Source organism: Rutidosis leptorrhynchoides, chromosome 3, assembly GCF_046630445.1.
Source record: "Rutidosis leptorrhynchoides isolate AG116_Rl617_1_P2 chromosome 3, CSIRO_AGI_Rlap_v1, whole genome shotgun sequence".
Classification (NCBI taxonomy): Eukaryota; Viridiplantae; Streptophyta; class Magnoliopsida; order Asterales; family Asteraceae; genus Rutidosis; species Rutidosis leptorrhynchoides.
The window spans coordinates 635,267,070-635,339,158 of NC_092335.1; the positions used below are offsets into that span (position 1 = coordinate 635,267,070).

General features: G+C 33.9%; 6 protein-coding genes across 6 annotated transcripts; 3 read left to right on the forward strand and 3 right to left on the reverse strand.

Moving 5' to 3' along the window:
- Nucleotides 1–13,998: 13,998 nt before the first annotated feature.
- LOC139899073 (signal peptidase complex subunit 3B-like) lies at nucleotides 13,999–16,578 on the forward strand. Its single transcript, XM_071881888.1, has 6 exons — nucleotides 13,999–14,189; nucleotides 14,291–14,338; nucleotides 14,545–14,607; nucleotides 15,170–15,223; nucleotides 15,741–15,827; nucleotides 16,350–16,578. The coding sequence occupies exons 1-6, from the start codon at nucleotides 14,064–14,066 to the stop codon at nucleotides 16,473–16,475; spliced, it is 504 nt and encodes a 167-aa protein (XP_071737989.1). The 5' UTR covers nucleotides 13,999–14,063; the 3' UTR covers nucleotides 16,476–16,578.
- A 541-nt stretch (nucleotides 16,579–17,119) lies between these two features.
- On the reverse strand, nucleotides 17,120–23,234 carry LOC139899074 (putative tRNA pseudouridine synthase). Its single transcript, XM_071881889.1, has 7 exons — nucleotides 22,930–23,234; nucleotides 22,786–22,818; nucleotides 19,620–19,732; nucleotides 19,375–19,523; nucleotides 19,097–19,241; nucleotides 17,997–18,437; nucleotides 17,120–17,920 (listed from the first exon to the last, which is right to left on the reverse strand). Exons 1-7 carry the CDS (start codon nucleotides 23,195–23,197, stop codon nucleotides 17,537–17,539), a joined length of 1,533 nt encoding a protein of 510 aa, XP_071737990.1. The 5' UTR covers nucleotides 23,198–23,234; the 3' UTR covers nucleotides 17,120–17,536.
- LOC139899075 (uncharacterized protein At3g17950-like) lies at nucleotides 19,753–20,543 on the reverse strand. Its single transcript, XM_071881890.1, has one exon. The coding sequence runs from the start codon at nucleotides 20,458–20,460 to the stop codon at nucleotides 19,909–19,911; it is 552 nt and encodes a 183-aa protein (XP_071737991.1). The 5' UTR covers nucleotides 20,461–20,543; the 3' UTR covers nucleotides 19,753–19,908.
- A 2,175-nt stretch (nucleotides 23,235–25,409) lies between the features above and the next one.
- LOC139902969 (protein TIC110, chloroplastic) lies at nucleotides 25,410–35,890 on the forward strand. Its single transcript, XM_071885699.1, has 15 exons — nucleotides 25,410–26,086; nucleotides 27,643–27,702; nucleotides 28,328–28,451; nucleotides 28,545–28,613; nucleotides 30,027–30,125; nucleotides 30,237–30,303; nucleotides 30,862–30,926; nucleotides 31,009–31,103; nucleotides 31,660–31,787; nucleotides 32,091–32,191; nucleotides 32,462–32,678; nucleotides 33,126–33,280; nucleotides 33,657–33,782; nucleotides 34,082–35,053; nucleotides 35,431–35,890. Exons 1-15 carry the CDS (start codon nucleotides 25,554–25,556, stop codon nucleotides 35,674–35,676), a joined length of 3,057 nt encoding a protein of 1,018 aa, XP_071741800.1. The 5' UTR covers nucleotides 25,410–25,553; the 3' UTR covers nucleotides 35,677–35,890.
- Nucleotides 35,891–38,467: 2,577 nt separating this feature from the next.
- LOC139899076 (uncharacterized) lies at nucleotides 38,468–40,461 on the forward strand. Its single transcript, XM_071881891.1, has 3 exons — nucleotides 38,468–38,568; nucleotides 39,722–39,979; nucleotides 40,152–40,461. The coding sequence occupies exons 2-3, from the start codon at nucleotides 39,736–39,738 to the stop codon at nucleotides 40,187–40,189; spliced, it is 282 nt and encodes a 93-aa protein (XP_071737992.1). The 5' UTR covers nucleotides 38,468–38,568; nucleotides 39,722–39,735; the 3' UTR covers nucleotides 40,190–40,461.
- Nucleotides 40,462–42,299: 1,838 nt separating this feature from the next.
- LOC139899077 (pentatricopeptide repeat-containing protein ELI1, chloroplastic-like) lies at nucleotides 42,300–44,928 on the reverse strand. The gene has a single exon (XM_071881892.1). It carries the CDS (start codon nucleotides 44,926–44,928, stop codon nucleotides 42,370–42,372), a length of 2,559 nt encoding a protein of 852 aa, XP_071737993.1. The 3' UTR covers nucleotides 42,300–42,369.
- Between the last annotated feature and the right edge of the window lie 27,161 nt (nucleotides 44,929–72,089).

A 72,089-nucleotide genomic window follows, 5' to 3' on the forward strand; every position in this document is an offset into this window, starting at 1 on the left:
GAGTCTAAGACCGATCCGAGTAGGATTCACTAATAGGACTAATCTACAACTTGTTAGTTTACTTGTTTCCGCTGAACTTACTACATGCTGCTGCTTACCTTTACTGCTATATGTCGTATGCTACTACATGATTTCACTACTGTATGATATCACTTACTTTCGATTGCATGCTACTTCTGTACGATTCGTTATTATTGACATGCTACTTATTGTTATACATGATTTAAACTGTTGGCCTAATACGTGCTTGCTTTATGACTTACTGACATGGAAAATTTATTTTTCCTTGTTCAGATGTCGGATGTACCACCTGCTATCGTTTTGGGAAGTTTAGACTCTTCAGCTACTCCACCTACCACCGTTGTCGATCCACCGATCCCGATACGCACGAGTGACCCCGGCGCTTCATCTTACGGGACTAGCAGCCAGCCGCCTGCACCAGTGGCTACTATTGACGGACACGTGGACCCTGCAGAGATTTCAGCTCCTTCTGCTGCCGGATCCTCGGAGTCACAGCCCCGCATCGGTGGTGTTGTGATCCCCGCGGAGTTCGGGGAAGGGCCATTCCGTAACCGTATGCGCATGTCGTGCCGACGCGCTCCAGATGGACGTTTAGTGCCGATTCCACCATTCAGATACAGACAAATGATGGCCACTCATGGACGACCAGTTCAGCCACCCGTGTCACCACCACATGATTCTGATGATCCTTCATCCGATGACTCCTCTACAGATGACTCCAGTGACTCCGACGAAGAGAACCTTGATGATGTACCTATACAGGCACCCTCCACCCCGCCGAAGAAGCGGTACCGTCCTGATGGCACCATCATTCCAGGGGTGAATGGAGGTCGTGCTTTTACTGACGCATTTGTTCGGCGTTGTAGGGTTACTGCCCGTAAGCGGCTTGTGCCGTACCCTGCCGACCCACTCATACGTAAGGCACCTCGTTACGTGCTGACTATTTCTGGAGCTGGGACATCTGCACCCCGCTTCGTGCGATCTTCACCACCCGCTCCACCAGCACCATCCGCTCCACCGGCCCCACCTGCACCACCAGCACCGCCCGTCCCACCAGCTTCCACTGTCGAGGAATTGACAAGGGAGGTGGGAATCCTCCGAGCTCGGGTTACTAAGCTCGAAGAGCAGTTGGCTCAGGTTTTAGACATCCTACACCCACCTTCACCGTAGGACCTTTTGTATTAGATTTCATGATGTAATCTAGTTGTAGTTTCATATTTCACTTATGTATTGTACGAATCTATCATGATGTATGAAACTTATTATTAATGAATGGAAACTTTGTGATGTTATGTTTTGCACAAGTGTTCTATTTACGTTACTGTATGGTGTTTTGCGGTACTTGTATCAACTTGCGTTACTTAATTAACATGTGTTGTGCTGTTTACATGTTGGTTGTTATATACTATATTATTATATATTGAATGCTGGATTTTGACTTGAGTCAAAATGTTTGTATAGAACACCATAGCTAACGGTCGATCCACACCTACTGCTGCTCAAATTGAAGAGATGATCCAAGAACGTGTAGCCGCAGCCCTAGCAGAAAGAAACCTCCAAGCTCCACCGCCACCACCACCGGTTATCCCACCCGTTCGAAATGGGTGTACTTACAAGGAATTCCAGAGCTGCAAACCACATAACTTCAGTAGAACCGAGGTACCGGTTGGTCTCACCAGATGGTTCGAGAAACTTGAATCAGTATTCCGAGTTAGCAACTGTTCGGAGGACAGCAAAACTAAATTTGCTTCTTGCACGCTATCTGACGGCGCGCTCACGTGGTGGAACACAATGGCACAGGCACAAGGCATTTATGAGGCGTATGCTACGCCATGGGAAGCATTTAAGTGTGCCATGATTGAGGAGTATTGTCCGAGAACCGAAATCCAAAAGATGGAAATGGAATTCATGCAGTTAAAGGCCGTTGGGAACGACCTTGATAGTTACAACAGGAGATTTTTGGAATTAGCCCTGATGTGTCCGACAATGGTCACCCCGGAATTCAAACGAATGGAAAGGTACTTCTGGGGACTCCCTAAGAGCATTAAGGGAAACGTCACCTCATCCAAACCCCCAAATGTTCCCGAAGCGATGCGCATGGCGCATACTTTAATGAATCAGATAACCATCGATGAACCGGAGAAAACTAAGTCTGAAGCGGGTACTAGTGAGAAACGCAAATGGGATAACCACAATAAAAACAACAACAGGGGAAGAAACTATGAGCAGAACCCAGCGAAACGACATGAGGGTTTCAGAGGAAACAACAACGGTGGAAACCCCAACAACAACACCAACTCCAACCCGAACTACAAGGGAACCCTACCTCAATGCAAGCGGTGTTACAAACACCACACTGGGTATTGCAATGTTGTCTGCGAGAAGTGCCAACGGTCTGGGCATATCGGGAAGGACTGCAAGGTCACCACTTTGAATGGGAAGCCGAACACCAACGGGCTGAAGAAATGTTATGAATGCGGGCAGACGGGCCATTTCAGAAATGCGTGTCCAAACAAAAGAAAAGATGGCGGACCACCCCGCGCTAGAGCTTTCAATGTTAATGCAAGGGAGGCACGTGAAAACCCCGACTTAGTGACAGGTATATTCAAAATCAACAACCTTTTAGCTTCTGTCTTGTTTGATACTGGTGCGGATAGAAGTTATGTATGTAGACATTTTTGCGATAAGATTAATTGGTCATTAGTCCCGTTAAAAGAGAGTATGCTTGTCAAGGTCACCAACGGTAAACTTGAGAAAGTTGACCATATTAGTCGTGGAGCTATTATCAACATAGCTGGTGCAGATTTCGAAATTGATTTGATACCTATCAAACTGGGAAGCTTTGACGTGATCGTTGGTATGGATTGGTTGAGCAAGATAAAGGCCGATATTATCTGTGGAGATAAAGCACTTCGCATACCACAAGGAGATGGCGAACCACTGGTGATCTATGGAGAGAGATGTACCTCGAAGTTGAACCTCATTAGTTGCGTGAAAGCGCAAAAGATTATGAAGAAGGGACGTTTTGCTGTCCTAGCACATGTGAAAGCGGTAGAAACTGAGGAGAAGAGTGTGAACGACGTTCGAATTGTGAACGAATTTTCCGATGTCTTCCCTGAGGAATTGCTGGGATTGCCGCCGCAGAGAGCAGTAGAGTTTCAAATTGACTTAGTGCCAGGAGCTGCACCTGTAGCTCGCGCACCTTATAGACTCGCACCTTCCGAGATGCAAGAATTACAGAGCAAACTACAAGAACTACTTGACCGTGGATTTATCCAACCAAGTTTCTCGCCTTGGGGCGCACCCGTGCTGTTTGTGAAGAAGAAGGATGGATCCTTCCGTATGTGTATCGACTACCGTGAACTCAACAAATTGACTATCAAGAATCGATATCCTCTTCCACGAATTGATGATCTTTTTGATCAACTACAAGGATCGAGCATTTACTCAAAGATCGATTTGAGATCCGGATATCACCAGCTGAGGGTGAAGGAAAGTGACGTGATGAAGACTGCATTTAGAACTCGTTATGGTCATTATGAGTTTCTCGTGATGCCATTCGGTTTGACAAATGCATCTGCCGTGTTCATGGACCTCATGAATCGTGTCTGCAAGCCGTACTTGGACAAGTTTGTTATCGTCTTCATAGATGATATCCTCATCTACTCCAAAAGCGAAGAAGAACATGAGCAACACCTCTGACTAGTACTTGAACTCTTGAGACAAGAGCAACTTTACGCCAAATTCTCCAAGTGTGAATTTTGGTTGAAGGAAGTTCAATTTCTGGGTCATGTGGTAAGCGACCAGGGTATCAAAGTTGATCCCGCCAAGATTGAAGCCATCAGCAAGTGGGAGACCCCCACTACTCCAACGCATATTCGCCAATTCCTAGGTCTCGCCGGTTATTATCGAAGGTTTATCGAAGGTTTCTCTCTGATTGCGCGTCCTTTGACCGCACTGACTCACAAGGGCAAGAAGTTCATTTGGGAACCCACACATGAATCAGCATTCCAAACTTTAAAGAAGAAGTTAACCACCGCACCTATCCTATCACTTCCTGAGGGCAGTGACGACTTTGTTGTTTATTGCGATGCTTCAAAAAGTGGTTTTGGTTGTGTACTGATGCAAAGATCAAAAGTTATTGCCTATGCCTCCCGCCAATTGAAGATTCACGAGCGGAACTACACTACTCACGATCTTGAACTTGGAGCCATTGTCTTTGCGCTCAAATTGTGGAGACACTATTTGTATGGAACTAAGAGCACTATCTTCACCTATCACAAGAGCCTCCAGCACATCTTTGATCAGAAACAACTGAATATGAGACAGCATCGATAGATCAAGATGCTCAACGACTACAGTTGTGAACTCCGTTATCACCCTGGCAAGGCCAATGTTGTAGCTGACGCTTTAAGCCGAAAGGAGAGGACGGCACCTCTTCGTGTTAGGGCTCTGAACATCACCATCCATTCGAACCTCAACAGCTAGATCAGAGTAGCCCAAGATGAGGCTCTCAAGGAGGAGAATATATCTCATGAACATTTGAACATACTTGTCTCTCGATTTGAGGTTAGGGAGTCTGGACTCCGATGTTATGCTGGAAGAATTTGGGTACCTTGTTATGGAGATCTACGGAACCTTATACTTGATGAAGCCCACAAGTTGAGATATTCAATTCATCCTGGAGCGGGCAAAATGTACCACGACCTTAAAGAACAGTATTGGTGGCCGAATCTTAAGAAGGACGTTGCGACTTATGTTGGTAAGTGTTTGACTTGCTCGAAAGTTAAAGCCGAGCATCAGAGACCTTCTGGGTTACTTCAACAGCCAGAAATCCCACAATGGAAGTGGGAAAGGATCACAATGGATTTCATCACCAAGCTACCAAAGACGGTGGGCGGATACGATACTATTTGGGTTATTGTTGACCGCCTTACCAAATCTGCACACTTTCTAGCGATGAAGGAAACAGACACAATGGAGAGACTTGCTCAATTATACATCAAGGAGGTAGTATCTCGTCATGGTGTACCTTTATCGATCATCTCAGATCGTGATCCCCGTTTTGCTTCTAGATTTTGGCGTTCTTTGCAAGAAGCCATGGGAACTCGTCTTGACATGAGTACTGCTTATCAACCTCAGACTGACGGACAAAGTGAATGAACGATCCAAACCTTGGAGGACATGTTGCGTGCATGTGTTATCGATTTCATAAAGGCCTGGGAAAGGCATTTACCACTCGCCGAATTCTCGTACAACAACAGTTATCACTCTAGCATTAATGCTGCACCTTTTGAGGCATTGTATGGCCGTAAGTGTCGATCTCCTATTTGTTGGGCCGAAGTAGGCAAAAAGCAAATCACCGGACCCGAGGTAGTCCATGAAACCACGGAGAAGATAGCTCAGATTCAAGCTAGACTTAAGACTGCCCGTGATGGCCAAAAGAGTTATGCCGATCTTAGACGTAAAGACTTTGAATTCAACGTCGGTGATCATGTTATGTTGAAGGTAGCACCTTGGAAAGGTGTGATTAGTTTTGGGAAGCGCAGAAAGTTAAACCCGCGATACATTGGTCCATTTGAAATTTTGGAGCGTGTTGGACCCGTTGCTTACCGTTTGGATCTACCAGCACAATTGAGCTCAGTTCATCCTACCTTCCATGTGTCAAACCTGAAGAAGTGTCTTGCTGCACCTGAACTTATCATACCACTTGAGGAACTTACAATTGATGACAAACTCCACTTCGTGAAAGAGCCTGTTGAAATTATGGATCGTGAGATCAAAACTTTGAAACGCAATAAGATTCCAATTGTACGAGTACGATGGAATGCCAAACCAGGACCTGAGTTTACTTGTGAGCGAGAGGATCAAATGATGCAGAAGTATCCTCACCTTTTCCCGACTCCTCCATCAACCTCAGCTTAAAATTTCGGGACGAAATTTTCTTTAACAGGTGGGTAATGTAACGACCCTGGATTTTCCAACGTTTATTTATTAATAATTATTATTATTAATACGTGTGATTAAACGAATGTATGTTATTACATTTACATGTTGCCATGATTAACCGTACATGACTTTTAAGTGCCCGAAACATCTTTGTGACACCCGGAACTTTCACGAATAATATTTTTAGATATTATTTGCATTCATGATTAAGTTTATTAATCATTTTTATTAACTAAAGTTGTTAGTTAGTTACTTGGGCTTTTAATTGGTTTAACTTGTGAATTATTGAACTTGGGCTTTGATTAGTGTAATGGACTTATGACTTTAGGCTTATAAGCCCACCCTACCTTCTAAGTGGACTAACTAGCCCACTCTCCCACTTGTAAGTATTATTTGAACATGAACTAGTTAGTTAAGGCATTAGGAATCTAGTTAACTTGTTATCCCCATGCATAACCATTCTTTATCCACACTTTTGAAGCTTTACTTGCAAGTAACCATCAAATAACTCCCTCCCCCCTTTTGAATCTGCTGCAGGCCGTAGGCCTTGAAGGGGTTTTGTTTCTTTTTTCTTCACTACTTCATTCACTAGTTTACTCTCTCAAAAACACACACACATACTTGCTTCATTTCTCTCTCAATTCTTTCTACATTCTTGTAAGTAACTTGAAGCATTTCTTCCTTTCTTTTTCTTGGTAAAACCGTGGCCATTAACTCCCATAATCATCATCATTCTATGTTTGTTTAAATCTTTTGTTACTTGTGTTGATTACTAGTAGTTGTTTATTTATTTACTTACTAGTTTCCAAGAATCAAACTCTTTAGTTTCATTCTTCATTTATCTTGTAATTTCAAGAACAAACAAGAACTAACTTACTAGTTATGTTCTATATACACTTTCTTAAAAGATTGCAAGTTCATGTGTTGCAAATCATACTTGAAAGTCATGTTAGTAAACTTTAAAGTTTACTTTCTTAAAGATCAAACTTTGGTTTGAATCTTTAAAGTATGAACAAACCATGAACTAATTACTTGTTTACTTAGTTTACTTCTTCATTTTATACACTTTAATTTCATGTTTGTTGTTGTTGTTGGTCAAGTACTACAAGTTAGTCTTGATCTCATACTTTCTTGAAACTTAAAGTTAACTTTAAGGATTCAAGAACATGGAAGTGTAGCTCTTTATTTATAACTTTACACACTTGTGTTGGATTTAACTTAATAACCTTAGATCTAGACTTTTGGGTCTTGGATCTTCAAGATCTAACTAAGAACTATGTTCTACATCTTAAGATCTTGATTAGTTAGTTTACTTTCAAGTTTGTAACTGTTTTTACTTTTAAAGTTCATGTAAGTGTTAGATCTAAGACCTTGATGTAACTTTGGTTTATCAACTTCATACAACTCTTAAGTGAGTTGATCTACATGTCTTAGACTCACACTTGTGTCATAATTGTCAAAACTTAGTTAATATTACTTTTATAGTTCATGTATCTGCTAATTCTAAGACTTTGATGAAACTTTGGTTCATCAAAACACTTGCAACACTTAAGTGAGTTGTGCTTCATGTCTTAGACTTGCACTTGGGTTATGATGGTAAAATCTTGGTCAAGATGATGCAAACACATCAACGAGTTGTACACTTGAAGCTATACGCATCAAGGATGAGAACCGTGATAAGCATCAAGCATCAAACTCACCGGAACCCATTATTTTACTGCTTTCTGTCTTCTACCTACTGTTCTGCTGTTTCTGTAACAGACCAGTAAACCTGGGCTGCTGTGACCTTGATTTTCAAATATATCTTTTCGAGTAGATAACTTTTCATATAGGACTCGTCTTAATCCGAGTTACGGTTTAGGATTTATGGCCCTCCGATCGTCACTATGTCCTTTAACGTTGTGCAGAAATTTCTGACCTACTCGCACTTAGACTGTCACCACGGTCAAACGAAGACGAGTTTGCTTCTGTAAATTTTACCACACTTAAAGGACTCATATACGGAGCCATGGCCACTGGTCTCACCTAATTTAAGTAAGGGTAGAGGCCGTGGTGACTGACTAAAGTCAGTCTTTGTTTTAAACTACTTTCATAAACGAAACTTACTTTACGCCTTTTGTTTGATGATGAATGATGATGACCCTTAAGACCTTATTTACATACTTTTAAACCTATTCGGAAGATTTACTGACTTAGTACTATTTGACTTAGGTTGAGGACCTTCGGACCGATTACTTGCACACCTTTTCGAACCAACTTTACGACTACATTATCATTGTGAGTTATAGCATTCCCTTTTTACTTTAACTTATTTTGGGAACTGAGAATACATGCAGATTTTATGTTTTACATACTAGGAACGAGTACTTAAACTTATATATGTGTGGGTTATACAACGGCATAAACATTCCCTTTAGCTCGGTAACGTTTAATCATTGGTTTTTGAACCGTGAACGCGAATCTTAGATATGGATCCATAGGGTTTGACATCCCCACTCGGGCTAGTCGCGCTAGCATTTAATGAGTGTTTAATACTTCGTAAACATACGCACTTGCCAAGTGTACTTTCAGGGGGTATAAACGTTAAGTTAGTTACCAAGTGCCCACGGTTAACATATACTTTATCATACTATTTTGAAACGCTCTTTGTAGCACTGAAATCTAGTGGCCTACCTTACTTACTGTTATACTTAAACTATAGCTCACCAACCTTTGTGTTGACGTTTTAAAGCATGTTTTTCTCAGGTGCTTGAGGTTCACTTCCGCTGTGTACTAGTCGTGCTGTAGACACCCGCTGCTTAGAGTTGTTATCGCATGAACTACTTTATTTTGCATTCAAACATTAGTACTTTTGAACTATGACTTGTAACGACCGTTGTGGTCACATACACTTATTATTTGCTTCTACTTAATGAAGCATGCTTTTGGATTGTAAAACATTCGATGTTGGTTTAGACATCACTTTATTAATGAATGCAAACTCTTTTTGAAAACGCATATAGTACTTAACCTTGTAATGATCCTGTTGTTGATGATTCGTACACGATGGTTTTGTACGGGGCATCACATTTGGTATCAGAGCATTGGTTGTAGGGAATTAGGTTGCATTAGTGAGTCTAAGACCGACCCGAGTAGGATTCACTAATAGGACTAATCTACAACTTGCTAGTTTACTTGTTTCCGCTGAACTTACTACATACTGCTGCTTACCTTTACTGCTATATGTCGTATGCTACTACATGATTTCACTACTGTATGATATCACTTGCTTTCGATTGCATGCTACTTCTGTACGATTCGTTATTATTGCCATACGAAAGAACGATCAAAAAACCGGAACCGAGACATAAGTCGAGTGACGACGTACGACTTATCGGAACAAAAATTACAAATTAACTTTGCACGAGAATATAATATAATATATAATTAATTAATTTAAATTATATATATTATATATAATATATTTAAATATGTCGACGTACTACAAAACAAATAAGATGTGAGCTTTCCAGACAGGCCATGCGATCGCATGGAATTTGCACTGGAAGCCCATGCGATCGCATGGGAACCAGAATCAGCAAACACCTATAAATTCGATCGAGTTCAGTTTTCTGTCACACACACATATATCTTTCTTCCTCCATTTTATTATATATTATTATTATTATTATTATTTTTATTTTTATTATTATTATTATTAAGAATAATATTATTATTATTAATCTTATTATTGTTATTAGTAGTATTATTATACATAAAATACTACGACGAAGTCATGAGCGTGTCACTTTCAAAATGGGTTTTCAAGCGGAATAGAGCTAAGGAAATTATGTGTTATAGCTATGGAGGTTATGGGTAATGTACGTGGGTATTATTGGCAAGTCAAACCTAGTGTTTATCATCTATGTTGCGTCTACGTACTTCCCTGCAATATTGAATCACAATGTTGATACGTGAGCATTCATATCTTATCTTTTATACATTAATTGTGTATCCATGTATAGTGCTCGAGTATATATATTTATGCATGCTTGTATGCTAAATTGCGTCGTTAAACAGTTTATAATGAATCACGAATTAAATACATATATTACTGGTAAAAGGTATATGATATACATGTTTTTGGAAAGCTGGCGAAAAATTAATAACTTTTCATTTAGAAATCGAGTAATTTCGATGAACGAATTAAAAAATATGGTCAACTGAATTATGATTAACGTTAATTGGAATTGCTCTTGAATCTGCAATTAATTGGAATTGCTCTTGAATCTACAATTAATATTTAAACAACTTGTTTATAAGATTGATAAATTGGATTTTTGAATATTACCAACCGAGTAAATGAATCCTTATATAAGGCACGTCTCGTTTTGTTGAACTATAGTCAAAATTGACTTTTTGAAACGACTTTGGATAACTTTTGTATGTCGATCTCGAGCATTAAGATTGTGATACACTATGACCTGACCTAGCTTAATAGACATTTATTGACCAACATATGTTCTCTAGGTTGAGATCTATGGTTATTTGGTAATCCGAGTTTCGGTCACATTTTGGTGAACGACTTTATATGCTGCTAAGGTGAGTTTCATTTGCTCCATTTTTAAATGTTTTTGAAATATATATTTTTGAGCTGAGAATACATGCAATTTATTTTAAACAATGGACACAAGTACATACTAAATTCTATAATGAGTTTGAACCGAAAATTCCTTAGCTTTGGTAAATAGTAACTGCCGGTTATAAGAACTGGTGGGCGCGAGTAGTAGTATATGGATCCATAGGGCTTGATGTCCCCGTCCGAGCTAGAGCGCTAGCCTTTTAACGGACGTATGCTATTTGAGAAGCGTACACGTTGGTTTGCGTGTATTATTAAGATGATTATACAAAGGGTGCAAATTATATATACATTAAGTTTAGTTACCAGGGTGCTCAATCTTGTAGAATATTTTGATAAACGTTTCTGGATGAAACAACTGAAATATTGTGGTTTACCTTTATATACAGATTATACAAAACAATAAAACTATGAACTCACCAACCTTTGTGTTGACACTTGTTAGCATGTTTATTCTCAGGTTCCTAGAAGTCTTCCGCTGTTTGCTTATATGTTATACAAGATATGTGCATGGAGTCATACATGCTTTATTCGAGAAAACGTTGCATTCACAAATCATCACCATCTATCTTATTTTGACTGCATTGTCAACGGAAGTATTATTGTAAACTATTATATTACGGTGATTGTCTATATGTAGAAATCATCAGATGTCGAAAAACTTTGATTTAAATATTCATTTATGGTGTGCTTTTTCAAAAGAATGAAATGTTTACAAAACGTATCATATAGAGGTCAAATACCTCGCAATGAAATCAATGAATGACGTGTTCGTCCATATGAATTTGGAGCGATCGTCATAGTTTAATATAATTTAGTACGTTTGATACCAATGGGTAACTGATTATGGATAGAACCAAAATCAGATAAAGGTTGAATACGATTTAAAGCTGATTAAATCCCTGATTTTGTGGATTAATTATAAATAAATATTAATAAAATGAATTCTTTTAACAATAATGATTATTAATAATAATATTAATAATTATTAATAATAATAATGTTAAAAATGATATTATTAATTTTTAATAATAATTATTATAAAGACTAAAATTCTTTTAATTTTATAATATTACTAAAAGTAAATGTACTAATAATCATAGAAGTAATGAAAAAAATATATAATTATAATGATAATAAGAATCTTACATGAAAATAATAACTTTTAGTAATAGCAATAAAAATCATAAAAATGATTATAATTTACTACTAATTATAATGATATTAATAATATTAACAATTGTATTATTTTCTAATAATAATAATAACACTAGTATATCAAATCACATGTATTAAATTTTATTTCTACATATAACATTCATAATAGATTCTGATGTTTAATATTAGTATTTATTTTGATGAAAGTAATACTTTCATTTTATTATAATAATTATGTTTTAACTTGTAATTACATTTACAATTTATTAACTATATAATATTTAATAGTTATGTGACATGTATAACTTATATTTAATATTTAGTATCTATACCTTTCAATATATATTTATATACTAGTAATAATAACAGTCTATTTAATAATATTATTAATAATACCACTTACTAAAAATACTAGTAATGATGATATATTAATATAACAATTATATTCAAACTTGTAATTAATTTTATTAAATTACCATTTATTATATAATATCTAAAATTTATTAAATCTTTAATATTTGTTAATTATATTTATATATTTATATTACAATATTTCTTATGTATAGAATTCATATATATTTACATATTTATTTACACACCGATGTTCGTGAATCGTCGGGAATAGTCAAAGGTCAAATGATTACATGAACACAGTTCAAAGTTTTCGAGACTCAACATTATAGACTTTGCTTATCGTGTCGAAACTATATAAAGATTAAGTTTAAATTTGGTCGGAAATTTCCGGGTCGTCATAGTAAAAAGTGTGGGGGTCTTTGTTGGTGTAGTGAAATTTAATTAGAATTTTTTAAAAAAGTGAAATGACGAAAATGCTCCTAGTTACTATTTACTATTTTTGTCTGTTAGATAATATAGTAATACACCTTTTTAAGAAAAAACTATAAATATTATAATCAATTGAAAAATTCATGAAAAAATGAACTCAAGAAACGTACACAACCATGTTCACCTGAGCTTAACCTAACAAAATACTTACAAAGCTCACAACCAACTGCGAAAACAAGAAGGAAATACACAACTAAGACAACAATAACAACATTGCAAAAATCTACTAAAAAGTGTAAGCAATCTAAACCGCACCGAAAAGATTAAAAACCATCTCATACGAAGAGAAAAAAGTCGAGATACAACATGAAGACGAGCTCAAATATCCTTGACACTAAATATCAAGGCCATCTCAACAATTTAGTAGGTCTTAGGCGAAAATAAAAATGGACCCTCATATACGTTTAATTTTTTAATACGTATAACAAGATAATACTAAAATTTATTTATTTTATACTTATAATGTATTTAACAAATTAAAATTAAGGTATTTCAACCTTAAGTGACGATAACATATTTAATTTAATTGACTATTTTGCGAAAACTGAATATATGTTCAAAATTTTGGGCATTTCTAAAATTTTGGACCATAGGCGGTTGCCCATCCTACCTATATCCGAAGACACCTTTGTTAAATATCTTTGACGAATGTGAAGAAGCTCTTCATCTCTAATAAATACAATGTAATTAAATATGGATAAACACTTTTGGTGTAATCAAAATTAATCATTCACATACTACATAGTACATACTACATACACAACCTATATAGATATATACTTTCATAAAATTATTGATTTTATGCTTATTCTTTATCACTCATAATTAAAAATGTATTTTCTCATTTCTGTATTTTGTCTGCAACTTCTTTTCTTCATTCCTAAATCAATTTATCTGATGTTACAAAACATAACAATCAACTTTGAGAACCAATGCGGGGAAAGCTTCCTCCTCCTTCGGCTATCTTGGTTGGAGACGGGTCTTCTAACGTTTTGTCATACAAGATCGCGAATTGTTGCGGGAAAAGTATAATGCGAGAGACGGTTAATGACAAGTTGAAGAAGGCGAGATTCAAGGGTTGATAGACACGATCAGGTGTTTCAAGGTTCTTTGTAGCTTTCTTTGGTTTTTTTATTGCTTTATGTAAACGTTTGGTAGTTTAGCAATTAGTTTAGTTAGCTTATTTTGCGGGTTGTGCATTTGGTTTTGGTATGTGGAGGCTCGGTTTTAGATAGTTTTCGTTCGTTTATAGCTTTCTAGGTTAGAGCCTACTCGTTTTCTGTTTTCTTTTGAAAAACGAGTTCGTTTCTACATAAGTTATTGTTGTTTTTTTTTTTTTTTTTTTTAAAGAAATTAAAAAACAGGAGGCGTGTAGGTAAGAAGTTGAAACTGTATGTCTGTATTCGGTTACCTTATTTCCGGAAATAAAACCCTAAACCCCAAATTGAAAGTTCATCTGAAAAAATAAAAAAAAATGCATTCAATCGGAAACAGAGCAAATGCTGTGGTTACATTTGCGATCACGATACTTGCCGTTATCTGCGCCGTCGCTTCTCTTTCCGATTACTTCAACTCTCCTTCTCCTTCTTCTCAAGTCCAGGTCTCTTTTCAGATCATGTTAAACGTAATCCTATTATTAGAAATTAAGTATATCAATCATATAAGTAAGTTTATCGATCGATTGATTTTTATATTTTATAGGTTTTGAACATCAATTGGTTCCGAAATAAGCCAGATGGTGATGATGAGGTACTTTCATTTCTTATTCAACTTTTTACTCGATTAACGTTGCATTTAGCAATTAAATTAAATGTTGGTAAACTGTTAGTTTATAATTGAGATTTAAATTCGATGTTGGCGTTTTCGGAGCAATTGGTTGCGCAATGTAGGTTGAGTAATGTTTAGTGTGGTGGCTGATAACTATTGCTGAAACTGATATGCATAGTTTTTTACAGGTCAGCATGACAATGAATATATCGGCTGATTTGCAGTCTTTATTTACATGGAATACGAAACAGGTCGGTTGAATTACTTCATCTTATTTCTTTTTAATTGATTGATGCTATAGATAGATAGTCGAGATATCAATCATATCTATGTTTAATTGGTAGTGCTGGTACAACGAAAATGGATAACATATGATTAGAAGTTAGAACCCTTAAAATATATATATGGATATGTTTGGTTAATTATAAGCAAGATTTTAAGGCAGAGGCTCTTGACTGGAACCCTAATCGGAATCGATTAGAGTAAGATAACAACCGGTGATTTATAAGTACCTGCCCATTGAGTCATTGACCAATGTTTTAAAGAAACAGTAAAAGCAGACATCACACCAATTGTTATACAATATACTCTTAAAACACCTTTTCGTTTTGATTTTATTTAACATAGCATCTTTGTGCCATTTTCTTCATCATAATCACCATAAGAATAAAAAGTTGTTTAAAAGAAGTTTTTTTTTTATTTTATTTGTTTGACTTTAAATGGTTATGTAAGTGATCTAGTCCATCATTATGTTAATACATTATTAAACTGTGTTCTAATTTAAAAAGATTTGTATGCCTTGTTTTTTCTTAGGTTTTTGTTTTTCTTGCAGCTGAATATGAAACCCCTCAGAATTCTCTAAATCAGGTAAGCCTTTTCTGTCTATCTGTTAACACTAGTTATATGTTGTCTATTTCCGATTCCTTGATACAGTAAAACCATTTAAGTTGGAGTATATTTCTAGTACACATTAGCCAAAACAGTTGATACAGAAGTAGCCCATAATCTGAACAATAAAAAATAGGGGGGCTGTGATAGAAACAGAAGTAGTTTAACAATGTGATTTAGAAAACACAAAAGGTATATAACCTTGGTGACATCTTTTCTACAAACACCCCGCCATGATGAACTTTGCCAGTTTTCGCCTCCGACCCGACCAGGAGAGAACACAGGGTCAAGCCAAGCCCTTACCCGCGTGAATGGAATTCATATCTCCTTCGTGAAGGGAGAAAGTAATCTGATTAAGTGATTATAATACTCAGGATAGGCAGTCTTATCTATACACGATCACAGCTTGTTGCTATCTGCGAATTAATTTGCTGCCCGTTATTTTCCTTTTGAACTTAATACCTAAAGTAGCATTGACATGAATTGAATATGCCAGGTGTCACTGTGGGATGGTATCATTCCTGCCAAAGAGCATGCAAAGTTTTACATCCATACAACTAACAAATATCGTTTTGTAGATCAGGTAAATAATCATGTTATATTACTTCTATCTTTTTCTTAAAGCACTTGACGGTTGTTATGTCTAATAATATCCCTTTTGCTTGGAATGCCAATTTATAACATTAAATTCACATATCCAAGATTGGTCAAATAAGTGCTTCAAGATTGATCCAATAACAACTCCTTAGTAATCATGTTCTGGCTTATGTAAGATCCATTTTGGATGATTTAGGAAGCTAAGTAGGACATGATTAATCATTTTTTTGCGCACTGTTTATAAAGTTTTTCATTTTTCTTCACAACTTAACTGATTTTAGGATTTACTTGCTTCCATGGAATAGTGTTTTATATAAATATGTTCTTAAATGTAGCTGGTGTTCTTTCTTTGCTGCAGTAAGCAGTTTTAATCAACTTTTATGTACATTAAGAACTTATATGACAATCAAAAATCAAATACTACTTTTTTTCTGGTGGGGGTATATAAAATTATGCTTGTATTCTGTTTGTTAATTATTAGTTATTATAATCGACATCTTATGTGTAGGGAAGTAATCTACGAGAAAGAGATTTCAATTTGACATTGCATTGGCATGTAATGCCGAAAACTGGGAAGATGTTTGCGGACAAACTAGTAATGACTGGTTATCGCTTGCCTCAATCATATAAATGATTATTTACTGTATAATTATCTGGTGTAATTTTACCTTCATGGTGTTGGAGGTATAACTGGTTATAATTGAATTAATGTGAACTGATGATCGCTCTTAAAGGTATCAGCTTTTAAATTTACATATTTGTTTCTAACTTAACTTCTAAGTGAGCAGCATGTCGTAGATGTGGCTACACTTGACACAAGTCACAAAATTGGTGATAAAATGAAAAGTACTTACGATTTATAAATGAGTATTGACGAGTACAATTCGTTTGCACATCGTTTATGTTTTGCTGCAAAAAAGTTTTTGTACCTATAAATATGATAGGAACAAAAAAAGTAATCATTATTAAAATGCAAAACTATTAAAAAGTGCAATCTATAATACCGTCAAGGCCTCGAATACATTTTCAAGACTAACACAACTTTTGCAACAACCACCGTTACCCAATCTTGTTGAAACAAAATATAATATGAGAAGATAAAATACAGTCATACACTTGAAGAAGTCATACAGTGGAAGAAGACACAAGATATAGAAAAACATTAAATTGAATTGAATTTCAATGTAAATGTAAACGATAACCAAAACAAAAAGGGAAGAAAAAAAAAAAATTCAAGTACAGTAGTCGATAATAAACCTAGACGTGAAAGGGTCGAAGAACATATAAAAATATTGGTTGTTTGTCTATTTATATATAATCTGTAAACAAGATCACTATCTGGATCCAAAAAGGACGAAAATCAACATTCATATCGAATTTTTGTAACGTACAGAAAAACATATAAAAAATATTTGTGGTTTGGCTATTTATATATAATCTCCAGATTAGCATACAATGATCTCAACATCAGTTCTGGGTAAACCTAACCAGTCCCATTTTGACCCGAACAAGAACATACCAGTTACCCAACAAACCCAACCTATCCAATTTGTCACCTACCACAAATCACTATACTGAATGAACCTTAGTTCAACTTTGGAATTGTCTTTTCCATAAGGATTGATGGATCCACCACACATGTGCATTAAATATTTGTACTGTACAACTATTCAGTGCACATGTCTGGTGGATATATCAACGCCCTTTCCATAAAATCCAAGCATTCTTAACTATATCCAATTGCGAATCCGGAATCCGAGTGTTTCTATCTAATAACTCGATCCACTCCTTCCAAGGATGTCTAGAAGGATCCAAGAATTTCGAAACTTGAGGCAACAAAATTGATTCGTAGAACCTTTCAACGTCTTTTAGTATTTCTTCAGAGTCAACCAAAGTCTCCATTTCAGGCCTTGTACCAGGACGAGTTCTCAAAATGAAACTGTTTGATCGTAAAAAGAGTACTTCAGATGGAGCAATAGGTACCACCACACGCGAGAATTTGTTTAGTGATAGTGTGATGACGTCTCTTCGAAGTAGTCCACGCTTTACTGCCACAGCCGTCCCCACCATCTTGCGGATCTAAACAAGTAACGATATTAAGTTAATGTACGAATTTAAAATCTAAATCAACCGACCCGCCCATTTTGGCACTTACTTGATGCAGCATGAATGATTCTCCACAAATGGTAATCTCAATGTATCTTGATCCGGACAGTTGCTTCAGCTTTCCACATGAACACTCCAAGATTCTTCTGAAATGGGAAGCACTTATTCTATCTTTCTCATCAGGTTCGTGCAACCATTTAGCAAGAACAGGTACATCCGTTAAACTAGTTGCGTTTTCGTCACATTCGTTAACTAATTCCTTATCCGAATCAATGTTCATTAGCGATACGTGTTCATCATCACAATTTGCAAGAGTTTCTTCTCCATCAGATTCACCAAATTCGAGTTCAGATGATTCTTCTTCATCGTTTGTTTCGAAGATAGCTTCGGGTGCGTCTCTAGACCATTTTGACGTGTTTTTTCTTTTGGCAACGCGCACACTTTTCCTATAATTCTTTCGGATTGTATAGTTATGAAAAGGATGCTCACCCTGCAATAGCCCATTGATTAACTATTACGGAGTATTCTTTTATCGACTCTACAAACATAGAATAAGCTTTTCGACCTCCTATAACATTAAAAGGCCAAAAACGACATTGTTGAGATTACCCAAAAGTCTGCGTCAGTAATGAGATTTCAAATTCCACAACAGAAAAATTTATCTGGCAATAATTAGTGGCAGCAAGGATGTGCGCCATTGATCATTGCAACTACAAATCATAATAATATATTTTGATTGTTTGGTAAAAAAAAAAAAAAAAAAAAACTATGGTTATAACCCTTGAGTATATAGAATAAAATTAGTAGTACTGTGTTAGAAATAAATTGTTTGCATAATAAAGGTGATTAATGAGATCAACGTATGATTAGCTAGAATTTAGATGCGTGTTTTGAAAGTGATTATTACAATAAGATATTAAATAATCAGACAATAGGCATATTGGCCGTGCTAAAAACTTTTTCAAAATTTCTAGCAAAGTAACCTTCGAAAAACTAATGCGTTATTTCCATTTAAACTTTAACCACTGCAATAAGTTAGATCACACTACTGTTCATGCAATCCTATTTGGATGGTGTGGAACTATGAATTGCATAAACAAATAAAAAGGGTTAATAAAAATAGAAGTGGAAAAAAAATTAGAAGTATACCTCAAAAGAATTTAGTATACTATTGAAGTCTGATAATTGATGTTCAATTTCAGCTTCGCTAAAGTTACTAGTGATACCAATGACTTCAACAGGAAGGAGATAACTATATTTCCTGATGTTACATTCCCTTCTAGCATCAAAACTCCTGCAAAAGATAGTAATAATATGAACTAGTTTTAGTGTACTTTTTAACATTTGACTGTTTTGGTAACAGTAGCTAAATCATTCATAAATCAATGTGTTAAATCAGACACGTATTAGGATGGCATATTTCTAACCTTTGTGAAGGTAGAATACTGAAAACTCTGATATTTTTAGGAAGATATGTATTTACAATATTTGCAAGTGATATCCCATTAACGTCACCAGTCCAAGCGTGTTCAGGGATTTCCATTTTAAGTGATATCATGGTTGATAAAGAATGAACCTGAAAAGATTAAAAAAAAATCGAAAATGCAAAGCCATAACGATACAACAATACAAATACAGATGCGCTATATAATAAGTTTATTTAAACCCTTACTCCTTTATCCGTACGGCTACTTCTAGCCCACCCTATTTTGTTCAGATCCCCATAGTTACTGTCACGAATTCCACCCGCTTTGTAAATGGCTGTCTCCAGCTCTTTCTCTATAGCTATATTAATAAAAATAAATTTAAAAATTTAAACACCACAAAGACAAAAGATAAACATGACTTTTTCAATCTCAAAAGAATAGGTTCATCACTTTTTTAGTACTTATATTGATCAAATTAGACCAGCTACAATGTGTCATATATTCATATAAAAATAGATGAAACAATTACACTGGTTATAGTACACCACCACAGACTCCAGCTAGCAGAACAGGAAAACTACAAAAAGAACAAAGAGAATGGCTCCTTTCATTCACATCAGTAATTTGGGCTGGTGGTAAGACCCGCCCATTAGCAAATAACATCCGGCTACCATTCTGATGATGATCACCAAAGTTCATATCCATCATTGCATCACTAAACAACGAATCCACCCCAAACCGCCATTCAACTTCCAAAAACTCCTCAAGTGAAGAACGTTTTGAAGTCTCGAAACCACAAAACCACCACCACTTCCTACTTCTAACCCTCTTCCTAATTCGTCCTACAAAATTTCTGTTATTAAGAGTTGGTTTAGGTGTTACATCTCGACGATGTGGATGGGTCCCGCATGTGACGGTGGGATAAAACGTTGATACTCCCATTAAAGCTCCTAAGGTGGTGCTACGATCAGGGAAAAATGAACCAGTTGATTCAGTATCGAAATTGGAAGATGAAATGGAAGAGATCGTTGGTGATATAGTTTGTGGAAGTATTTCGGTTACCTGATGTAACATCGTCATCATCATCAAAGTTCTTGGTTTCTTTCACTTTCATACGTACTACTGGTATATATAGCATGTGTAAGCATGTATATATAAAGAGGCGTTTTGGTGAAGTGTGTGATTATATATATACCGTTCAATTTTTAGTATCTAACAACCACTATAAGTATAAATGCTAATCGATTATTTTTAAACTTCTGCGTGTGATTATGCTTTGCAACCACTCTTTCTTCTTTTAGTACCCAAAGCCTTCGAGCTAGAGCTACCGACAACTTTTGATATCATATTTGTATTAACATAAAATAAATAAAGACATCTTTGACTGCTTTATATTTTTCTAATCATATGTTGGGAAAAAGAAGATGTTAACTAGTGAAAAGAATCGTTTTGATACAGGAGAAAGCGAGACGTATATAATACAACATCACAAACTAATAGGATTTCATTCATATGATAATGACAGCATGTTAATATATATAGTATAATGGGTAATGGGTAATGGGTAATGGGTAATGGGTAATAATGGGTAACATATAGATATAAGAACAGAATAACTATTTCATTTTTTTTAGTAATTAAAAATATGCCGCTTTATAAAATTGTTAACAGCACTAAATCTTGTATTTGTTGCTAATAATGACAATAAACCTTTTTCCTGTAACTAAAAGTCTAAAATCAAGAGCCACTAAAAAATTTACTCCCATTTGGTTGCCTGTAACTATATAAAAAATAATTTGCATTGTATATTTGAAATAAGATTTAAATACTGATATAACTCATATAAATGACTACTGGCCACAGGGTATAAAAGAACAATAAAAATATTGTTAAAATTTCAACAATTGTTGAAAAATTTTGTTAAACAACTTGATTAAAAAGTAAGCAGATAATACCAATAATATAAAGAAGTATGATTATAAGAGCATAATTAATGATTAATGGAGTTATTTGTCTAGGGTGTTAAGAAACATATGATCTGTTTATAAACTCATGACAGTAGGAAACGCGTGGGTGGTTTAGTCTCCCGGGTGATCCCAAACTGTTGTTCAAAAAAAAGTAGAAGTGTTAGCTGAATACTAATTTTATGAAGCTTTTTAAAAATCTTAAACAAATATAATCTAATCGCTTTTCTCTTTAATTTTTATATTTTCAGGACAACATTTATTGGATTTTTACAATTTCATCACAAAGCATATTTAATCAGCAGTAGATTGTCTTTTACAAAAAGCTTGGTTATACAACATGAAATCAAAAGTTCAGTATTTTTTCAAGCTTTTATGATTACATAGAAACCCTATAGCCTTTTCTACTTCCCTTATTTATATTATCCTATATGAAACTATCATAAAACTATGATTCGCACTAAACGATCACAAATATCAGAAAACCTTGCCTGAGTTGAGGATTTCATCTGGCTAACACATTAATTACATTCTCTAGTAGATTAAGCCTTGACCCATTTTCCTATTATTTTATCATGATTCATGGATGAAGGTGCATTAGCAACTTGTGGAAGTGGCAATTTAATATTTATCATAAGATGCTTATTGAGTACTTATCTTGATGATATCATCTAAAAGATCATAAATAATAATTTTATGTGTAGAGAATGAATCAATACTTTAGTCCTACTAAAAAGGAATAGATGCAAACGCACTACACTTTATTTTATTATGACAGATCCAATAAAGTTAAAAAGTAAGGGTCACCTTACTATTATCTATTTATGGAAATTTAGGATAAATAAAAAAGGAAAACTAGACTATCAAATTGGAACGGTAGTATTATGTAATTATGTAAGCTTTGAAAAAGGAACTGATTATGTGTTGGTAATAGAACAAAGGATTGCAAAAGAAAGTTAGTTTAAAATCAATATTTATGTCTTGAAGTTTATAAGACCACTTGTAACGTGTTCGGACCCGTTTTTCACCCAACACGCCGGTAACGCAGGGTGCTGGGCTCCTTTTATGTTTGGCGTGCTCCTTCAAGCACACAAAGCTTATTGGCGTGTTACCTTCACTCGTTTTCTAATATTGATTTAAATATATTTTTAATATTTTTTTATTCTTTTTTCACCCAACTTTTAATCATATTTTGACACATCACTCAAAACGCCACCCTACTACTCCCCATTTTACCAATGTGTTGGCCACGTCACCGCCAAACTACCCCACCCCACCCATCAATACACGAAAAATTCCCATATGTAATTGGTCTAAATCATTAATGCTTCTTTTAGAAATGTTAGTACTTGTGTAAATTTATCCTCTTTTTCGGACGATAAAAAGAAACAAACACAAACTACAAGGTACCAAAGTGTAAATTTATCATAAAGATAGAAGAGCTTACTGGATACGGAGTCATCTTTTTGCATCTGCAGACCTGCAATTAAAACATCAATACGACCAATATAAATTTACAAACCAACACTACCAAATCCTAGCAATTGCTTCAATTTTAATGAAACTAAATGGAATTGAAATTAAAGCTGACCTCTATAATCCGTGCCGACGTATCCAACGCGCATCACGACCTTCTTTTTCCGGAACGGCTGCCATTTATTGATAGAATCAGCGTTTTCAACAGAATGACTTGCCGGTGGAGTAGGAGCTAGGGTTTCAAGAGCGGCGGCGGACGGCGGAGATGAGGCGGATGATAAACAAAGGATTCTGATTGATTTGAGTTGATAATTAGGGTTTGAGAATAAGAGTTTGGTGTGAATGATAGGAGAAAAAGCAAATCGGAGTGAAGATGTTACCATTGAAGATGGTGAGTGAGAATAAACAGACTACTGCAAACTAGTGTCCGATGAACATTCTAAATTGAACAGTACATATGCAGTTTCAGTCCTTGTACTTTGTAGAATGTCATATTTGGTTCGCATTTAACTGAACATGACTTTTAAAAGTTTGGGTTTATGTTATGGATCACCGGATCACCGTTTGCATAATATATAACCGTGAAAGTCTCGTGGGTCGTTTCATGTGTTACAAATTATCGTTGCTGTAGTTTGTGAGAAATTGTCTTTAAAAAAAACAACCTACATTAAATTGGTTTCTAACATGCACCAATTTTTAAAATGTTGATGTGTTTTTTACTTAAAAATTGTGAGTTTGAGAGAATTCACATTTCATCCTCTAATTTCAATAATATTATAAGAGCTCTAGGAGTCGATAGCCAACGGTTCTCTCCATGTACTTTGTGTCATGGGATAGGGAGAGGTCATTGGTTCGATCCTTAAGGATGAACATGATTTTCTTTAAAACAATTGAACACCGATAAAGGTGATATATATTGACCCTATAGGGAGGTTTTACCGGATTCGTTCACGGACCTCTACTCAGGAATACTGCCCGAATGGATGTATTCCCGGGTACCGCCGATCGGGTTTGGGTTTCCGCCCGAACGTGTGTGCTACGTGCAAATGATGAGGGTCGTTGAAAGAAATGATCTACTAATGCCAAAAAATCGTCGTTCAAAAAAAAGAGATTTAACACCGGGGACACCGGTGCGCACGACTCCCCTCCGGTGTTAAATCACCGTTAAATCGATGTTAAATACATTACTGTTACCAGGCTAACGCTGTGTTAAGAGATTTAACACCGGGAACACCGGTGCACACGACTCCCCTCCGGTGTTAAATCACTGTTAAATCACCAAAATGTTATTAAAAGTGTTAAAGAAAACAATTAAATAATGATTTAAAACTGAACGATTTTCTCTGTTTTGACCTCAATGTTAAATCCAGTGTTAAATTTAACACTGAGATTTAACACTGAACGACTCCTAGTGCTCTAACTCATTTATGCATTAGTTATTGGTGATCATCCACCTTTAGAAACTTATTAATTTCCGCCCTTATATCTTTATAATGACCAAAATACCCTCTATTATTCATCATCATTGAGTTACTTCAAACCTTAATTTTCTTTTCAATAACATATCACCTTACTTTAGAATGACAAAAATACCATTTTTTAAAAATTCATTTCTCACTAGTTACACTTTGAGCTCTTTTTTTTTTTTTTTTTTTTTTTTTTTTTTTTTTTTTTTTTTTTTAAAGAATACACCCTCTAGGCCTTTAATATTACGTTATTTTTATTTTTTATTTTTAAATCGCATTTGTTTCTTTTGTTTGTGTACACGTGAAACCAAAAACTTATGTGTTATATATATACTCCAAAAACGTCACAAAAGGGTGCAGCCCTTTTCCTTTTTATTTTCTTTGTTTAACGTATCCATCAAAAAAAAAAAAAAAAAAAAACACCTAGGCCCAATTTAATTAATTTTAGTTTGAACCAAATAAAAAGGTTTATTAATTATTTGGTTTGTACAATCATTGAGTCTTTTATATTTAATTAAATCGTATTTAATTAAATTATGCTTTTTAAACTATAGGTGATAATTATATGTCAACAATATATAATAATTGGTGTTTAAATGCTAAAGTGTGTAACCCCATAAGTCTGTATATAAGCGATTGTATAGTTTTGTATTATGACGTGCACACAAAGTCAGTAGGCTCTTTACTCACTCAAATCTTGTAAAGATAAGTAGCGTAAAAACAATTACATTCAAAGTGTAACATGTGTTATTAGATAGAGAATCGTCATCCAATACGATAAATACTTCCCAACCCTTCACATTAACCCAAGTAATATAACCGCTCTCGTAACTGATATGCATAAGTAATTCAGACAAGTATGGTCATTATAAATTATACTCCATTGTTTTCTTGTATTTTGACCTATCATCACTACTAATAACATATACATGAGACAATTTATAATCAGGGAATTGCACAAAAGTTATTTAATCAGGGAATTGCACGATTATATGAGAACTTTGTAAAAAGGAGCAATTTATACCTTAACCAAACAAAAGGTATCAGTTTCATTGTTTCCATTTTCAATAACCCTCAATCCAAACAGGCCCCTAAGTTTTCAGGGTGTAATTGTAAAAACAGATACACTACTGAATTTACAAAACCCTGTCCCCTTATCTCTATCTCCGCCCATATCACCTAATCCTCTTTCCTCGCCCTCTTATCAGCTTTCTCCGTCGTCAAACTCACCGGAGCTTCACCGCCGGTGAACAACCGTCACAACCTCAACACAATGAATCCATCAATCCTCTTAACTCAACAACAACCATCACTAACTCAATCTACACAACTCATCACTCCATTTCTAAACCCTAAGCCTAACAAACTCACTGCCAATTCCCTCACCTTCAGTCGCCGGCGACGCCGTTACACCTGCCGTCGTATCTCCGCCACGTCATCAGACCAGCCGTCGACCACCCCTGCCGCTGTTGCTGACACCAGCAATGTGTTCGGAGAGAAAAAGGAGTTAACGGCTTTACAATCGGTAATTGATTCTATGTCACCGGCTGTTAGGTTAGCTAGTTCAGTTGTTATTGTTGCTGGTGCTGTTGCTGCTGGTTATGGATTAGGGTTACGTATTGGTGGAAATGGAAATAGAAATGTTAGTTTAGGTAGTGCTGTTGTGTTAGGTGTTGCTGGTGCTGGTGCGGTTTACGTGATTAATTCGTCTGTTCCGGAGATTGCGGCTGTTAGTTTGCATAATTATGTGGCTGGTTCGGATCCTGGTGCTGTTAAGAAAGAAGATATTGAAAGCATTGCTAGCAGGTTTATCTCGATAAACTGGAATATAATTGGTTGAGTTAATTGATTAATGATTATGTTGTTGTATGCACATTATAACTGCATATTTTGACTTTGACAATGGGGGAATTGGATAGTAGAATTACTATCAGAATAGATGTTTGAAGTTCGCTATTAATATACAAGGTTTTTTTTAACAGTAGATGTTATAATAATATTAGTAAAGTGTAACTATTAACTATATATTTTTTGACGACTAGTGAACGTAATTATAGAACTATGTCAATGGCTAAATAATTGGTTAAAAGTTGGGAATCACAAAATACACCCTAGTTGTTCACAAAAAGGATTTTGTAAGTTGAGATTTTTAGTTCTCGTGTACGTAAGGGGCATATCTAGGTAGAGACCCGTGGGGTCTTGTGACATCACTAGTTTGGAATATTTTTACTAATACTCTTCAAAATCAACTGTAGGACCCATATATATGTGGGATTTATGGTTTAGGGAGGTAAAACTACTAAAATATCCTTAAAAAATAACTTGGTTTGAAAAAAATTATTGGGACCCCATTGGGTTTTCATCCTAACACTGTTGCAAAAGACCCCGTCTCGAGCCGTGCGACGCCCGTTGCGACGGTTTGGTGACTAGCCTGTCCCATCTCGAAGAAAACCGTCTAATATGACAGTCAGCGGTCAAAATCCAGGTCAGAGTTGAAAAACATCAAAAACATCAGGTCAAAGTCGGTCAAAATTTAGAAAAGCCAGAAAGTCGGTAAAATCGATCAAATTTGTAGTAAATTAACGGTGTTAGCGATTATGGGTACAAATTAATCAATTAAAGTTTTTAGCTTTAAAATATGTATACATACATACATACATTTATATACTTATATATTTAAAAGTCAACTTTGATCAACGTCCGTCTCGACCCCGTCTCGACCCCGTTTCGAACGTCTCGACCTTTTTAGGACCCGACCATCTCTACCCCGTCTCACGTCTTTTGCAACCTTGCATCCTAGATTTGACACAGGTGGACGTTCAGAGATTAAGTTGTTGCTATTTAATGTGGAAAAAGTTATTTTGAGGTGAAAGTCTTGTTGTTTTATAAGTGGGGTGAGTCGATTGGGTTATAGTCATATTTTAGGTAATGAAAATAAGGCCAATTGGAATTAAAATTGTTCTGGAAAAGTTAGGTAAAAACTATCTTCAAATGAATTAGTTGGTAGTTGAAATATCTCCAGTACTCATTTTATTTATTTTTTCTTTTTCTTTTTATAGTTGTGTTTGGTAAAGCTAGATTACAACTAGGGGATGCTTTGTAAATGCGGGGTTACATTTTCATTTTAGCTCCGTGGGAGTTATATTTTTTATTTTATCATGATAAGAATAAGAAAGTGTGTACATCCACAAATCTTCTTTATCTTCAGCAAAAGGAAAAGTAACATAAATATTGGTGTATTTTTTTTTCAGTAACAGAGTAAATGAGTTGCAGTCTGTTGCATATGATGTAACTAGGAATCCCTTTTTAATAAGTGTCTTGTCTTTTGATCCTAAAATTTATTTTATACATGTTTCATTCAGATACGGCGTTAGCAAACAGAATGAAGCTTTCAATGCAGAGCTTTGTGATATATATTGCCGGTGAGTAGCAATCTTGTTTTAGTATTTAGAGTTTTTCTGTACTCCACTCTTTCATATAAGTGCCCATATATTTGTCTCCATTACAACTACTTTCCAGTGTGACATATGAGCAATTTAAATAGAGGTTGCAGTTTGAACCCAATTATATACAAATTTGAAATTTTGGGTTGCTTCCTTCTTTGATAAAAGGCTATGGTTAAAACTAAGTTTTAAGCCAAAATGGTCAGTCGTCAAATCGAATGAATGGTGTTGAAAGTTGTCTTAAGCGTGCTCTCAACCTCCAAAATATGCTAAGTTTTAGAGGTTGCATCATTATTATACAGTAATTTTTTCATCATAATATATTTATAACAAAAGTTGGACCGAGTAGGTTTTGGTGAGCCAATCCATCTTGCTTTGTTCAGTCCATATTTGCCACCTATAAGATTTGCAGTCTAATTGTTTGTGCATTTGATAGTGAAGGTGTCATAACAAAGTATATTTATTTATTGTACCATAAAGTTTTTTCATGCTTTTATAGTTTTATCCATTATTGCACCATTGCACTAGTAGTTTCATGCTTTCAGGTTTCACTTAGCATTTTGAAGTTCATAAGTAATCCCATTTCGTGCTATTTGTTTCTCAGATATGTTACATCTGTACTTCCTTCCGGAGATGAAGATTTAAAGGGCGATGAGGCTGATATTATCATTAAATTTAAAAATTCATTGGGAATTGATGACCCTGATGCAGCTTCCATGCATATGGAGGTAATGTTTACAGCATTGATTTGTTAATTGCTTGTAGGCTGAAAAAGCTTTCCCGCCTTGCTTAATTTTGTTATTTGCACGTGTTTTCAACAGATTGGTAGGCGCATTTTCAGGCAAAGGTTGGAAACGGGTGATCGTGAAGCAGATGCAGAACAACGTCGGGTAGGTTACGTTTTAATTCACTAGTCAATTGGTAAAGGTGGCAATATTGACCCCTTTACTTATTTTTAAATCGATCAACTTTGGCTGTGTTTCATGTTATAATTTATGTGTAATTCATTACTTGATCACTAGAGATGGAAACTTCCCATTTACTTAGGTGTTGTTTGTTTTTTAAGATGTTTTTGTTTGAAGATCTGCGGACCATGTATGTAAAAGAAGATGTGGTCTAAAGGTCTATATGCTGAATGCTAAAGACTGTTTGTTTTTATGTCTGCAAAATAACTTATCCTGTATGTGTTTGCAGCACTCAGAAACACATTTCTAAGGTGTTGTTTGTTTTTTAAGATGTTTTTGTCTGAAGATCTGCGAACCATGTCTGTAGAGAAGATGTGGTCTGAAGATCTGTAAGCTAAACATTGAATACCGTTTGTTTTTATGTCTGCTAAATATAACTGAAAACCCTTAATTATTAGTATAATTTTCAATTTTTATCTATAAATACTACTGTAGTATATTATTGTAATATCCGTGCTTGTTTCTAAACTTTTAACTTAAAACTTTTAAAACTCCGTGCTTGTTTCTAATTAAAACTTAAAACTCCCTAAATTGACATATATGCTCGGTTATTCTTTGAAACATAAAACTTATAAAACATATATCTACATTTATTAATCGAACAACAGTAAAGATAAGAACTAATCAGAGAGGTAACCATAAGATTGTCATTCATCTACTTGAAGTATCCATAATTAATGGTAAAACAATTATCTAATTAAAGTAACATCCAAGCTCTGTTAATTGGTATTTAACGAAGAACCATTCATCTCACAAAAAATCTTTATCAAGAAGAAAGCTTTTATCTCATAATTAATTGCATTTAAAAAAGGACGAAAAAAGCTTTTATCTCACAAGCGAAAGAAATAATCCTTTAGGGTAGTGCTGCCGGAAGTTGTAGTGCCACCGGAGGTGGTAGTGCCGCCGGAAGTGTAAGTTCAGTTGGTGGTGATGGAGCTGCTGTTGGTGGTGGCTGAAAGATGTGAAAGGGTGGGTGAGAAATGGGTGGGTGTAAGTTATGTCAAAATGTCTTAAAAGATGAGAAGCAGTAATATAAAGCTTCAATTTTGAAGACATAAAAAGGTCTTATAACGTCTTTTGTCTTCAAAAAAACAAACCATCTGAAACTAATATGTCGGCAGACATAAGATGAAATAAGGTCTTCAATAAAGAAAACAAACAACACCTAAGTATGCGAGATTGCAGACAGAATAAGACATTATTTTATCTTATGTTTTCAGAATAACAACTAATCTGCACCACTTTGAACTGTTGCTTAACACCCTAGATCACAACTTTGTTATCTCTAGAATTATGTAAAGATACAGAGCTTGATCATTGTTGGGGTCTCCAGTGCAGGCATTTCAGAAGCTGATTTATGTATCAACGCTAGTATTTGGAGAGGCTTCAGGTTTCCTTTTACCATGGAAGCGTGTGTTCAAAGTTACTGAATCACAGGTATAAATCAATCTAGGCATATAGCTTACACTATTTTGGCTTCTTAAAGGCCTTATTTATGAAGTAATTATGTCTCTGATTGTTGGTTCATGGTGATTTACTGTCCATTAGGTTGAGGTTGCTATACGTGACAATGCCCAAAGGTTGTATGCTTCCAAGCTGAAAGCGATTGGCCAAGGTAAGTCTATTCTGCTGATTGTAATAGTTATAAGAGGTGTTTGGATGTGTATGTTGAAAGTGATTGTAAGTTTAAGCTCTAATATAATGTAGCGTTTAAAGGTGCATCTATTGTTTGAAGTTGCATTAGTGACATGTTGAGTGTGTGACAGATTTTGTTTTTTGAGCAAGAATTAAGAAAAAACGCCTTATGAAATGAGACTAATTTTTACTTTCAATAGTTTATAACAACGGCATAAATAGAATTTTTTTATTTTTTTATCTTTAGATAACCTGTATGTTGCAGCTGGTATAAAAATGTTTGTCTAAAACTAGTTATTTGGCAGCTTAAAAGTTAGATAATTAGAAGCAAAATCTGTTTATCCAAACATAAAAAACTGTTGATTGCGACTTCAGGTCATAATAATAAGTTATTCAGTTACAAATTGCAAATCCAAGTAACTCTAAAAGATGCTTTTTATTATGTAGTACCCTGAAATGTTCACCTAAAGTCGCCCATGTGTCTAGATACTAGATTTGTGTACTATCAATTTACTTGATTTCTTGATGCTTTTTTTAGATGTTTATCCAGAAGATCTTATTAGTCTTAGAGATGTACAATTACAATGCCGGCTTACTGATGAGGTACATATTTCAAAAGACATAAGCAACATATATCTGATGGCCAATTGTCGTGTTTTTTATTGTTGTGTTGCATATATTTCAGCTAGCTGAAGACATGTTTAGGGAGCATATTAGAAAGCTTGTCGAAGCAAATTTATCAACAAGCGAAAATGTACTCAAGTCCAGGATAAGAACAGCGTATGTCATCTTGGCATCTTATGACATATCGATATTGAAAAATAGATGTGGATTTGTTTACCCATTCATTTGTGAATGGAACGGTTGTTTTTTGTTTTATATTTGATGGGTCAACTTTGCTAAATACACGGATAGAGGACGACACACGTAAAAAGTTACTCAAAGTGTATTTATGTGCATAACTACCCCGTAAACCGTTTTATTAAAAATCATGCTGGACGCTCTAATTATTCAAAAGTCTTAGGTTTTTTTGGACTAAAGGCATTTTGGCTCAAACCTGATTCAACCTGGCATTGGCCAACTTTTTTTTTTCTGTTACCTGTAATCGATAAGCTGATGACTAAATCTTGAAATGTGTACTTGTTGACTTGTTGTATGCTTTGTGTGAATCTTAAACTACATAGATGCATTTGCACGCCATGTACTTCACATAATTATCATTATCAACTACGGAGTATATAGCATTTAGATGTTTGACTAATTGTGAAATACTGCTAAAAATAGTTTTTAATTGTCTCTTCCTTTTGTACTGCTAAAATGGATGGGTTTTTTTCAGAAGGGATGCCAGGCTTATTGTTGAAGAACTTGATAAGATATTGGCATTTAATAACTCACTAGTCTCACTCAAGAACCATCCTGATGCAAGCCGCTTTGCTCGTGGGGTTGGTCCAATTTCTTTGATAGGTATTGATGCTCTTATCCTGATTAGTTTCCTTTTCTTGGAATATTAGAGGTGGAAAATGGCTGGTCGGACCGGCGGGGTAGTGGGTTCGATTATTTGTAGTTTGTATGTCAAATATGATTACCAAAATTATGCAATTTCATAAACTACACTTAGAACACCTTTTGACCCATCTGTTTCATTTTCTTTGGATCAGACACAACATGATTCGGCCTATCCATAAGTAAATGGGTTATAACCGCCAACTTTAGCAAAATATGTACATTATTATTAGTAATTTGTTGCTAAGATTATCTATGGGCCAGGCGGTGACTATGATGGTGATAGAAAGATGGACGACCTAAAGCTTCTCTATCGAGCATACGTTGCCGATTCTCTATCAGGTGGCCGTATGGAGAAAGACAAGGTATGAAATAAACTTCTATTTATCGTTCTTTATTATATTGGCCAGGTTTGCGTAGATGCTTTATGGCTCAATCAATTAAGCATCCACCTATATGATGTGAAGGAAACCGTGTATGGTTGTGGCTCTCATTTACTTCATGGTAACAGAAATGAGAATTAAAAATGTATAATGGAGAAAATTGACATAAAATGGAAATTGAACTATCAGCACAATATGTATATCTGTTTTAGATACTTACGTTTGCCTAAAAAATGGTTGTCTTATATATAGCTTGCTGCACTGAGCCAATTGAGGAATATTTTTGGTCTTGGTAAAAGGGAAACCGAATCAATCACATTAGACGTTACCTCTAAAGTTTATCGTAAACGTCTTGCTGAATCCGTAAGTGGTGGTGATCTAGAAGCTGCAGATAGTAAAGCGGCATTTCTTCAAAATCTTTGTGAGGAATTGCACTTCGATACCGAGATGGCCATTGGTATCCATGAAGGTAGTTTATACTTTGCAAAATCCTCATCTGTGGCATGATAGTTATAGCTGGCAAAATGCACAGATTGACTGGGTTGGGCAAAGAATCAAAATGGGTTTTTTTACGTGCAGTTTGAGAAGCCTCTGGTTATGTTGACACAGATATTAATTGTTCATTTTTTTGAATAATTGATGTTTTAAATGCGTTACAATATTATATAGAGGCTTCTAAGTTCTAACCCATTTTACACGTTTGTCTTTTAGCTTTTATTTTATTTGACCCAGTAGGGACAGCCGGTAGCTCAAATCGATTCATTGAATTTAATGAACTGAAGTTGCCAAATTTTTACTGAGAATGAACATTGGCATTGAAACGACTGTTTAGGTTAACTTTGTAAAGCTCGTAAGACATTATATCTTGAAGCATGTATGTAAGTCTCACAATATTCGTATGCCTAATTTGTCACAGAAATATACCGAAAAAACCTTCAGCAATCCGTCAAAGATGGAGAGCTTAGTGACGATGAGGTCAAGTCCCTAGAGAGGTTGCAAGTTATGCTTTGCATTCCTAAACAAACTGTTGAAAAGATTCATGAGGAAATTTGTGGCACTTTGTTTGAAAAGGTAATGACTATACTGGTTGTTTTTATATATACATATAGTCTCAGCATGCATTTTGTATAACTTGAAAGCCAACAAATAAACAATAAGCTTTCTTTAAATCAAAAATAAAAAAATGCAATGTCTTAGCTGCTTCATGATCCATCTAATAAGTTGATCGTTTCTTATATTTAAAATACTTTTCTTGGGGCTAGAAATGAAGGAATTTTACCGACAAATCATGATGGGAAAATGAGAATTTACCATGAAAGGTTTTCGAAAGTTCATTGTTTCATTTTCTATAGGATAAGTTGATCAAATTTAGAGTTCTGTGGCCTTTGTAGTTTCATTTTATCTTGATAGTTGATTATCAATGAGTTTAATCATAGGAAATTTTCAGGTTGTTAAGGAGGCTATCGCTGCGGGTGTTGACGGGTATGATGCTGATGTCCAACAGGCTGTAAGGAAGGCTGCATATGGCTTACGGTTAACCCGACAGGTGGCAATGTCTATTGCTGGCAAAGCGGTAAGCATTAGGATTCGTTAAAGTAAATTAGTAAACCATAACCTGAATCGACATCTTCATAAGTAAATGGATTTATATCGAGGTGATGATTTGTACAACCAATTCTTATCTATACACAAGTAACACAACTAACATGCATTAAAGTGTTGTACTGTAAAACACTATAAAACATGTTTGGTTGTACATGGATAAAAGTTAATTGTGTACAAATCAATCCCCATTTATATTGCCACCTTTAATATTCCATGGTTACATATATTTGTAGTCGAGTTTTCGGATTATGACAATCTGTTTTATAGGTTCGGAAAATTTTCGTAAGCTACATACAAAGATCTCGATCATCAGGTAGTCGCACAGAGGCAGCAAGAGAACTGAAGAAGATGATAGCATTTAACAACTTAGTCGTAACCGAACTCGTGTCAGACATCAAAGGAGAATCATCCGAGACCACCGCAGATGACGAACCTATCGATGTTGAAGCAAAACCCGTAGTGGATGTAGACGATGAAGAATGGGAGTCGCTACAAACTCTTCGTAAAGTCAAGCCGACTCAAATGACTAAGGGTAAAACAGGTCAAACTGACATAACTCTAAAAGATGACCTTCCTGAAAGAGACAGAATGGACCTTTACAAAACATATTTACTGTACTGTCTAACTGGAGAAGTCACAAGAGTCCCATTCGGGGCCCAAATTACCACCAAAAAGGACGATTCGGAATACGTCTTTTTAAAACAATTAGGTGGTATACTTGGGTTGACCGATAAAGAGATTGTTGACGTGCATAGAAGTTTGGCTGAACAAGCTTTTCGACAACAGGCTGAGGTGATATTAGCAGACGGGCAGTTAACAAAAGCTCGTGTTGCACAGCTAAATGAGTTGCAGAGACAAGTTGGATTACCATCTGAGTACGCTCAAAAGATCATAAAGAATATAACGAGCACTAAAATGGCAGCTGCTCTTGAAACTGCTGTGGGCCAGGGGAGGCTCAGTATAAGGGAAATTCGTGAGCTCAAGGGGTCTGGGATTGAGTTAGATGTTATGGTGTCACAAAGTTTAAGACAGAATCTTTTTAAGAAGACTGTAGATGATATATTTTCTTCAGGGACTGGTGAATTTGATGAGGTGGAAGTGTATGAGAAGATTCCGGAAGATCTTAGTATCGATGTTGAAAAGGCGAGAGGTGTTGTTCATGAACTTGCACGTACTCGGTTGGCTAATTCTTTGATTCAGGCCGTGTCATTACTTCGTCAGAGAAATACTAAAGGAGTGGTTAGTTACATGAAATACTCGGTTGGCTAATTTTTTTTTTAATTACATGAGTCGTCCTTGTGGTTCACCCCAGATTTCACGCGGGGTCCCTAAACTTTTTTTTTGGCGCGCAGGGTCCTTGTACTTTACAATCGTTTCACAAGGGGTCCCTGTGGTTTACAGATACAACTTAACGAGTGTAAAGTACAAGGACCCCTCGTGAAACGAGTGTAAAGTACGGGGACTTCACATGTAAAAAAGTTTAAGGACCCCGCACGTAAAAAAAGTTTGGGGTAAACCACAAGGACACCTGCCTCATGTATTTTTTTTAAATAATTTTGGGCACTGTCCTTTTCAAATTTGGAAATTGGAACTGATTATTTGCTTATTAAATTCAGGTATCTTCTTTAAATGACTTGTTATCGTGTGATAAAGCCGTACCAGCATCACCATTATCATGGGAGGTAACTGAGGAGTTAGCGGATCTCTTTCTAATATATCTGAAGAGTGACCCAGCGCCTGAAAAGCTGTCGCGTTTGCAATACTTGTTGGACATTAGTGACGCAACAGCAGAAGCATTGCAAGGGATGAAGGATCGAGCAACGCCAAGTAGCGGAACTAGCGAAGAGGAGTTTGTGTTTTAAGGTTTTGTTCCGGTTTTAAGAGCAATAGTCAGAGGCGTTATAGGTGAGTGAAGTACTAGTCTTTCTCTGCTGAGTATTCGATTGTTTCAATACGTATTGTTTTATGGAAAAAGATGATATATTCATAGATTGTAATGTCCGCTAGAGATGTGTAATATGCTTGACAGTGTACAATGATGCAATTGGTTTTGGTTGGGTTTCCAGCATTCAAATCCCCGCTTCTCCCATATTGATTCTCCTTCTCGCATCATAATATGAATTGCCAAGCTAAAGGGCTTTTAATCAGGAAATATTGTAATATCTGCGTAGCGATACTTGTTCTAGCCGTATACAAAACTTGTCCAAACCAAAATAGTTGAGTTGCTCGAACTGGAGCCAAATAAGCTGACTGACCAACTTTTCAGTTAATTTATAGATCTTTTTACAAACCCATAACTGAAGTGTGTAATTCGTCTCTTGTTAGTTTGTTGAGTGTTGTCTGGGTTTTTGTTTTGGTATAATCAAGTTGAGGCTCGGTACAGATAGTTTGTATGTTTGGCGCTTTCTCGGTACGAGCCTAATTGGGGTTCTCTTGTATCTTTAAAACGTTTTCTTTTTGAAAACGTTTTCCATATTTATATTAGAGAAAATTGTGCGGTTGGTCCCTGTGGTTTACATGAAATGGGGTGTTTGGTCACTGAACTTCATTTTCGCGGTTGTTGGTCCCTGTGATTTTCAAAACACGTGTGATTGGTCCCTAACAGGGACCAACTACACCTGTTTTGAACTTTCTTTTTCGGGGTGGTTGGTCTCTGACAGGGACCAACCACACGTGTTTTGAAAATCACAGGGACCAACAATCTCGAAAATGAAGTTCAGGGACCAAACACCCCATTTCATGTAAACCATAGAGACCAACCGCACAATTTTGTCTTTATATTAGTTTCCGTTTTTTTGTCAAAAAAACCTATCGTCTCAAAACAAATTAAATATTTTTCCTCTCAAAACAACCTTAATACCTCAACAACTTTATACTGGGGGGAAAAATGTCTTGCATGATATAAAACCATCAAGCTAAACTAAGATAAATTTTCTTATGCAAGGTTCACTGAATCACTGTCATGTGTAAAAAGTAGCATAATTAGAATTTTTATATTTGGAAATCAGGCAAATTTTTTTACTTAATAGTCGGATCACCTAATTGACATCTAAAGTAGTAAAATGTAGAGGGTTTTTCCTGTTCGACCTTATACTCTAATATACGCAGTCCAGCAGGATCGTTCTCTGGCTGTTTTCAACCCTTCTTTGGCCACCACAATATTCAGCCTAGACATAATCGAACCTGAGACATCTTGTAAGCCCATGGCTCTAACCACTGAGATATCTTATGATGGTTTGACATCCAAAGTAGATCTCACCAAAATATTTTTGTCACTTTATATGTTGTAAAACATATCAGAGAACAAAAAAGTGACAAATAAATGCGATCAAGGCCTAGTGAATTGATCTACCTGTTCTTGACATGTCGGTGGTTTTTAACCGTAGCCTTCTTGCCCTAACCTAACCCGAGTCCAGGAACGCTTTTGCCTGGAATGAATGACTGAGGTCAAATGACACGTTAGACAGTAGCCATTCAAAAGGCCAAGTGACAAATTTGAACAATTTTGTATTTAAAAAATGACTAGTCTTTCAACTCAATTTATTAAGATTTCTTTTTTGAACATCAGATATTTATATACAATGGCTAGCAAAAAAATAGAGCCCAAAACAAATCAATTACAAAGGATTAAATTAAAGAGCCGATCGTTTAAACTAATGTTATGTCTCTATACTTAATTCAATGAATCGAATAATTCTAACATTATCAAAAATCACCTTATTCAAAAGGATTAATGCTAAAAAGTAAGTTATTCCCTAGCTTACTAATGCTCCAAAGTAACACAGCAACAATGACTTCCGATCGACCGTTATTGCAACTTGAATTAGACCAATCTTCGAGCCATTCAATCCACTCAAGCCACAATGTAGAAAACTGGAATGTTGCATTATTGAACAATTGATAATGATTGAACTATTGACCAATGATAATTATTATCATGTTTGCCATCAATTTTTTGTTAATTCTGTTTATATATTGTCCATTTTCCTGGATCAAAGCTATAAGAAAAATGATTTCTCCTTTTACCTAATCATACTATCTTTTCCTCCTTGGGAGGTGATACTTCCACCATGCAAATTTATTCTTCCACCATCATTTGATGCAGTTTTTTCAGTACTACCCCTTGATAAGTTGTAACAAAATATTTGTGTAAGCCTTTTATTAAGGGTATTATAGTACTTTATGGTGGATATAGTAAAAGTAATGGTGGAAATATTAATCCATTTTCTATTTGGATAAAACGTATTCTCTTTCCTCTTATGATTTGTTGGTATAAACAAGTGTCAATATTTAATTAGGTAGGATGATAGATAAAAAGATTAATTAGGTTGGTAAATCACTCCTCAAGCTACAAAATGTGCATTTTTTCTTAAAATACACCTCTAAGTCTCTAACCTTTTCTTATATTATTTTATATCGTATATTTTTACATTTTTATTCCGTATTTTTTACTCCTACTTGTTTAAGAATACTAAGGACCCGTTTGGCTCAAGTAATCACACGACGCGTGTCTAAATTCTGTTCCAATTCCGCCGGAATTCCATTGGATTCTTTGAGCCAAAAGGGCCTTATATTTTAGATGAAATGGAGGGTGAAAGATGCAATATCTTTTAACTTAAGGGAGCAAGTAGCTAATTATTTATGAAGTTACACATCCATGTGAACCAGACCCGCAGACCCTCTCAATCTGATTTCTTCCTTGAACGGCGTTTACACCGGCGACACTTTGACGGCCGTGGTTACATTTTTAATTGGTATATATATATTCTACAGTTTTATATTTTATAATTGAGTTAATTAATTATCTTAATCATCTACTCTTATAATCTATAGCTCAAAATAACGTTAATCATAAACTATATTAGATTTCATCTTGTGCATTTGGTCTCTGTCAGTTATATTGTAATTTGTTAAAGTAACAAACAAAGAACATGTTATAATTAAGTTTGCAACAGAAATAAAGGCATAAAGACATCTGATAAGCTGTTCACTAATCATTATAGACAGCATGCACACCAAGTGTTTGATATATTGCTCCAATGAGTTTGTAGTTGAATATAGTCTATGGTGTAAAGATAAGATATAAGCTTCATGATCTTGTACAGAAAATGTGAAAGGATTAACTAAGTCTCCATGTAATAGTGAGACAAGCATCACTTTTGTTGGAAATAATATATAATTTACGTTACCATTTCGTTGTAGACATAATGTAACGAAAAACCTTGTGTTGTAGCTCAATTGGTAGTGGCCTGACACTCTTTGTTAGAGTCAGGAATTCGACTCCCGGGGACTACAACATTGCACACAAGGTTATCCCCTGACCTTGAAATCCACCCAAGGTCGCCTCTCGTACATTGCGTTGCAGGGGCAGCGGGAGGGGGGTTTTACCGGCCATGCCCTCGGATTGGTCTGGCTTTCCTCGGGTGTTATGCATTGCGGGAGATGATCGCGTGGGTGGTTTAGTCCCCCTGGGCATTGGCGGAACTTGAACCCGACCTGAGATGGGGCGAAACTAATGAAAGGGGGTAAACACTAAATAAACCTTATATTTTAGTAAGAAAAATTAGTGTAAATGTGTTTTTTTTTCCAATTCGAGCTGGGGCGGATACCCGCCTTTGTCTTGTATATGTTCCGCCCCTGCCCCTGGGTGATCCCAAACTGCTGTTCAAAAAAAAATGTAACGAAGATCTAGGGAATAAGGAAAAGTTATTATGATGTTACCAAAAATGTAATTCTCTAGAATGATTGATGTTTAGATCGTTGACCAAACAAGCGTGAAATAGTCTCTCATGATCCGTCAATCTGTTATCTGTTCAAGGGATTTTGTAGTTACGCATTTGTGTTCTTGATGTTGGATTGTTGTTTTCAACGTGTTGTTGACTGTATATGGTTGATAAAATAATGCAGGTTATTGAGCTATTATGGGGAGTGAAGGCCCAAAGGATTCGTTGGACTGGAAAACCATAGGTGATTCAGCAAAGACTGATGCTGATGCTGGACCAGTTGTGAAAAAACGGCTTCCGAAAAAAATGAGACATATTCCAGACTACTATTTTCTTCCTCGTAGATCAATGCTTGCTAATATTGCAATTTATGGATCGTGCATTGTTGGTGGAATTGGAGCTGGGATGCTTACTGAAATCTGGATCAATAAGAAAGTTCAAGGTACTCAGCTCCTGATCTGTTGTCGTATTTTTTTAATTTGGGCAGTTGGAAATAGTTACGGTTAAGTATAAGAAACTCTACTACTTTTTTAGATTAATATCAATTATACTCTGTATTGCTTATGATATAGTTATTACTTATAAGTATTAAAATCTACTTTTACTCATTGCAGAGGATGGAAATGGTGTTCTTTGGGAATTTGATAAGTAAACTTCTTGCTAATTACCTATGCTCTTGCCAACTGCTATTTCCAAATTCTGGTAGAGATAAGGTATTTATAGATTAAAAAAAATATGGAATATTGTGCTACTAAAGCATGTCATAAGTTCTTCTAGGATCGGTTTGTCTACATCTTATTATTTCGATTAACTTGTTTCTTAGAATATTTATGGCAAAGATGTAAGATTGGTCTGGTCTGGTCATGTGTGATCAACTCTTTTAGGATGTGAATTGCAATTATCCGCAAGTGATATCTTTGCTTCCGATTTTTTTCTTGAACATAGGTAACTTTGTCTTCTTAGTTATAACCCAATTTTAGTAAAAAAGTAGAACAAGAAATGAATTGAGGATGCCAATGCATTGGAATGCACTTTGAGCGACTATTGACCCATTTTGACCGTTTCCATATTAACTGAATATTCTGAATTTATTCTATTAAGATTAAAGTGCAAATTTAACACAATTTGTAATGATTTTTCTTTAACGGTCTGAAAGCATCATTTGTATAGCCTAACTGTGCTATATGCACCCATTTAAACAAAAACATTTCAACAACAGTGCCTTTTATTAAAGGCACGAAGAAACTGTTTCGATTTACTCAACTGATTGAAACTTGATGGCATAAACTATAGGCTTTGGGTCCAAATCCAGTACTTTAGAATACAAAATGGTTACAGACTACCAACCAAGATGGTCATTCTTCATGCTTGAAATTCGGAAACGGCCAGGTTTGTTGCACGCATACCATCTGCTTTTCAAGGGCTTTGAAGCTCAGTGCTCGCAGCCTCACACCACCTATTTGAGACTCATGGGTACAGGAGTACAACACTCATGGGTATATTTAGCTTTTGGCCATAGATCATCATGTAAGGTCCAATACTAGTTGCATTAATGTGTAAACTTGAAGAAGATAACAATCAAAACTGGTATTGAACATAAGAAAGGTCAAGCAATATCCCAACTGGTAAAATATTTGAGTAACATTTAACATTGCTTCCAAGTCCAAACAATAAAGCTAAAGTTCGTAGCAATTTAACTACATGAAGCATGTATTGTTTTTAGAAAATTAACATAGAAAGTTTTATGTTAGTGTGTCACTTGTAAGTTTCATGCCCCTGCACTTATATCCTATTCATCGCGACCGTCGTCGTCACTCATCATTCTCATCATTAAGATTAGTATCATCATCTTATAAGGGAACTCTCACGCTTACATGAGATCATAAAGGAATTCTCACAAACACAATGCGTTTTGGGACCCTTATATGACACAACACGTTTTGGGACCCTTACATGACACAACATGTTTTGGGACCCTTACATGACACAACATGTTTTGGGATCACAGGCGGAGCATATGTTGCGGTCACACGACAGTTGAGTGTGCTCGGGAGAGTTCACTAATTGATGGGTGACCTCCTGGGAGAGTGGTCCTCATGTGTGGTCATCAAGAAAAAGTTGTGCGTCTGCAGAAAAAGCGGATAATATTGTGGTCATGGTAAGATAGGGTGTTATACTATCGTCAACCTTGTATTTATGTTTTTCAAGTTAACACAACAAAATTTAGAGATCCGAGCAATTATGTTTACCATGCTTCAATGGATTTCGCTACAGCATCGTTAATGCCTTGATGGCATAAGGTGCATCAAATATTGACACATCATTCATAAACTCGACCTTTAGTGTTTCATGGATCCCGCGTCGCCATATCTCCATGCTACTATAACCTTGTGGTTCTACCTCAACCAAAGATGGATATATGATTGCACATGTCTTGGTGTAAAAGCTTTTGTGGTTCTCTAATTCATATAAGTAGATATTATCAAGGCAAGGGAACACAACACTCCTTGAAGCATTCCAACCATTTCAATTTCACCATTTATAAGCCTTCACTAATAATGTCAAAATCGAAAACTATTACTTTCAAATATGATAGGTTCGACAAATTTACTACGTCGACGATACTTTCATTACCTCCTCCATGTTTAGGCACACAAAATGGAATTTTAATTACATGTGTCTAACATGAAAACTATCTCAAACATTAGAAAAACTATAAAGCAACAATAGTGAAAAAATAAAATGAATCCCTCCATGTATAAGTTGCATCTATAAGGAAGGCTGTGTGTAAAAGAAAAGCATAGAGTTACTAAAATGCTATAAATACATCAATCACCAGTAATCCTTACATGAACAAACACCATTTTTAAAATGATGAAACCGACTACGATCTCTCATTATAATCTCCCTCTCATATATTTTCGATATAAGCTTCATAACAGTATGACAATCATCACACGTTCTTAAATTCTTCACAACCCGAATTTCCTTCCAACAAGGGGTGCTCATGAGTCCAAACGCAACCGCAATCCTCTCACTATGATAACTAACCGAACCCTCTTTTTCTTCATCGTCTATATCATGAAGCACACAACCAGTATTCGGCTCATATCCTTCATCTTTTAATTTCTTCCCAATTTCAACTAAAAACGCATTAATTTGTAAAAACTGAGGATGCGAACTGTCTCCCGCCACAAACTCATGTACCACATTGTCCGCCTCAATCGAACTGAAACCGGGAACCTTGTGGACCCCACTTTCTATCATTAACTTTCGACATCTGTCAACATCCTTCCATCGACTCAACGATGCGTATAAATTTGACAAAAAAACATAATTTCCGCCGTCATGTGGGTCCAATTCCAACAACCGTTGAGTAACTTGCTCACCAATTTCAGTATTTTTATGTAAATTGCATGATCGAAGCAAACTTCCCCACACTACTGCGTTTGGCTTCAATGGCATGTTATTCACGAGTTCTAATGCTTCTAGAAGTTGACCCGATCGACCCAAAAGGTCAACCATACAACCATAGTGTTCAATCCCTGGTTCAACACCATAAACACTTCTCATTTGAGAAAAATACAATCTCCCTTCAGAGACTAATCCTGAATGACTACAACCACATAAAAGACCAACAAAAGTAACCCCATCAGGATTTAAACCTTCTTCAATCATTTTAACGAAATAACTTATCGCTTCGTTACCATAACCGTGCATCGCTAACCCTATAATAACGGAATTCCAACAGTAGCTGTTTTTCACTTTAAGTTTATGAAAAGCATCTAGAGCAGATGATATACTTCCACATTTACAATACATATCAATTATAGCGTTCCCTAAAACAACGTCGATTTTAAGTTTATTTTTCTTGATATAACCATGAACCCATTCGCCCATATCTAAGGCTCCAAGATGAGCACATGCTGATAACAAACTAACCATGGTTACTTCAGTGGGTCCCACCTTCTCACTTTGCATTACCTCAAACAAATGCAACGCTCTTCTGTACTCATGACACTGAACAAATCCGGTAATCATAGTGTTCCATGTAACCGAATTTTTAATGTTACCAGTTTTAGTAAACAATTCTTCAGCAGAACTTAAGTTTCCAGATTTACAATAACCATCTATCATTGCGTTCCAAGAGACTATATCTTTGACAGGATTCGAATCAAAAACAAAGAGAGCTGAATCAACGTCCCCACTTTTGGCATAGCAAGTGATCATAGAATTCCATGTAGCTGAATTCTTTTCAGGCATATCATCAAACAGGTTACGTGCATCTTGTACAAACCCATGTTTACTAAGTGCTGAAATCATTGCATTATTAGCCACAACATCCTTATGAGACATTTCATCAAACACCCTCTTTGCAGAACTCAAATTTCCTACCTTTGCGTAAAAATCCAACAACCCTGTTTGCAAAACCACGTCGTTATTCAAATTCAACTTGAATATCTGGCAATGAAGCGCTTGCCCTAGTTGAGTTGCACAAAAACTAGCACAACATTGAATAATCAAAGAAAGTAAATTATGACTAGGTCTCACATCACTATACTGCATTTGATTATAAAGAGTTACAAGATCTTCAAAATTATCTGTATTACTTGAATAACCGGATTTACTATACCCATCGATCAAAATATTCCAACATACCTCATTTTTTATAGGATTTTTGTCAAAAAGAAATCGTGCAGAGTCGATATCACCTATCTTAAAATAACTAGAAATCATTGAATTCCAGCTATATGAATCCTTCTCCAACATACTATCAAACAAACACCTAGCATCCTCTACAAATCCATGCTTACCAAGAACTGAAATCATAACATTACAAGCAACCACATCTCGTTGAGACATTTCATCGAACGCCTTCTTTGCACCATCCAAATCTGACACCTTTGCATATAAATCAACCAACCCAGTTTGCAAAACGACATCTTTACCAAACCCCAACTTACCCACAACACAATGAAACAATTCCCCCAATTTCCGATCACCAAATTTCGCACTGTATCGAAAAATTAAAGCAAACATACCGACATTGGGACTAATTTCATGATACATCATTCCATTGTAACAATTAAAGAAAACCATTAGGTTATTAGTAGATTCAAGTGATGTTTTAATCAGGGAACCCCATATTGATGGTTTCGCATATGATGAGGGTAAATTATATAAAAACTGTAATGCGTAATTAGGGTTATGAGAATGGTGACAGGAGTGTAAGAATGCGGTGATGATTGGAGTGGAAATGAGTTGAGTATTTGAGATGATTTGACCATGGATCTGGTGAAGGTGTTTTAGGGTTAACAATTTGTTGTTGTTTAGAATTGATAAAATGTAGGTGATGATAGAAGATTGGGGATGTTTGTATAGTGGTAGCATTTGAAGTTTGATTTGGTGGATGAGTCCGTTTCTCTCTTATTTGCCGGGAACAATTTGAACTCTTACTATTTTACTATTTTTATTACTTTTATAACTAAAAAAATAGACATTCAAGGTTTTGAGGGGAGTGACATGTACACAATCACTTTTTACACATACACAATCAAACATGCTTTACAGTGTTGTACTGTACAACACTGTAATACATGTTTGGTTGTGTATGTGTAAAAAGTAGTTGCGTACATATCATACCCAGGTTTTTAGTTGGGTTTGGATAAAAATCGAAGTACCCGTATAATGTATACAAATTGAAATGTGTGTAATTTTAAAAGTTGATCACGATTTTTAATAAATCATTTATTTAGGAAGATATATCAAACGGGGGATGATACTCACACACTAAGAATTGATCCACACACACCAACTTACTATTATACCCTTAATTTGTAATTATGAAGGTTCAACTCTCTAGATAAACTTAGGGTTATAACTGTCAATTTTGTGCTAAAAAGTATGGACGGATCAATTTTGGGTGTGTGAGCATCACCTCCCATATCAAAAGTTGGGTTAATATGGGAATTCGACGAATCCACTCATTTCAGGGAGACCACGAGTTTTGAAGGTAGTCTAGGGTAGTCACTAGTGAACTTTCGTGACTACAATGTGATTTTCGTTTTGCTGTTAGTTTCAAACTCAAGACCTCTAAGTATTTACACCCTTACTGTTTCTACACTTTCCAGCGAGCCTTATCGAATAGATAAGGTTGGGTTGTTCTAATCATGAAGGTAGATAACTATGATGAATATAAAGGGTTTATTGAGACGACCCGTCCTAATCCATAAGGACGAATACAATAACATATGATTACATCGCGAGGTATTTGACCTCTATATAATACATTTTACAAACATTGCATTCGTTTCTAAAAGACAAACTTTCTTTTCATCGAAAGTTGACGGCATGCATACCATTTCATAATACATTCAACTATAATTGACTTAATAACAATCTTGATGAACTCAACGACTCGAATGCAACGTCTTTTGAAATATGTCATGAATGACTCCAAGTAATATCTTTAAAAATGAGCAAATGCACAGCGGAAGGTTTCTTTAATACCTGAGAATAAACATGCTTTAAAGTGTCAACCAAAAGGTTAGTGAGTTCATAGGTTTAATTTCTATATAATAATCATAATATTTAATAAGCCACAAGATTTCATTTAATTAAATGTGCAGGATCATTACAACTGCAAAAATCATTCATACGATGAGTCGCCTGGTAACCGACCTTAACATAGAGCGCTTAAGATATCTGGCATCATACATTCCACTATTCAAATGTATGACAAGAACCCTTCGAAGTACTAAAGCATTTCCACTATTCGAAAATGGGGGTGGTTGGTTTTAACACCCCGTCAAAAATCCCTTTAACGGAATGTTAACTCTGGTCCCAGTGCTTGGCTTGACTTCTATGTAACAGCAATATTCTACAGCGGAAGCAATTAATACCTGAGAATAAAACACGCAAAAAAGATCAACAACAATGTTGAGTGAATCTACAGGTTTTAGGTAAACAATACAGTATGTTTAAGAAATACATTTCGAAAACGGTTATTAGTGAAAGACCACAAAGGTTCAATGTTAAAAGTTAGACAACTCCGTGTCCCATTTCAAAAGTTTGTTGACACTACCATGTCAAGTTTCAATCATTTGTAGACAATACTATGTCAAGTTTCAAATATTCGTAGACAATACCATGTCAAGTTTTATCTCATTTGTTCGTAAACCACAGTTTTAAATAATGTTGTATAGTATCTGAAAAACAGTTATCAGAAATATAGTTTAGTTTCCTTGACCACGAGATTTTACAAGTACAACTCCAAGTTGCGAAACGTTTGCATAATCTATGAGCACCTGAATACTAGCAATGACCCAAGTATAGAATCCACTATACCTGCCTTTACCTCATAAAAATGTTATACACTTGTACGAATGTATTATGTTCAAAGTAAACGCACCACAGTTTTTATAGCGGGTGAGGTTGTCAACCTAACGGATCCGTCCATCTAAATTGTGCCTACACCGATGGTATTTAAAGTATTCAAGCTAGAGGCTTTGTGTACAAACTCAATATGCAGATATAGTACTCGTGTCAATACAAAAAGCATTTGATAATATAAGTATAACAGCGTGTATTCTCATCCCTGAAAACATGTAAAAAGCGGGACTGTAGACTCACCTTTGAATAAAGCTCGGATTGAAAAGTGGACAATTTACTTGTACGGTTTATAGCCGAGTAATGCAACCTAAGTATATGTATTTAGGTTGGTCAATAAATATATCTTAAACAAGTGTGGTTTCATAGTATAAGTTGTCTTATTGCTCGAATCGACGCGTTTCAAAGTAGAAGTCAACATACAGTCAACTAATTCATGCAAGTCAAACAAAGTCAATCGAAGTCAAACCGAAAGTCAAACTTGGTCAAAGTTGTCAACTAAAGTCAACATCAGTAGGTTCATGTCAAATGTTGGTCAACATATCAAATCTAAGTCAAACAACACGTTTTAGATCATAATTGGTCAATTTCACAATTTCAGTTTATCGTTGTGCACAAAGTTCATGTACATGTAGCAAACTTAGCATATTATCTCATAGTACAAAATTCAAGTAAACATGGAAAACTCCAGATCATAAGTATACTCAAAATCGATTCCAAAAAGTCTGGCCAGGGTCTCATACGATAATTAAAAGTCAGGAATCAGAAGGGGTACATTTGGGGTTCACCAAGTCAGTTTCTGACCGCGCACTGATTTGGTTTTAGCTATAACCGGAGTTAGGAACATGCAATCGATACAAGACCAGTGTCCATAGTTCACAAACAAGTTAAAATAACACATATCAAAAATCGAGCAATTTTGGTTTAGCCAATTTGTACAGTTTATTCATGCAAATTGAACATTCAGTTTTTCAGCTCAAATCAGAATTTACATAAAGTATGGCCCTATTGTGCCCAATGCATAAGGTTTCAGAGATTGACATAAACTAACAATAAGTCACATATCATGTTAAAATTCATATTCCAGAAGCTTACATGTTCATTCAATAAACACAATCCACAGAGTATAAAACAGAGAGCAAATTACAGATTCGATTCTAGTTTCGCTAGTCACATTCGCACGCGATTAACCGAAGATCTAGATACAATTAGCCTATGATATCTACATGAAAGATGAATTAATTTTTGTGTAGATTTCGAATATGCAAGGCTTTAATCACAGAAGCTAACACATTTTATCATACAAGGTCGTTTTCATGCTAGTGCTGTATAAAACTACTTTTACACTAATTCAAGCATATCTCGGGTTTTACATAAGCAAACGATATGATATCCTAGTGTAAACTGAGTGTTTTTAAATTACCTATCCAATGGTATAAATTTCACAATCCAATTCGTGGTCTATCAAACCCAGATTTCTGATCAATCACAAAAACACAACGTTAATTTCAATTGGCCATAACTTGATCATCCGGAAATGAAATCAAGCGAATCCAAAGCCTAAAATCAATAGTTTTTCGCAAGAAATCTAATTATAATATAATATCATACAATTGAAAAATTAAAATTACTGTACACATCAAATACAAATTCGGTTTTCGCATAAAACAATCAAGACGAGCAATTTATCGCATCTAGTATTCATCAAACATCAAGACTTGAGCAATAGACAACCTAATCCATGAAACCTTAATAACAATCTGATTTTAGAGATTAGAGTTTATGTGTTTATATCTTTGATCACAAAATCGTTTATACAAACGCGTAGAGAACGATGCAAGCAACAATATTGATCAAAGAAGCAAAAACAAGAGATCAAAACTTGATGGAGATCGTAGGGATGAAGGTATGGGATTATTTGGTGTGTATGGGGCTGAAATCATGGAGCAAGAATGATAGGAAAAAGAATGGGACATGTTCTCTTGTTACTTAGAAATTAAGAGAATATAGTTAGTGTCCTAAACAACCAAAAGTCAACAAACATGGGCCTAAACTAATAGTCAACATGCATTGGCTACTCATGGGACCAAGGATGATGAGGTATGAGGTCATGGCCATGTGGCCTCGGGCTCGGGTCTCGGGCTCGTTTTGTGTAAAAGCTCGTTCGCGCGTGGTTCGTTTCGAGTGCCATTAACCGTACCGAATCTCCGGAACGTTAACTAGTCGTTGAAACAAAATCACCGTGTTTAATTCATTAAGTAAATAATAAATTAAATTTCTTTCATAAGTTCAATAATTATTAAGAATAATTATTCTATCGTTTTTCTGAGTTCCGTTAACTGAAAAGTTTTCTAGGCGATTAACTTTAATCGTATCGTTTCTAGTTTAATTCGTCAACCGAATTAAGTTCACTAATTAATATAACATATTAATTCAAGTAATTCACTAAGGATTAAGTACGCATTTAATTACTTTAAATACGAAAAAGTTTCACGTAGCCACTGTTAACTATTCTGGAAAAAAAATTGGCGTATGAAAATTGTATGATTTAACTAACGATCGTCAAGTATTTAACGGAAGTTTTAACGGAAAAACTCGGGTTGTTACATTGGTGCACGTAGATCTACCTTTAGGATTCACGTCAATTAGTGTTTTTCATTAATTCTTAGGTTACCAAGCATAATAATAATAAGTACAGATATCTGGTATAACAAAACAATCGTAGAATGTAGTTTCATGAACTTGTGCTTATTTTGTAAAACATTTATAAAAGCAGCGCATGTATTCTCAGTCCCAAAAATATATATTGCAAAAGCATTTAAAAAGGGAGCAAATGAAACTCACCATATTGTATTTTGTAGTAAAAATACATATGACGACATTGAAGAAGTATAGGGTTGGCCTCGGATTCACGAACCTATATCATTTAATGTATATTAATACATATATTTGTAATCGAACCAATTTATATATATTATATCTTAGTTCATATGTTGCATGTATTTAATTTGTATATATTTAAAATGATCCATATTTATACATGCAGATATCTTAATATGTATATTAGTATTTTATCAATAATTTATTATTTGTAATATTTATAAAAATAATGTTAATATGTTTAGTATATAATTATGTGTAATATAAGTATAATATTTATTTGTTATAAAAATAATAATTAAAATAATAATGATAATTAAAATAGTAATGATAATAATAATGTTAATAATAATAAAAATGTTTAAAAGTAATAATAATTATAAATAATAAATAATAATAATAATTATTATTATAATACTAATATGGATACTAATAATAATAATAATAATAATAATAATAATAATAATAATAATAATAACAATAATAATAGTAATAATATTAATAATAATAATGATGGTAATGAAAATTACCTCATGTTAATCGGATAAAAAAAAATGGCTCAGTCGGGTCTCGAACCCGAGACCTCTCGAATAACACTATCACCCTTCACTCCCACGCTGTTTCTGTCTTTCTTATAATACACTCAACTCGTTTTTAATTAACCCATTCATGTTATCCTTTTCTTCCTTCTTCCTCAAAATAACTGATCGATCAGATAGCTATCAATCCTCAAAACATGAATTTTAAATATTTCCAGATAATCCTAAATCGTTATCACCTGTTTATTTTTAGTCGAAATCGAAAAGAAGGAAAAAAAATTATACTAAAAACATCCACAGCAGCTTCGCTGCTGTCGCAGCCCTTTTTGAAAAAATAATAATTTTGTTTTCAATATCACGTACGTTTTTAGATGATTCTTATAACACAAACTTGGTTTTAAATGATTCAATAAAGCTTTGTGAATCCTTAATTAAAACAGAAACACTAAATTAAAATCAAATTTCATGAAGAACCTAAAGTTTGACTTTTTATGAATAAACTTTGACTTCGAAAATTGAAACTCGATACTAAAAATTAACAATTGAAACTTACCAGATAGATTAAATAGAAGTTTTTAAATAGAACTGCATCTATAAAATCTGAAATTGGTTTTGATTTCAAGGTTTGGCTAAAAAAATCACGAACAGAGGTAGTGACCCGTTTTCAAAATTTCAGTTTAATTTTCAAATGAATTTCAGTTGTTGCTGTAATCATAATTTAAGATGAAGTGGAAGGGGTGAATGGTTTACGTTTAACTAGCTAATCACTTGTTTTATACAGAATATGGGTGTCGACATATTTCCCACAAGAACAGAAGAAATAATAAAAAATAAATAAAAAATTTGAAGTGGACTGCTAACAAACTTTTTGTTTGTGCTCATTGATTTGATTCGTTTTGGTACCAGTTAATGACAGAAGATCAATTTAGCTATAGTTCGATGGGTATATAAAAAAAAGGGATTCTGATTCTATCCTATATTTATATACGATTTTTTATTTACAATTATAATTTAATAAAAATAATTCTATTATTTATTAAATCACAAAAATACTAATTATTGTTTTGTTAAGATAACGTAATAATAATATTAATACTAATTACCCTAGTAATAATAATACCAATAGCTGTAATGATATTATTAAATATAATATTAGTAATTTGTATTATCGATATATAATAATAGTAATAATAATGTTAATAATTATCTTTATAATATTAATACTGATCTCATAATATGTATTTTTATATACCAGTATATATATCTGTATATCTCTATTTATTATCTGTGTTTGTATATTATATATATATTTATTTATAGGTTATAATTAATCTTGTAAATATAGTTATAATATGAGTACTCTTACTAATAAAAATACAAATTTATAATATAGTAATAATAATATTATTAATGATAATGATAATAACTACTATAAAATATATACCATAATATTGTTAATAATGATAATACTAATAATACCAAGTATAACAAATTACCTATAACAAATTTCATATTATAATTTTAATAATACTAATATTAATAATAATGGATGTGCTAATCATATAACAACTATAATTAAACTTGTAATTATATTTAATATATAAATATTACTATCTATTAATTATGTATTTATATGATAACATTTATTGAATATTTATTTACAATATAATAACTATTGATAGCAATATTATATATATATATATATATATATATATATATATATATATATATATATATATATATATATATATATATATATATATATTTATGTTTATTCTTTTTAATAGTAACATATTTATTCTATTTATTAGTTTACATTTTTAATTCAAATTGATTGATTAAAGGTATTTTATTAATCCAAAATATTATATATATATATATATACTTATATTTATATATATTTTTAAATATTTGTTATTCACGAGTGTTCGTGAATCGTCGAGAACAGTCAAAGGTCTAATGTATACATGAACATAGTTCTAACATTTTCGAGACTCACTATTACAGACTTTGCTTATCGTGTCGTGATCATATAAAGATTAAGTTTAAATTTGGTCGGAAATTTCCGGGTCATCACAGTACCTACCCGTTAAAGAAATTTCGTCCCGAAATTTGATCGTGGTTGTCATGGCTAACAATAAAAATGTTTTCATGATGAATATGAGTTGAAAATTAGAGTTTTATCATCAGTGAGTAATATGGATAAAACAATTCATTTATGTGAAGAGTACGAGTGAAGCTATCACAAAAGAGTGATATGAAGAAATAACGATTCGTCTTAACTTTTGACGTAGCCAGGGTTGAATTTAGAAATTAAGGTGCGTCTTAACTTTTGACATAGTCACTGTTGAATTCCGGAATTCAAGGGATTTAAAAGAAAATCTTCGAAATCTAAAAGATTTGATTCTTCGGCAAATAAGGAGATTAAGATATCTATAATAAAATACGGTGATCTGCCTCGATTACTCTGTCTGATATTTCCATTATAAATTAAACTCCTCCGTTCCATTATTCTCACCATTCCTGTACTTTCTTTCTTAGTTCATACATCCAAAAGATTGTGAAAATGCTTAGTCCAGTTCTAATCCTTGATACTTTCCTAACCTTCATATCTGTCATTCTTCTTTTCAATCTTCCACCAGAAAAATTTGTTTACTTTTACTTTTACCCTGGGGTGATACTATTCTTAATTATACCGTGTCTTTATATTGTTATTCGTATTAATATCCACGATTTGTAACTTCCGTGTTGTTATTGGACTTCATATTTTCTCTTATATTTTGGAGCTCTTAGCCTTTTTATTATCCTCCCGACCTCTAGTAAAGCGAGTAACGGTCCAGAATTCGTAAGTATGGAATTTCGGATAAACATCATGTTCTAAATAAGAAAGAATGTATTAGCACGATTTGATTTGTCAAATTACCAGAATCACTGAGAATAGAACTATCAAGAATATACTTTCTTGATATGTTCAGAAGTTAAGCAGAATGAAAGAGTTATGTAACATGGCACATGATGACGTTATGATCTGTGAATCATCACGTTCCATTAGAAACTCAGCATGACCTACTGTAATATAATCACGTTGATCAAGTGTCATTATATTATACTAACTCATGCATCAGTTCCCAATATTACTTCAATAATATTCATATTTTAAGCCCGAAAGTTTACAGAAAATAGAAACTAACAGTTTCTATATGATGTAACACTGATAGCACTAAGAGATTAATGATTTCAGATAAGAATAATTATGAAAATATCTTCAGAAATATGGAGGATATTTATAATGAAAGATACGATAATATCTTAGAATTTCTGAATCAAATTGTGATGAAGAAATTCATTCACGATGATTTAGAGCGATTAAGGAGCAAGGTATTCGTTAAAGATTTCATCAGAAACAGAATCATCAGGATTCTTTTATGTACAAGTTTAGTCCTTGTTCAGAGTCTCTTTCATGATTTGCTCAATTCATTTTTCAGTATCAAAATCTTTGAGCTTTTCCAACACTCCATTATTTATCATCAAACTTTTGACTGTTAAGGTAGTCTTCAGTTTTCACTACTTCATCAGCTTTTTCAAAACTCAGAGATCTGATTCGTAAGCTAGAGTGCTTTTCAGGAATTCAGAGATTTCGAATTGAAATTCATCAGTCTAGAATATATATGTTATATATAGGTATATAACTGTTGTCGTAGGAACGCTGCGAAATTCGAGAGTTAATGATTTATGCTTCTCGGTATTTGGTGTGGCAACTATCGTTACCAGATGTCGATGAGTACATGATAGGGTTTTAATGATCAATGTACTGATTCTTCGGAAAGTCAAAGATCAATGAAGTTGTTGATAATTTTACTGCTAATGTGGTGGGATATAAATGGTTCTCCGGTAACGATGATGAAAGGCAAACTGATATATCAAGGTTATAATAAGGCTAATCCGAATGAAAGTCGAAGTTGATCTGCTGGAGCTGTGACAAAATTGGCTAATTTGAAAAAGAATTGCAATGTTATTTTCTGTAATAACAATGTCAATGGAGTTAGCACAGATACGTGTTAAACGTTTACTCAAGTTCTGAGTGTTTTCAGGTGCATAACTATATGCATCAATCTTTCCTTCCATAAATGAAGTGCGGTTGGTTCATTCTCTCGATTGAGGTGTTTTCAAGAATCATGAAAGGTTTGAAAGCAGATTGTAATCGTCAAGATACAAATGAGGTTTAAGATGAAATCAAGTGGCAAACTTGAAGAATTGTTTAGTTTTATATGTTATAATCAATATTTTAATTCATTTTAATTGTCCAATGTTATTAGTCCATAGTCGATAGTCCACAGTTAACAGTCCAATAATTCATATATAGCTTAATATATAATATTCGAATTAATTAATACGTATCGTGACCCGTGTACATGTCTCAGACTCGATCACAAATCAAAGTATATATATTATTATAGAATCAACCTCAACCCTGTATAGTGAACTCTAGCATTACAGCATATAGAGTGTCTATGGTTATTCCAAATAATATATATAGATGCGTCGATATGATATGTCAAAACCTTATATACGTGTCCCGATATTTAAAGTGCGTAAAAATAAATAACAGAAATTAAATGACGATAAATAAAGTGCGTAAAGTAAATAACAGAAATTAAATGACGATAAATAAAATTGCGAGAATGTAAATTGCGATAATTAAATTGCGATAAATAAAATGTAATCAGTTAGCTAGGAACAGTTAGCTAGGATTTTGTTAGCGTGGTTTCTTAACAAAATTTCATATTGTTAATTAGTCTGTTTCTAATCAATTTTTATTGTGTCCATTATTTCTCCATTATGCCACTTGTTGGATTCTGATAGGTCAAAATTCAAATATGAAATTGAATTTGAATAAAAATAGTTATTCTTTGGTGAACGGATACGTATATCGGTGGTTGTAAATAGGATAGTAAATGATCGTTGAATCAAATTTGAAGAATGTACAGTGTAATTTATTAATGTGAAATCTAAATATTCCTCGAGTATTACCTATCCGTTAAAATATTTTCACCATTAACAGTTTATACAAAAGAATTTTTAATTACAATCTTTATGAAAACATATACACATATATATTTTCTTCAGATGTAATTATGGATTTAATCAGTTAATATAACATTAAACTCATTTGCTTTTCGGTTAGAATTAGAGTACATAATCTCTAAAACATTAGAGATTACATAATCATCATGTCGAACGAAGATAAATAATGTAGAACGATACGTAGATTGATGATTATAATCGATGTACAGAATGAGATTTTGAGGCGTGTGTTATGGATGGTACGGGTGCTGTTACTGATGATACTGTTGGTGCCGGTGATGTTGCTGAAGCTGGTATGTTTTGCACCATATTTTCCAAGGCTACAACTCGGGCGCGAAGCTCGTTGACTTCTTATATTATTCCGGGATGATTGTCGGTCGGAATGAGCGGATGAATAAGGTTTTGATTTTGAGATAATATATAATCATGGCGAGATATTCGGGTAATGAGGGTGAACATAGTGTTTCGGATTGGTTCGCTGCTGAATGCTTCAGGTTCTTCGCCAAGAGTGCAGAAGGGATCGCCTTCTTCTCGTCTCCATCGGTTAAGTCAACTACGAACCCATCAGATGAATTGGGGATGGATGATTGGTTGATTCATTCTGGTGACACTGCTTTCGGAGCTTAGGTGAAACTCCATATTGGAATAGCTGTCGAAATTCGAGGAATTCGAACTGGTTGAGGGATTCATCTCGTACGATCAGATGAAGGATTTTCGATAAGAAATAGATTATAGGATATAGATTAGTACCCTGCAATACATAATTTACATATGCATATATAATACTAAAATCCCATAAGTTACAGAGGAATCTACGGAAGCTGTCAGACAAAGGTAACAATAATAGATACGCTAAGATTTGAATTTATCTATACACTGTCTATGCAATAGAGGCAGTAAGACATGTCTAGACTAAGAATAATAAGCAGGTAATTTCCTAAGGATGATAAGCAGATGATTTCTGACTAGAAATGATAAGCAAAACTTTTGACATGCAGACACAGTCGAAGTCCAGACTCACTAATGCATCTAAACAACTATCAGTTAGACACACTAATGCAAGTATTAGTTCGCAAAGACCACCGCTCTGATACCACATGAGACGACCCGTCCTAATCCATAAGTACGAATACAATAACATATGATTACATCGCGAGGTATTTGACCTCTATATGATACATTTTACAAACATTGCATTCATTTCTAAAAGACAAACTTTCTTTTCATCGAAAGTTGACGGCATGCATACCATTTCATAATACATTCAACTATAATTGACTTAATAATAATCTTGATGAACTCAACGACTCGAATGCAACGTCTTTTAAAATATGCCATGAATGACTCCAAGTAATATCTTAAAAAATGAGCAAATGCACAGCGGAAGATTTCTTTAATACCTGAGAATAAACATGCTTTAAAGTGTCAACCAAACGGTTGGTGAGTTCATAGGTTTAATTTCTATATAATAATCATAATATTTAATAAGCCACAAGATTTCATTTAATTAAATGTGCAGGATCATTACAACTACAAAAATCATTCATACGATGAGTCACCTGGTAATCGACCTTAACATAGAGCGCTTAAGATATCTGGTATCATACATTCCACTATTAAAATGTATGACAAGAACCCTTCGAAGTACTAAAGCATTTTCACTATTCAAAAATAGGGGTGGTTGGTGCCCGTAGATCTACCTTTAGGATTCGCGTCAATTAGTGTTTTTCACTAATTCTTAGGTTACCAAGCATAATAATAATAAGTACAGATATCTGATATAACAAAACAATCGTAGAATGTAGTTTCATGAACTTGTGCTTATTTTGTAAAACATTTATAAAAGCAGCGCATGTATTCTCAGTCCCAAAAATATATATTGCAAAAGCATTTAAAAAGGGAGCAAATGAAACTCACCATATTGTATTTTGTAGTAAAAATACATATGACGACATTGAACAAGTATAGGGTTGGCCTCGGATTCACGAACCTATATCATTTAATGTATATTAACACATATATTTGTAATCGAACCAATTTATATATATTATATCTTAGTTTATATGTTGTATGCATTTAATTTGTATATATTTAAAATGATCCATATTTATACATGCAGATATCTTAATATGTATATTAGTATTTTATCAATAATTTATTATTTATAATATTTATAAAAATAATGTTAATATGTTTAGTATATAATTATGTGTAATATAAGTATAATATTTATTTGTTATAAAAATAATAATTAAAATAATAATTAAAATAATAATTAAAATAATAATGATAATTAAAATAGTAATGATAATAATAATGTTAATAATAATAAAAATGTTTAAAAGTAATAATAATTATAAATGATAAATAATAATAATAATAATTATTATAATACTAATATGGATACTAATAATAATAATAATAATAATAATAATAATAATAATAATAATAATAATAATAATAATGATAACAATAATAATAGTAATAATATTAATAATAATAATGATGGTAATGAAAATTACCTCATGTTAATCGGATAAAAAAAATGGCTCAGTCGGGTCTCGAACCCGAGACCTCTCGAATAACACTATCACCCTTCACCCCCACACTGTTTCTGTCTTTCTTATAATACACTCAACTCGTTTTTAATCAACCCATTCATGTTATCCTTTTATTCCTTCTTCCTCAAAATAACTGATCGATCAGATAGCTATCAATCCTCAAAACATGAATTTTAAATATTTCCAGATAATCCTAAATCGTTATCACCTGTTTATTTTTAGTTGAAATCGAAAAGAAGGAAAAAAAAATACTAAAAACATCCACAGCAGTTTCGCTGCTGTCGCAGCCCTTTTTGAAAAAAAAAAATTTTGTTTTCAATATCACGTACGTTTTTAGATGATTCTTATAACACAAACTTGGTTTCAAATGATTCAATAAAGCTTTGTGAATCCTTAATTGAAACAGAAACACTAAATTAAAATCAAATTTCATGAAGAACCTAAAGTTTGACTTTTTATGAATAAACTTTGACTTCGAAAATTGAAACCCGATACTAAAAATTAACAATTGAAACTTACCAGATAGATTAAATAGAAGTTTTTAAACAGAACTGCATCTATAAAATCTGAAATTGGTTTTGATTTCAAGGTTTGGCTAAAAAAATCACGAACAGAGGTAGTGACCCGTTTTCAAAATTTCAGTTTAATTTTCAAATGAATTTCAGTTGTTGCTGTAATCATAATTTAAGATGAAGTGGAAGGGGTGAATGGTTTACGTTTAACTAGCTAATCACTTATTTTATACAGAATATGGGTGTCGACATATTTCCCACAAGAACAGAAGAAATAATAATAAAAAAAAGTTGAAGTGGACTGCTAACAAACTTTTTGTTTGTGTTCATTGATTTGATTCGTTGTGGTACCAGTTAATGACAGAAGATCAATTTAGCTATAGTTCAATGGGTATATATAAAAAAACGGATTCTGATTCTATCCTATATTTATATACGATTTTTTATTTATAATTATAATTTAATAAAAATAATTCTATTATTTATTAAATCATAAAAATACTGATTATTGTTTTGTTAAGATAACGTAATAATGATATTAATACTAATTACCCTAGTAATAATAATACCAATAGTTGTAATGATATTATTAAATATAATATTAGTAATTTGTATTATCGATATATAATAATAGTAATAATAATGTTAATAATTATCTTTATAATATTAATACTGATTTCATTATATGTATTTTTATATACCAGTATATATATCTGTATATCTCTATTTATTATCTGTGTTTGTATATTATATATATATATATATATTTATTTATAGGTTATAATTAATCTTATAAATATAGTTATAATATGAGTACTCTTACTAATAATAATACAAATTTATAATATAGTAATAATAATATTATTAATGATAATGATAATAACTACTATAAAATATATACCATAATATTGTTAATAATGATATTACTAATAATACCAAGTATAACAAATTACCTATAACAAATTTCATATTATAATTTTAATAATACTAATATTAATAATAATGGATGTGCTAATCATATAACAACTATAATTAAACTTGTAATTATATTTAATATATAAATATTCCTATCTATTAATTATGTATTTATATGATAACATTTATTGAATATTTATTTACAATATAATAACTATTGATAGCAATATTATATATATATTAATTTATTTATATTTATTCTTTTTAATAGTAACTTATTTATTCTATTTATTAGTTTACATTTTTAATTTAAATTGATTGATTAAAGGTATTTTATTAATCCAAAATATTATATATATACTTATATTTATATATATTTTTACATATTTGTTATTCACTAGTGTTCGTGAATCGTCGGGAACAGTCAAAGGTCTAATGTATACATGAACATAGTTCTAAAATTTTCGAGACTCACTATTACAGACTTTGCTTATCGTGTCGTGATCATATAAAGATTAAGTTTAAATTTGGTCGGAAATTTTTGGGTCGTCACAGTACCTACCCGTTAAAGAAATTTCGTCCCGAAATTTGATCGTGGTTGTCATGGCTAAAAATAAAAATGTTTTCATGACGAACATGAGTTGAAAATTAGAGTTTTATCATCTGTGAATAATATGGATAAAACAATTCGTTTATGTGAAGAGTACGAGTGAAGCTATCACAAAAGAGTGATATGAAGAAATAACGATTCGTCTTAACTTTTGACGTAGCCAAGGTTGAATTTAGAAATTAAGGTGCGTCTTAACTTTTGACATAGTCACTGTTGAATTCCGGAATTCAAGGGATTTAAAAGAAAATCTTCGAAATCTAAAAGATTTGATTCTTCGGCGAATAAGGAGATTAAGATCTCTATAATTAAATACGGTGATCTGCCTCGATTACTCTATCTGATATTTCCATTATAAATTAAACTCCTCCGTTCCATTATTCTCACCATTCCTATACTTTCTTTCTTAGTTCATACATCCAAAAGATTGTGAAAATGCTTAGTCCAGTTCTAATCCTTGATACTTTCCTAACCTTCATATCTATCATTCTTCTTTTCAATCTTCCACCAGAAAAATTTGTTTACTTTTACTTTTACTCAGGGGTGATACTATTCTTAATTATACCGTGTCTTTATATTGCTATTCGTATTAATATCCACGGTTTGTAACTTCCGTGTTGTTATTGGACTTCATATTTTCTCTTATATTTTGGAGCTCTTTGCCTTTTTATTATCCTCCCGACCTCTAGTAAAGCGAGTAACGGTCCAGAATTCGTAAGTATGAAATTTCGGATAAACATCATGTTCTAAATAAGAAAGAATGTATTAGCACGATTTGATTTGTCAAATTACCAGAATCACTGAGAATAGAACTATCAAGAATATACTTTCTTGATATGTTTAGAAGTTAAGCAGAATGAAAGAGTTATGTAACATAGCACATGATGACGTTATGATCTGTGAATCATCACGTTCCATCAGAAACTCAGCATGACCTATTGTAATATAATCACGTTGATCAAGTGTCATTATATTATACTAACTCATGCATCAGTTCCCAACATTACTTCAATAACATTCATATTTTAAGTTGAAAGTTTACAGAATATAGAAACTAACAGTTTCTATATGATGTAACACTGATAGCACTAAGAGATTAATGATTTCAGATAAGAATAATTATGAAAATATCTTCAGAAATAAGGAGGATATTTATAATGAAAGATACGATAATATCTTAGAATTTCTGAATCAAATTGTGATGAAGAAATTCATTCACGATGATTTAGAGCGATTAAGGAGCAAGGTATTCGTTAAAGATTTCATCAGAAACAGAATCATCAGGATTCTTTTATGTACAAGTTTAGTCCTTGTTCAGAGTCTCTTTCATGATTTGCTCAATTCATTTTTCAGTATCAAAATCTTTGAGCTTTTCCAACACTCCATTCTTTGTCATCAAACTTTTAACTGTTAAGGCAGTCTTCAATTTTCAATGCTTCATCAGCTTTTTCAAAACTCAGAGATCTGATTCGTAAGCTAGAGTGATTTTCAGGAATTCAGAGATTTCGAATTGAAATTCATCAGTCTAGAATATATATGTTATATATAGATATAAAACTGTTGTCGTAGGAACACTGCGAAATTCGAAAGTTAATGATTTATGCTTCTCGGTATTTGGTGTGGCAACTATCGTTACCAGATGTCGATGAGTACATGATAGGGTTTTAATGATCAATGTACCGATTCTTCGAAAAGTCAAAGATCAATGAAGTTATTGATAATTTTACTGCTAATATGGTGGGATATAAATGGTTATCCGGTAACGATGATGAAAGGCAAACTGATATATCAAGGTTATAATAAGGCTAATTCGAAGGAAAGTCAAAGTTGATCTGCTGGAGCTGTGACAAAATTGGCTAATTTGAAAAAGAATTGCAATGTTATTTTCTGTAATAACAATGTCAATGGAGCTAGCACAGATACGTGTTAAACGTTTTCTCAAGTTCCGAGTGTTTTCAGGTGCATAACTATATGCATCAATCTTTCCTTCCGTAAATGAAGTGCGGTTGGTTCATCCTCTCGATTGAGGTGTTTTCAAGAATCATGAAAGGTTTGAAAGCAGATTGTAATCGTCAAGATACAAATGAGGTTTAAGATGAAATCAAGTGGCAAACTTGAAGAATTGTTTAGTTTCATATGTTATAATCAATATTTTAATTCATTTTAATTGTCCAATGTTATTAGTCCATAGTCGATAGTTCACAGTTAACAGTCCAATAATTCATATATAGCTTAATATATAATATTCGAATTAATTAATACGTATCATGACCCGTGTACATGTCTCAGACTCGATCACAACTCAAAGTACATATATTATTATAGAATCAACCTCAACCATGTATAGTGAACTCTAGCATTACAGCATATAGAGTGTCTATGATTATTCCAAATAATATATATAGATGCGTCAATATGATATGTCAAAACCTTATATACGTGTCCCGATATTTAAAGTGCGTAAAAATAAATAACAGAAATTAAATGATGATAAATAAAGTGCGTAAAGTAAATAACAGAAATTAAATGACGATAAATAAAATTGCGAGAATGTAAATTGCGATAATTAAATTGCGATAAATAAAATGTAATCAGTTAGCTAGGAACAGTTAGCTAGGATTTTGTTAGCGTGGTTTCTTAACAAAATTTCATATTGTTAATTAGTCTGTTTCTAATCAATATTTATTGTGTCCATTATTTCTCCATTATGCCACTTGTTGGATTTTGATAGGTCAAAATCCAAATATGAAATTGAATTTGAATGAAAATAGTTATTCTTTGATGAACGGATACGTATATCGGTGGTTGTAAATAGGATATTAAATGATCGTTGAATCAAATTCGAAGAATGTACAGTGTAACTTATTAATGTGAAATCTAAATATTCCTCGTGTATTACCTACCCGTTAAAATATTTTCACCATTAACAGTTTGTACAAAAGAATTTTTAATTACAATCTTTATGAAAACATATACACATATATATTTTCTTCAGATGTAATTATGGATTTAATGAGTTAATATAACATTAAACTCATTTGCTTTTCGGTTAGAATTAGAGTACATAATCTCTAAAACATTATATATTACATAATCATCATGTCGAACGAAGATAAATAATCTAGAACGATACGTAGGTTGATGATTATAATCGATGTATAGAATGAGATGTTGAGGCGTGTGTTATGGATGGTACTGGTGCTGTTACTGATGGTACTGTTGGTGCCGGTGATGTTGCTGAAACTGGTATGTTTTGCACCATATTTTCCAAGGCTACAACTCGGGCGCGAAGCTCGTTGACTTCTTATATTATTCCGGGATGATTGTCGGTCGGAACGAGTGGATGAATAAGGTTTTGAATTTGAGATAATATATAATCATGGCGAGATATTCGGGTAATGAGGGCGAACATAGTGTTTCGGATTGGTTCGCCGCTGAATGCTTTAGGTTCTTTGCCAAGAGTGCAGAAGGGATCGCCTTCTTCTCGTCTCCATCGGTTAAGTCGACTACGAACCCATCAGATGAATTGGGGATGGATGATTGGTTGATTCATTCTGGTGAAACTGCTTTCGGAGCTTAGGTGAAACTCCATATCGGAATAGCTGTCGGAATCCGAGGAATTCGAACTGGTTGAGGGATTCGTCTCGTACGATCAGATGAAGGATTTCGATAAGAAATAGATTTTAGGATATAGATTAGTACCTTGCAATACATAATTTACATATGCATATATAATACTAAAATCCCATAAGTTACAGAGGAATCTACGGAAGCTGTCAGGCAAAGGTAACAATAATAGATACGCTAAGATATGAATTTATCTATACACTGTCTATGCAATAGAGGCAGTAAGACATGTCTAGACTAAGAATGATAAGCAGGTAATTTCCTAAGGATGATAAGCAGATGATTTCTGACTAGAAATGATAAGCAAAACTTTTGACATGCAGACACTGTCAAAGTCCAGACTCACTAATGCATCTAAACAACTATCAGTTAGACATACTAATGCAAGACCTGGTTCGCTAAGACCACCGCTCTGATACCACATGAGAAGACCCGTCCTAATCCATAAGGACGAATACAATAACATATGATTACATCGCGAGGTATTTAACCTCTATATGATACATTTTACAAACATTGCATTCGTTTCTAAAAGACAAACTTTCTTTTCATCGAAAGTTGATGGCATTGATAGTGCTACAAATGAACATATATTCAGGCACAATATCTTTCTAATATGTAAAGTTTTCAGTTGCAATTGTTCTATGTTCAAGTAATATTCGACACCACAGCTACCTAAGTGTGGGGAGATTCAAATGTTCTAAGAAAAAATGCTGTCTGGAGTTAGTTGTTCTGTTCTCGTATAGTTTCGAGAATGGAATCCGATTGGTCTTTTCCACTAGCAGACACTAAAGAACTAGTTTTCTCCCCCCATTCTGAGTTTTTGTTTTGAAGGTTTTGTATGAAATTAATATGCATTTTTAAATTTAATTTTTGTGTGATTTTAAAAAAAACAAAATTTACTTTATTTCATTAAGTTAAAAATTGATTTCCAAAATTCATCGTAAGTTGAAGACTAGGTCTTTGAACCGAAATTGCTTTACCCAAGGGCGGGACGAAAAATTTTGTTATCATTATTTTTAATCATATTGATCTAAAGTATGCCAAAAACATTATAAAAAAAAACCCGAAAATCTTTGTTTTAAAACAATCACTTTAAAATGACAAATTTTAAAATTTTGTCGAGGGACAGACTAGGTAAACGTACCGAAACTACCTCTACCTAAAGTAAAAGGAAACCAAATGTTAAAAATTATTCATTTAAATTGTTTTAATAAATAAAGGTTTTATATAAAAAAATATTATATATATATATATATATATATATATATATATATATATATATATATATATATATATATATATATATATATATATATATATATATATATATATATATATATATATATGTTTGTAGTTTATCTTATGTACAAAACAGGGTAAAACAGAGCACTTTCAAAGACTGACATTAAGTTCAGCAAAAGCTACTAATTTTGACGACAAGACGCAAAATATCAAATGTGATATAAAATAATATGTTTGCAAACTCGGTATTTTTAATCACTTTTCTACACTAATCACCCTCATGAATTTATAATTATAGTCTGATTTCATGCAAATGAGGGCATTGCATGATCTCAAGTGTGGGGAAGGTTTATAAATTCTCTCGGGTTTACACTTAGTTTATTTGCCAAATTTTGTGAAAATTTGAAAAATTTTCAATAAAATGAATTCAAAATCATGTTTATACATATTTATGAACGATAAAACTAGGTGTTAATGCCGAAATTATTGTTACCTCAGCGAGAACATAAATGGAGAAACAACCCAAAAACATTAGAATTCATTTGAAATGGAATAGAAGAGAATAAAAAGGCAAAGAAAAGAATAAATAAAAGCTAAGTGTGGGAAGAATTTACCAATTTCTTTAAAACACATATCACATATTTGGTACAGATTATTGCAGGTACTTTTACTTTGGACTAAACTAATCAGTTTTACCCGATTTATTGTAATACCTTTGAAAGAAAAGATGGATCTACACGATGAATCAATTCCATCATTAAAAGGAAGTAAGTCTTCCAAAAAAGATACGCGCTTCTTGATTTAGGTCAGGAAGTTGTCGTCCAGACCAGCTGTAGGTTGACGAAAAATCTAGAAAAGTCATCTCTAAAATCAGCAGGAAATCTACGGACCTCAGCATCAAACAGGGTCGCCAAGTGGTTAGACTTATCCTAACCATGAGAGGATCTGTCTCATAAAATGGGGAGGGCGCCGTGCAAATTAGCTTGATAAGACTAATGAATCAGACCCCCAAAAAGGATAATCTCCTTAAAGATTAAAAATCAGCTTTTAAGCCTGATATTACTCAATCCTTGAGATTGACTTTAAAGATTGAGAATTACAAACTCATGGAATTCGATGATATCTAAACTCGAGCTTGAACGAGAAAATATTTTGATCAAATTAAAACCGATTTGTTTTCTGAAAACCTATTTTCAATGCGTTCATTACCATTGAACGTAAAATCTTGAGAATTCATCAGAATTCATTAGGTTACCTGAACCAAATCGGGTGTCAACCGTAAGAACGGTGGTCGCATAGCATGGTCGAAGACAGGACCTTGTGCCAGATCGAAAAATCATAGGGTGATCTTTACTATTGCTCCTACAAAGGATAGTAACTGCATCCGACATGTTTTAGACCATGAACAAATGCATGTCATTAGACATTGCCTTAACAGTTTCTTGTTCATCGCTTTCCTTTACAACCGGATGGTAGTTTACCGAAAGGTAATATACGGAGCAAGTATACTGGATGTGTTGCTTTCCTAATACAAGGTTAGCAAGTGGGTGACACAAAACCATAAGTTTTGAGCTAAAATTTTCAAATCTGAAACCCACAAAACCCACAAAAACAATTTACAAACACCGATGGTGGGTCAAATCAGAAAACTTATCTAGGGTAAAAGCTAGATTGAATTTTTAAAAGATCAAATATTTTCATAAAGATCCAATTTCCTTAAAGGATCTAAATTTTATAAGTCATGTGGGACTGTAAACCACATCGTTACTATCATTGTTTATACCGCCGTATCAAAATCACTTATGTATAAAGTGTGAAGAATAAAGAAGTGATTCTAGTGTAATTTTATTTCAAGTTCCATATTGCTTGAAGACAAGCAACGTTCAAGTGTGGGGATATTTGATAGTGCTACAAATGAACATATATTCAGGCGCAATATCTTTCCAATATGTAAAGTTTTCAGTTGCAATTGTTCTATTTTCAAGTAATATTCGTTTAAATAAATAAGTGCGAAGACAAAAGGCGAAAACGAAGATTTGAAGACGCAAATGACCAAAAAGCTCAAATGTACAAGATACAATCCAAGTGGTTCAAATTATTGATGAGAAACGTCTAAAAATGACAAGACTACAAGTCGCAAAATGCAAAGTACAAGATATTAAATTATACGAAAAGGCGTTCGAAAATCCGGAACCGAGACATGAACCAACTTTCAACGCTCGACGCAACGGAGCTAAAATTACAAGTCAACTATGCATAAGAATATAATATAATATATAAATAATTCATAATAATAATAATAATATAATAATAAATATAATATATAAATAATATTTATATAATAAATCAACAATAATGCTTCGTAAGATTGATTCTCTATTGTACCACAATTTCAACCAAGCAAGCTGGCAACAAACTTTCAAGTTTCAAACTTGGTACAGTAATTTATATGGCTATAAATAGCACATGCAGAGAACAAGCAACAACACACCTTTTTCAATCTTTCTTTCTCCCTATATGTAATTTATATTTATAATTTTAAGTTTAAGTTAAGATTAATAATAATTGGGTTATTGTAAGAAATATTTTACGGGTTTTAAAGTCGAAACTCTGTCCGTGTAACGCTACGCGAAAATAATCACTGTAAGCTATGTTCTTCCTTTTTAAATTAATGTCTCGTAACTAAGTTATTATTATGCTTATTTAAGTCGAAGTAATCGTGATGTTTGACTAAATATTAAGACGGGGTTATTGAACTTTGGACCATAATTAAGGTTTGGGCAAAAGACCGACACTTGTGGAAATTGGACTATTGACTATTAATAGATGGGGGTATTGTCTAATTGAGTGACAACTCATCAGAGTCTGTCGAACCTATCTTAAAATTAATTAACCTAATAATTAATAATGATTATGGTTGTCCTATTTAGTGACGTTCATATGGAATCTATTATAATAATTTAATTAATTATTTGGGTTGGGTAATTGATTATTCAAACTGATCAAGTGGGTAAATTAATATTCATATATAATCAAAACAGGGGTGGATTACTTTCAGTGATAACTGGTGTAATTGTTGACAGAAGTGATAACTACGTCACAGTTTAAATCCTTAATTAGTGAGAATATTTGACTTCGGGTATAAGGGTAATTTGACGAGGACACTCGCACTTTATATTTATGACCGATGGACTATTATGGACAAAAACCCAAATAGGTATCAAATAAACCAGGACAAAGGACAATTAACCCGGGTAACAATTAATTAAAATCAAACCCCAAACATCATGATTACGGAAGTTTAAATAAGCATAATCCTTTTATTTCATATTCTTGATGGAATTCAACATTTCAACAAGTTCTTAATGTTAACTTATTCATGAAACCAACTCATGTAGAGTTATAACAAGCAGAAGCATAATATTAAGAAAGCATGTTAATATGTTTAACCATTTTGATTGAATTCCATATAATATCAAGTCTTGAAATAATGCTTACATATAACAACAAAGGAAGTAAGATTATACCTCCTCAAGCTAGTTGAGGGTTGTTATCAAGGTTGCAAGATGATGATGAATATGAAGGAAAGTAGAGCTTCTAACTTGAAGCCTCAAGTGTGTAATACCCCAAGCAATCACCCAACACCTTTGTATTTAGTTAGGATTTGAAGAACACTTGAAAATAACTTGCATGAACAAAATTTGAACCACTTTTGAGCCTCAAAAGGCCACGACCAGACAGCCTGTTTGGGCAGAAAAAAATGCAGTTTGGAGCTTACTTGATTGATGTTTGAATGCATGTGTGAGTGTAGAATACTAAGTCTTGGTCTTAGTTAAGCATGGGTAGTAATTAATAAACAAATGCATGATCATTACAACTCCCATGCCACTCACATTATCATGTAATAATATACATTTATATAAAAAAAACTGATTTTATAAAATTTGTTTTTATAAAACTTGATTTCATAAAACACATTTTTTATAAACTTGTATATTTTATAAAACCAATTTTATAAAATGTAACATAACTTTATTAATTATTTAACCTATAAATAATTAAATCCTTGTTATATAAGTTGTTCCATAACTTATATAAACATATCAAGTAATATTATTTAAGAAACCTTTTCCTTAAAATTCAAGTATCGCGTATTTGATCAATGATCCAATCGTTAAGATCAAATACGAATAAGGTGTCGGTAAGCTTGTTATTGGGTATGACCCGACTTAGATCAAAACATATTAGCCACATTAATTTAATATGTCTCTCGGGTATACGAAATACCTTCAATCTCCCACTTGCACGAGAAGCATAAGAAATTAATGCAAGTGATGGATACCACCTAACGACCGTCCATCACCCCCAATATGTTATGACTTTGTGCCATTCAATAACATCATCCCTTTCGAGTTCCCATCTCGAATATGAATAGTTAAATCTTTTCATTATATCCTTTCATCCTAGATGTCATATTAAATCCAAGAGATACAGAGTGATCACTCTCCTTTAGATTTAACTTTATCAGGCCTTAGACATCTGACTCTCAACGAATAAGAGGGACAAATTCCATCTTGACTACATACGTCCTAAATATATACCTTGCATTATACCTGAGCTCCTCCTTATGAACTACCATATTTCAGAATAGCGAAGGAAAGAATCAAGGCACAATACTTGGTAAATATCCGAATCCAATATGTATCTCAGGTCAGAGGATACAATGATATTCGCCTTTACTCAAGATTACATGTGATCAACCACAAAGGCTCCATTTAGTAAATCTTGAGGGCGGGTCTTCCAATATTTGTATCCCATAAATATCTATGAACCTTGGTTGCAACCTTGCCCCACATTCATCCCGTGAATGTAAACCAATCCAAGTTCATAATAGTTTAAACCTCACACTTGTTCCTACAAATGTGATCGACTACGGAATTTAGAATAATTACTTATTCATGGATAAAATATGCAAAATAGGAACTTGACTCAAAATAAATTAATACCATAATTATATTAATGAGTTTGAACAATTTCGTTCCATTACAATACATAAAACAGATCATGACCAATCACTAGAATATCGAAGCCCTAATGCACTAACATGTCCTTGATGTTTTGCACCATGTAAGAGCTTCATGAGTGGATCCGCTATATTTAGATCTGTGTGAACTTTGCGAATACATATCTTTCCCTTTTCAACTTCATCCCTTATGTAGTTGAATCTCCGCTCAATGTGACGGGTCTTTTGGTGAGCACGAGGTTCTTTGATTTGAGCAATCGCACCCTCGTTGTCACAAAAGATCTCAAGAGGGTCCTGAATGGAAGGGACTACTCCTAAGTTGTCGATGAATTTCTTCATCCATGCAGCTTCCTGAGCTGCCAATGATGCGGCGATGTACTCCGACTCTGTAGTGGATAAAGCAACAACATCCTGTTTTGAACTCTTCCAAGAGACCGCACCTCCATTTAACGTGAAGACATAACCGGATTGTGATCGAGAATCATCTCGATCAGTTTGGAAACTCGCATCCACGTAACCTTTTACAGCGAGTTCCTCCTCACCAGACCCATATATTAGAAACATATCCTTAGTCCTCCTAAGGTATTTTAATATACTTTTGACAGCAATCCAATGACTGTTTCCTGGGTTATTCTGGTATCTACTTGTCAGGCTAAGAGCGCATGACACATCCGGTCTAGTGCATATCATTGCATACATGATTGACCCAATGGCAGACGCATATGGGACTTTTTTCATTCTCTCTTGTTCATCTTTCGTGGTAGGATACTGAGATGAACTGAGAGGCATTCCTCTTTGAATAGGTACCAAACCTTTCTTAGAGTTCTCCATCTTGAACCTTTTCAAGACCTTTTCAATGTATGCACTTTGATTCAAACCTATCAGTTTCTTGGATCTATTCCTGTAGATCCCAATCCCCAAAACGTATTGTGCTTCTCCAAGATCCTTAATGGAGAAGCATTTACTTAGCCAAGTTTTAACTCCTTGCATTTCCAGAATATCATTTCCAAATAACAATATATCATCCACATATAGTACAAGGAACATGATAGTGCTCCCACTAGCTTTCTTATATACACAAGCTTCATCACCATTTTTAATGAAGCCAAATTTCTCAGCTTCCTCATTAAAACGATGATTCCACATTCTAGATGCTTGTTTCAATCCGTAGATTGACTTCTTTAACTTGCATACCTTTTTAGGATATTTCGGATCAACAAAACCTTCAGGCTGAACCATATAGACATCTTCCACAAGATATCCATTTAGGAAAGCAGTCTTGACATCCATTTGCCATATTTCGTAATCATAATGAGCAGCAATGGCAAATAATATCCTAATAGACTTTAGCATTGCCACAGGCGAAAAAGTTTCATCATAGTCAACCCCTTGAGTTTGAGTGAAACCTTTTGCTACAAGTCTAGCTTTATATGTATCCAAGTTTCCATGTATGTTGGTTTTCATTTTGAAAAGCCATTTACAATCAACTAGCCTAGAGCCAGCAGGTTATACAACAAGTTCTCAAACTTGGTTGTCATACATGGATTGCATCTCGGCGTTCATGGCTTCCTGCCATTTATCTTTATCAATCCTTGATAAAGCATCTTGGTAGTTTGTTGGTTCATCCAAATCAACCACATAGCAACCATCCATGAGAAACCCATATCTCTCAGGAGGATTACTAATCCTACAAGATCTGCGAACGTCTTGTGTATTTTGATCATCCATTTGATCATTCTCAATATTTTCATGTTGAGTGCTAGTGTTAACCAATTGTGTATCAACTGTTTGATCTTGAACCTCTTCAAGATCTATCTTCCTTTCACTTTCACCTTCCATTAGGAACTTAGTTTCAAGGAATTCAGCCTTCCGAGCAACAAATACATTCTGCTCGGAAGGATCATAGAAATAATATCCCATATTATCCTTAGGATATCCTATGAAGATACACTTCGTGGATCGAGCATTCAACTTATTAGGGACGTAACGCTTAGGATAAGCTTCACATCCCCATACTTTTAAGTATGATAGAGATGGAGGTTTTCCAAACCACATCTCATGAGGAGTTTGTTCCACTTTCTTGGTTGGGGCCATATTTAAAATACGAGCCGCGGAGCATAGACAATAACCCCAAAATGATAGAGGCAACGTGCTTCTAGCCATCATAGA

What these genes read in the sequence shown, in the direction of transcription:
- LOC139899073 (XM_071881888.1), top strand. Translation starts at nt 14,064, where the DNA reads ATGCATTCAATCGGAAACAGAGCAAATGCTGTGGTTACATTTGCGATC. An exon ending in AGCCAGATGGTGATGATGAG is followed by an intron (nt 14,339 to 14,544) that starts GTACTTTCATTT and finishes AGTTTTTTACAG; the next exon opens with GTCAGCATGACAATGAATAT. An exon ending in AATATCGTTTTGTAGATCAG is followed by an intron (nt 15,828 to 16,349) that starts GTAAATAATCAT and finishes TCTTATGTGTAG; the next exon opens with GGAAGTAATCTACGAGAAAG.
- LOC139899075 (XM_071881890.1), bottom strand. Translation starts at nt 20,460, where the DNA reads ATGATGATGACGATGTTACATCAGGTAACCGAAATACTTCCACAAACT.
- LOC139899074 (XM_071881889.1), bottom strand. Translation starts at nt 23,197, where the DNA reads ATGGTAACATCTTCACTCCGATTTGCTTTTTCTCCTATCATTCACACC. An exon ending in CGTCGGCACGGATTATAGAG is followed by an intron (nt 22,819 to 22,929) that starts GTCAGCTTTAAT and finishes TTTTAATTGCAG; the next exon opens with GTCTGCAGATGCAAAAAGAT. An exon ending in AGTATTCTACCTTCACAAAG is followed by an intron (nt 19,242 to 19,374) that starts GTTAGAAATATG and finishes TATCTTTTGCAG; the next exon opens with GAGTTTTGATGCTAGAAGGG.
- LOC139902969 (XM_071885699.1), top strand. Translation starts at nt 25,554, where the DNA reads ATGAATCCATCAATCCTCTTAACTCAACAACAACCATCACTAACTCAA. An exon ending in TGGTCCAATTTCTTTGATAG is followed by an intron (nt 31,788 to 32,090) that starts GTATTGATGCTC and finishes TCTATGGGCCAG; the next exon opens with GCGGTGACTATGATGGTGAT. An exon ending in GGCCATTGGTATCCATGAAG is followed by an intron (nt 32,679 to 33,125) that starts GTAGTTTATACT and finishes AATTTGTCACAG; the next exon opens with AAATATACCGAAAAAACCTT.
- LOC139899076 (XM_071881891.1), top strand. Translation starts at nt 39,736, where the DNA reads ATGGGGAGTGAAGGCCCAAAGGATTCGTTGGACTGGAAAACCATAGGT. An exon ending in GATCAATAAGAAAGTTCAAG is followed by an intron (nt 39,980 to 40,151) that starts GTACTCAGCTCC and finishes TACTCATTGCAG; the next exon opens with AGGATGGAAATGGTGTTCTT.
- LOC139899077 (XM_071881892.1), bottom strand. Translation starts at nt 44,928, where the DNA reads ATGCTACCACTATACAAACATCCCCAATCTTCTATCATCACCTACATT.